This window comes from Nicotiana tabacum, chromosome 19 (genome assembly GCF_000715075.1).
Source record: "Nicotiana tabacum cultivar K326 chromosome 19, ASM71507v2, whole genome shotgun sequence".
Taxonomy (NCBI): domain Eukaryota; kingdom Viridiplantae; phylum Streptophyta; class Magnoliopsida; order Solanales; family Solanaceae; genus Nicotiana; species Nicotiana tabacum.
This window is the reverse complement of record NC_134098.1, coordinates 82,300,020-82,350,876: the sequence shown is the minus strand read 5'-3', so window position 1 is coordinate 82,350,876 and position 50,857 is coordinate 82,300,020. Positions and strand designations below refer to the sequence as shown.

The following is a 50,857-nucleotide window of genomic DNA, read 5'->3' as shown; positions in this document are numbered from 1 at the left end:
CTTTTGAGATTTTACATACATTGTATGGAGCCTTGGTCTATTTTACTGTAAAATTAATTGATTTCGTTGTACCTTTGGAAATGTTGTGGCCTACATGATTTTTGTAAATGCGAGTAATTATGTGGTGTTGTTGTGATAATTTTTTGTGTAAATTATTGTGTGATTTGGGTTACTGTTATGCGGTGTATAAGGGTGGCATTCCATTGTTGATATCATGTAAGCATAAAGGTGGCATTTTACTGTTGTATGTGTGTTGGGATATTGTCTGGGCGGAGCGATAAGGGAGGCTATTATAGGAGTAATAAGGGTGGCTATAAGAGTGATAAGGGTGGCTATTGATATTGTCAGGGCGGAGGGATAAGGGTGGCTATTATTATGGAGTGATACAGGTGACTATAGGAGAGATAAGGGTGGCTATTGTCAGGGATGATACATGATGATGTGGGATTATTTTGTTGGTGATTTTTATATGATGTTGTGATTTTTCTTGTTGTTTATTTTTATCTCTTGTGCAACTTGTCTTGTTGTTGGTAACTTGATAATAGTCTGATTCATGTTGAAATTGTAAACTTGTGGCTATTGCCGAGCGGATTATTTTATTGGCACGTGAACTGTCCGTGCATATGTGATATGAAATATGGGCACGAGGTGCTAGGGAAATATAATGATCATGATATTGGCACGTGAACTGTCCGTGCAGATGTGATATGAAATGTGGGCACGAGGTGCCAAGAAAATATAATGATTATGTTATTAGCACGTGAACCGTCCGTGCAGATATGATATGAAATATGGGCACGATGTGCCGGGAAAAATATAATAATTTTTTTATTATTGACACGTGAGTTGTCCATGAGGTGTTGACAGAAATATGGACACGGGGTGCAGTGAAAAAATATGAAAGTGGGCTGAGACCCGTATTTTATAATTATGAAACGAGGTGTCACAGAGTGACTTTTATTTGAAGGATTTATATTCAAAAGATATTTATTTGAAAGAAGTGTATTCGAAAGATATTTATTTGAAAGAGATTTATACTCAGAAGATATTTATTTGAAAGGAGTATATTTGCAAGATTTTTACTTGAAAGAGTTTTATATTCAAAGGATATTTATTCGAAAGAAATATATTCGGAAAGTATTTATTCGAAAGAATTATATGTGAAAGATTTATATTTGAAGGACTTGTTTAATTGGTTGTACTTGTCTTTCTTATTCGTTTGAGTAATAATTATGATGTTCTTGCTGCCTTGTTGTTTACATCACTAGTTGATTGTTGTTGCTATCACTTCCATTTGTCTTTCGTTTATTTTTATATGCTAAAATGCACAAGTTATTTGACTAGTGAGTGTCTTGACTGTACCTCGTCACTACTCCATCGAGGTTAGTCTTGATACTTACTGGGTACCGACTGTGGTGTACTCATACTACACTTCTGCGCATTTTTGTGCAAAGCCAGGTATTGGAGATATCGGACTCGGGCAGAGTTAGTGTGTTGATCGTAAGGATTCAAGGTAGAGCTGTTTGGTCGTCGCAGTCCCTTGGAGTCTTTCTATTTTATTGTACTGTCAACTCTTATTCGAACAATATTATATATTCGATCCTTGAGATCATTACATGTATCCAGTTAGAGTTTGTGACTTTTTATTACCGGTCTTAGGAAGTTGTTTGAATATTTCCGCCGTGGGTTTCGATTATCTATAAAAAAAAAATAGCTTGAATTGTTATTATAATCAGCTTACCTAGTCTTAGAGACTAAATGCCATCACGACGTCTATGGTGGGATTTTGGGTCATGATACATACATTCTTCTTTGGTATCAAAGATCCCGTAGACCTGGTTTACCACCAGCTACGAGTCAAATTTAATTTCGATAACCTCGGAATCAAGACCCCGGGCCAATTCGAGCCATGCAATCAAAGCTTCATACTCTGCTTCATTGTTAGTTAAAAAGATCGTTCTAATGGCTTGCCTTAGGGTTTTCCCTGAAGGCATGATTAAGACTATTCCAAGTCCAGACCCCTTTACGTTGGAAGCTTCGCCCGTAAATAAGGTCCAGACTCCTGATGTCGATTCCGACACCATTACTGCCTCCTTGGTTGCCAGAGGAAGTAGTCCCGAACTGAAATCGGCCACGAAGTCAGCCAAGACTTGCGACTTAATTGTAATCCTCGGTTTATATTCTATGTCGAACTCACTCATTTCGATGGCCCATTTGGCCAATCTGCCTGAGAGATCGGGTTTATGGAGGATGTTCCGCAAAGAGAAAGTAGTCACCACGGCTATAGGGTAACATTGGAAGTAGGCCTTAGCTTCCAAGCGGTAACTTCAAAGGCTAAGGCTAGTTTTTCTAAATGTGGGCAGCGAGTTTCTGCTCCCGTTAAAATTTTGCTAACGTAATAAATGGAAAATTGCGTACCTTCATCCTCCAAGACTAAAACCGCACTTACCGCAACTTCTGAAACCGCGAGGTAGACTAGCGATGTTTCACCTTCTTTTGGTTTTGAGAGAAATATGGGGCTCAATAATTACTTCTTCAGATCTCTCAGAGCTTGCTGGAACTCCGGTGTCTATTCGAAATTCTTTTTCTTTTTGTGCAGTGTGAAGAAGCGATGACATTTTTTCGATGACCGGAAAATGAACCTACTCAAAGCTGCTAATCTTCTTGTGAGACTTTGGGCTTCCTTAACGTTCGACAATTGATCCGGGATATCCTCTATGGCCTTGATTTTGTCGGGGTTTACCTCAATTCCCCTTTGTGAGACCAGAAATCCCAAAAACTTACCGGAACTGACACCGAACGTGCACTTCTCAGGATTAAGTTTCATGTTATGCTTCCTCAGGACGTCGAATATTTCTTGCAAATGCTTAAGATGGTCACCTGCATTCAAAGACATAACGAGCATATCGTCTATATAAACTTCCATAGTCTTTCTTATTTGCTTTTCGAACATCTTATTTATTAGCCGTAGATTAGTGATTCCGGCGTTTTTCAACCCGAAGGGCATTACATTGTAACAACATGTACCGAAATTCGTCATAAATAAAGTTTTTTCCTGATCTTCCGGGTTCATCTTGATTTGGTTGTACCCAGAATAAGTATCGAGGAAACTCATCAACTCGTGGTCAGCCGTGGCATCAATCATTTGATTGATATTTGGCAGTGGGAAAGAGTCTTTCGGGCATGCCTTATTAAGGTCTTTATAGTCTACTCACATGCAAAATTTATTGTTCTTCTTAGGAACTACTACTACATTGGGTAGACAATCCGGATATCTTACCTCTCTGACCGAACTGATTTTAAGCAAGCGGGTTACCTCTTCTTTGATGAATTTATTCCTGGTCTCGACAATAGGGCGTTTCTTCTGCCTTATCGGAGGTATGTTGGGATCCAAACTCAACTTGTGCATGACTATTTCCGTCGGGATACCTGTCATATCCTCGTATGACCATGCAAAACAATCATCATTAAATTTAAGGAATTCAATAGAATCAGACCTGAGCTCCGGGTGCAATCCTGTCCCCAAATGGAATTTTCTCTCTAGGAATTCCTCGAACAATGCAACTTGCTCCAGTTCCTCCGCCGTGGATTTCGTTGCGTATGTCTCTTCTGGAACTTGGAAATATCTTGGCACCTGATATTGTTCTGATGACTTTGCTTTCGGGGTAACTTCTTCTAGCTCGGGTTCCTGTAATTTCTATGTCGTGCGTTCCTTCCCTTTGCTACTGGAGACTGAGATTGCATTCATCTCCCTTGCTGCCGGTTGATCACCTCTTATCTTCTTGATTCCTTCAGGCATTGGAAACTTCAGCAATTGGTGATATATTGAGGGTACACCTTTCATCTAGTGTAACCATGGCCTTCCTAAGATGATGTTGTATCCCATGTCACTATCTACTACTTCAAAGAGAGTTGTTTTCATTAGTCCTTCAGAATTTGTGAGCAGCAAAATCTCTCCCCGAGTCGTTACACTCGCAAGGTTAAATCCAGCGAAGAGCTTTGTTGCCGGAATAATGGTTACGGTGATTTTAGCTTGCTCCAATACTCTCCATTTTATAATATTAGCCGAACTTCCTGGATCCACTAGAACACGTTTAACCTTAAAATCTAGCACATTTAAGGAAATTACCAGTGCATTGTTGTATGGTAACAACAATCTGTCTGCGTCCTCCTCCGTGAAAGTGACATCGTCTTCCTGAAGTCTTTTACTATGAGTTATTGATACTTTCGTCTTCTTCGCTGCCGAAAAGGTGATCCCGTTAATCTCATTCCCTCCGAAGATCATATTGATCATTTGGCGTGGGGGTTCTTCTCCTGCCATCGGAAGTTCCGCGTTGTCTCTATTACGAACATAATTGTTCTTAGCTCGGTCACTCAAGAATTCTCTGAGGTGACCATTCTTCAATAGTGTTGCCATCTCCTCTCGAAGGTGTCGGCAGTCCCCCCGTCCGGTGACCGTTCGTCCCATGGTACTCGCCCCATAAGTTGGGATCTCCCTGGCTTGAATCAGATCTTATAGGTCTCAGGAATCGTGCATATTTAATATTTCTCATGGCTGCCACCAACTCCACTATACTGACGTTGAAGTTATATTCTGATAACTTGGGGTAAGAAGGATCCCGAAACCCCGACGTCTTTTTATCCTGGGGTGATCTATTGTTTCAACCATGATCGGTCCCTCTGTCAGCGATGAACTTGTTTGCTGCCCGGAAGTTTTTTCCATGTCCTTCGGTCCGCTCGTAGGGCAAAAACCGGCCCCTCAGATCCGTCTGTCCGCGTCATAGTCATCCTTTGATTTTTCTCTGCTCTTCTCTCGTCCTTTGGCTGATGATGTGGAACTGACTCGGTCATCTTCGATCTTTATCTTTGACTCGTATCGATTATGGACATCTGCCCAAGTCTGAGCTTCTCGGGTTCAATCTTTTGGTGAATGCTTCAGCTGTCCATTCATCCGGGACATCCGGGAGCAACATTCTTTCTTTCTGGAATCATGTAACGAACTCTCGCAACAATTCGGATTCTCCTTGTGTGATCCTGAATATGTTGGCTTTCCGGGATTGTATTTTTCTGGCCCCAACATGGGCCTTGATGAAAGAATCCACGAGCATCTCAAAGGAATCTATGGAATACTCGGGTAATGATGAATACCACGTTAGGGCTCCCTTGTGAGAGTTTCTCCAAATTTCTTTAGCAGTACATATTCAATTTCGTGATGAGCTAGATCATTTCCTTTTACTGCCGTTGTGTAGGTGGTAATATGCTCTTGTGGGTTTGAAGTCCCGTCATACTTTGGCATTTCAGGCATTTTGAATTGCTTCGGGATTAGTTCTGTTGCTGCACCTGGCTTGTACGGAATTTGAGTATACTTCTTCAAATTCGGGCCTTTCAATATTGGTGGCGCGCTCAGAATTTGGTCTATACGGGCGTTTACTTCCCTCATAAACCGTAGACGTTCATCCTTGAACGGGCCGTTCTCGTTGTTGAGACCGGATCTACTCCTCCTAGACCCGTCGGAGCCAACTTTACCCTTGGAAGTGTTGTTGTCGACTCTTTGCGTTGTTTGGTTTGCGGGGACAATGAGAGGAATTAGATCTTGTCTGCATGCATTATTCGATGCCCCCGATAGCGCCTGCTTCAGTTCTGCCATAACCTGATCTTGTCGCGTGAGATGGCCTAGAATGACTGCATGTTGCTCTCGCAGGATCCTCACCGCATCTACGACATGCTCCTCATCAACATCATTGGGAGTTGTCTCTCGAACTTGTCGAGTGTTCTGTCTGTCATGCACCAGCGTGGCGTCATTTCCCTTATTGCGGGTGTCACTGATTGAATCCTCGAGTTGAGGCTGATCCCCTCGAATTTCTGGGTTGTACGTGCTCTTAACAGTGTTATCTACCATTTTTAATGATTTTTTCTAAGACAAAAATAATTAAATCACGTTAGTAAAAAAGTCTAGGATCAATTTAATTGCACGGCTGTCTAGACCCCATGGTGGACGCCAAACTATTTACCCGTAAAATGGTACAGTTAAATTTATATATGGTTTCTAGACAAATGAACTAATTTGATCCTAAAATAATATAATAATTGAAGAAATGTACAATACTTAGCCTTGAAATGTAGATGAAATAGTAGAGATGACAGTTCCGGGAACAAGGTTTCCGGGCACAGCAATGGTGAGATCAAAAAGCAAGAAAGTAAGATTGTATTAAGCTTTGTATAGAATGTAGTATATGTTTAGCCAGAAAATTCGTGTCTCTCACAATGATAACTGAGCTCACTATTTATAGCTATGTCTAGGGAAGAAGGACCTGGGATCGTGCCCTCCTTTAATGCCAATTATGAGGGTCATTGATGAAGATGTAACGGTGAACATAAATGCCAAATTTTCTGTAACATACCGTCGCTCTTAATGCTGCACAATATTCCCTATTGAATGCTACCGGGCGCAGAGCATTTAACACCTCTTTATAAACGTTATTCTTTCTGGTGACAGGCGGAATGACCGCGTTCGGTATTCGGTCATCCCTATCTTGAATTCCACGTGTGCTCCCTTTAGACGACCACATATCATATCATATTTCGCCCTATACAATACCTAAAACAACATGCGGTAAAATTGTATTGTACTTCAATAGGAAATTAAAATTTGACGGCCTAGGGAAGCTGGAATTTTTTTATTTTGTGTTACATGGAAAGTAATAATTATGTGGGGGTCTTTATTACTTGACAACGTGAACTCATTGATCCCATGTGCTTACTAGCTTTAAGAGATAAAACTAAATTATTAGACTGTATAAGATCAAGGAAAGAGACAATTTATATTATTTCTCACTGTACGTTTGATATATAGTACTCCCTTTTTCATTTAGTTGATGTGTTTTGCTTCTCGAGAATTAATTTGACTTATTTTTGAAGTTAAATTGGATTAGATATCTCAATATTTTAAAGTTAAAATTTAAATATTCGAAAACTATACGAAAAACTAGAGTTTGCAATTATGCTCATCAATACAGTAAAAAAATACATATTAAAATATTGGTCAAAATTTATATTATAATTTGAACCTAAAGAAGCGAAACATGACAACCAAATGGGAACGGAGTGAGTATGCGTATATATACAAATAGGTGTACGTGAAAGACATGGATTAAACGGAGTTATTGGTACAATGAAGTAGCTACCTCAAGCTATTGATATTTTAGTTAACCGTCGATGGACATGGTCTGATAGGCACGTCCAAGTTCATTAATTTACCAATTTACCCGTAAGTTGTGTTGGAGAAGAAAGTGAATATATTTTGGCAGAATATCCTAATAGACACCCCTACTTGTTCCCATTTGACATCTCGATTCTCCTACTCTATAAAGTTTCAAGTGGACACCTAAACTTGATTGAATATATTATCTTAAACCCCATTCTTTGACTAAAAAGTCTGACTTTCGGCTAAACTATTAAATTTATATAACAATGGGTTAAATCTAGTTAAAGATAATAACTCTAGATGCGAATCTTAAAAACATGCGTGAGATGGTACAGATCCAGTGAAATATTGACAATGATAGGCACAAAACATTCATAAAGAATGAGCAATAATGGAGGTGTAACTAGCAATAAATAACAATAAGTGATATTTATTTAAATAAGAGGAATGATTCACCCAATAAAGGATGGATTGGACGAATATTCCTCCTGCAATGATGAACGACAGATAAATTCGAGATTTGTTTGAACTATTATCAGATCTGGCGGGAAAGTATGGAATAATATGGGCACGAATCTTGATAAAAAGGTAATCTTTGTATTTTACAGAGAAAATCTTCTCCTGAAAAGTGTTCTTATCCGGTGAATATTACATGCATTTTTCCAATCACTATTTCCTTATTTATTTGAGACATATTTCTAACAAACTCTAATAGTATAAGTGCTGAGAATATTCACTAGAATATTGTCTTTAATATCCTATTTCAAAAATTAGTCGTTACTGCTCTATCAGCGGTGCTTGACCTCGGTCATTATTGACATCTCGACCACGAATCTTGCTGCTCCCTGGCCGACCTCGGCTGATTCTTTCCTTAAATATTTTAGGGTAGATTTTGTTCCAAATAGTTAGTACCTCCGCTTATTGAGGCCGGCCTCAGGCGGGCTCGATGAGCGGATATTGTATAATGTGGTTGAAGCATTTGGACAACCTGAACGGGCCGTGATGATTGTGGCGAGTTGGTAACGTGTCCTTTTGTTAGCCGTAATTTCTGGGGTTGTAAGTCCCACGAATCAAGGTGACGTCATGGCGACTGACATCATTATGATGCGATTTCCCGAGATATTGCTTTGTTTCGCGTGTGTCTCCTGATTGAGTCTGCCGCTTCGGTTACAGTACCAGGTAATGATGATTAATTCCTTGGTTTCGATGCTTGAACTTTTATAAATATGGGTGAGTGGGTAATGTTTCAATTTTTACGAAACCGTTAAATCAAAGAGCTCTATCTTCTTCTTCTTCCTCAATTATCGTGTATTTTCTTATCAGTATTAGCGATTCTCGCTGCTTCTAATACTTCATTGCTTGAATATCCTCCCTTAACAACATGGCTAAAGTACCCTTTGTTTTTGGTATGACAACTGACCCCGTTCCTTTGGCGGTGCTTATACCCCCTCATGCTGATAGGGTCTTTGTCACCACTGAAAAAGAGAATTTTCCTACGGTAGAGTAAATAATCCCTCGAAGTGAGAACGTTAGGTCCGATTTTTTGAAGGCGACTGAAGGTGAGCTCGAAGTTTCGAAATCAGTGATGGAGAGGCCGATCTGGCCGAGATTAGGGCAAAATTCAACATTCCTGCCCATATCAATCTGATCCGAGCAAGACGCGACGTGATGCAAGTCCACCGGCCTGGATATTGCGTGTTCTATGCGTATCCTTTCCAGGTCGGCTATACTCTTCCCCTTCTCCCATTTCCAGAGGAAGTTTTCTGCTATTACAGTGTTTGCCCCGCCTAACCCTTTCTGTACATCTACAAGCTTATTAGGATGCTCTCAAAATTCGTCGAATTGGCCGGGGTCGAGGTTACGCTCCGCCATCTAATGCATCTCTTTGCCCCTAGCTTTTATAGGGGGACGATGTTGCATCTCCGCCACCGAGGAAGTAAATGCCTGGTGGTGAAGATGGACGATAAAGCAAATCGTCAATTTTGGCTCAACTACTTCTTTGTTAGAACCGAATACATGGCTGCCAACGCGGACGACTTTCCTGAGACTTGGAATCGCTCTTGTAAGTATCCGTTTTTTGTGAAAGGTATTTGATTTGTCTATTTCTAGTCGTAGGCTCTAGCATTTTCTTTTTTTCATGCAACCAAGGTTGTGCCTCATCCTTTGGTCGGGAACATTTCCGACTGGGTTGGCCGGATTTTGCCTCATACTGTGGGGATTCGTGAATGGCCGAGCTTTCTCAAGAAGTTCGGGCCTGCCTCTTCCTTGGCCGATGAGTCCATCTATATTTTTTTTTGTTTTTACTACTTTGGCCTCATGGTCGCATGCTAGCTATGGTTTATCGTCGGTAGTGACAGCCTTCGATCTTTCCTTTTCTGTTCGAGGGTCTTCGAGAAGGCCGAAGGCTCCTCCTTCCGCGTTTTGTAAGAGGAAGACAACTTCTTCTTCGGAGTCCGTCCCTGCTGTGGCTGCGACTAGGCCTGCTCAGTCGTCTGCTTCTATTCGTTCTTCCACTGTGGCTAGATCTACTCGTTCTCTGGCTATACCTGTTGTTGCTTCCATACCGGCTTCTTCTACGCCTGTGGGTATATCGTCAATGGAGTTTCCGGCTTCCCCTTTGCTTCATCTAGTGGACGAGGAAGGGGAATCATCACCGAGTAATAGGAATTTGGTTCCCCGTAAGAGGAGATCGGTGGATGTCGGTGACAGGACTGCTCGGGCGGTGGATTCAGTGATGGGAGATTTTGTCATCCGAGAAACAACGACCATAGAGCTTGAAGATGATGCCGATTTATCTCCTATGGTTCTGCCATCGACTGAAGCCGCAGAGGGTATATCTCTTCCTGGAACCATGATGGAAGCTGAATGGCCATCGGCGAGAGTTTCTGATAACTTGCGGCGGGATGAACCATCAGCATTGTGACCGGCCGAGGTTCCTTCTTCGATGGCCGAGATAAAAGGAAAGTGGGTAGCTGAGGATGGTTACGAGACGGGCTCCGATGTGGATGCCGATGAGGTGACGATGATGAGGGAAGGGTTTACCCGACTCGAAGTAAGGTTGGAAAGGTCCACGCGCACTATTGCGATCCCCATGGATCGAGATTTGTTGGTCAACACAGAAGACGTGGTCCCTTTCCTTGGTCCTCTCTGTTCTGATATGGAGGGTAAAACTCTCGAAAAGCTGAAAGATGCTACCTTATCTAGGAGCATAGCCGACCTCACTCTTAGGGTAAGCTTTTCGATCTCTCTTGTTTTTGTTTGTCATGTTCAAAGTTTGTTTCGTTCTTACTCTTCATTTTATTTCTCTTTCTTTCAGACTCTGATTTTGGAAATTGAAAGCGACCGAAGAGAGAAGAGGCGTAAGGCTATTTTTCTAAAGATGGAGAGAAAATACCGCTAGTACTGCGGTAAGTATCGCGAGATTTACAGGCGGTTTGGCGAGGGCGGTAATTTCCAAGCTTCCAAGACGAGATAAAAGAAAAGGATGATGAGTTGGTGAAGGTTATCGAGAAATGCAGCGTTCTTGAGGGGCCGCTAAGGGACAAAGGAGTTGAAGGTTAGTAGAGGGGTCGAAGCCCAGTACATCGATCTCCAAGACCAGGTGGTCTCGCTGCATGCCGAGCCCGAGGATTGTGAATTCAAAGTGGAAGCTTTAAGTGGTGAGGTCGCCGGGAAGGCAGCAAATCTCGAGAAGGCTGAGTCAGCTTGGCCGGGGGCTATAAGGAATGTGAAGGTCTTGGAGATCATAATCCGTGTCCTTCATTCTGAGCGAGAGAAGGCCTTGGAGACGACCAAGCTCAAAGAAGAGCGGCTCGATGAACGGATTGGAGAACAAGAGAAAGAGGCTTCTGGCCTTTGTGATCGAGTCGCCACTCTGGAGGCCGAGAAGGCACAATTATTGGCTCGACCATCCTCTTCCCGTGTTTCTGATTTCCCTGATGTTGTTCGATACTTATACGAGGAGTGGATTCACGCCGAGGCTCAGCTGGATATATTCAGAGATCTGATAAGGGCGGTAACAGTTTCAGAAGCCGCCTTCGAGGATGCTCGTGTTAAGGCGCGTAGAGCTCGGTTCGCTTGCGGCTATGATCCTGCTACACCAGAGGCCGTGATGTCGAGGAGGATGTAGGCGTGGATCGGATCGAAGAGAACTCATGGTATAAAGAAGAGTACCCTGATGGCGATACTAATGATGAAGGGGAAGATGGGGATGACCCAGGCGATTAGGCCAATTAGTAGCTTTTCTTTTCTTCCTTTTTGTTTTGTTGCAGACTTCTGCGTGTTTGTTTTTTGTCGGCGTCTTTCCGAGCCTTTGTAAGAAAAATATTCTAAGTATAAAATACCAGTTTGGTTATTTGTACCTGATTCGATTTTCTTCTATTCAAGTTTGTATGCCTTTTGATTTTGTTGCTTGGTTTCTTAAGTTTGATCATGGCCGATGACCAGTAGATGTTAATTCGAGCGAGATCAAACATATCGTGTCTATTTATGGCCGCGGGCCGATTAGGTGTTGATTCGAAAGAGGTCGTGTATAACCTGTGCTTGATTATGGCCAAGGGACGATTAGGTATTGATTCGAACGAGGTCGAATATCACCTATGCTTGATTATGGCCAAGGGACGATTAGGTGTTAATTCGAACAAGGTCGAATATCACCTATGCTTGATTATGGCCGACGACCTATTAGGTGTTGATTCAAACGAGATCGATTATCACCTATGCTTGATTATGGCCGAGGGCCGATTAGGTGTTGATTCGAATGATGTCGAATATCACTTATGCTTGATTATGGCCAAAGGCCGATTAGGTATTGATTTGAACGAGGTCGAATATCACATATGCTTGATTATGGCCGAGGGCTGATTAGATGTTACACTTGTCGGCGGTGTGATTTTAAGGCGACGTTGCTTTGGTTGTACATTTGGAGGAAATAGAAATAAACTTCATGCAATTGTGCTTTATTCATACACTTGGAGAAATTTACACATTTTCTAGGCGTTGGCTAGCATTTCAGTCCCAGTCTATCTAGTCCCTTCATTGGTTGAGCTGGAGAAGTATTGAGAGGTCGAGCAATGAACTAGCCGTCTTGTGTGCACTTCAATCCTAAAGTGTTCCCTTCATCGCCTCGTTAAAAACATCCTCGAGAAAACCCAATTAGGATAAAACTCAAGTGAGGAAAAAAGAGTACGACTTTGGGGGCGCTTCGTCTTTAGAAGTTGAAGTACTTGAGGTGTGTAATAGTGTTTTAGCTTTAAGAACATAGTCCCCGACTTTGAGTGGCCTGATCTTTTCCATTTTGTTATAATAGTGTTCTGCTTGTTGCTTTTCGGCGACCATTCTTACGTAGGCCATATCTCTTCGTCCTCGACTTCGTCGAGCTCCTCCCTTCTGTTGTCGTCATTCCGGGGTTCCCTTTTGTGGGAGTATCTTAGGCTGGGCTCCCCGACCTCGACTGGTATTACTGCATCAGTCCCATAGACTAATGTGCTCGTCTTTGGAATTTTTCGGTAGGCCCAGAGTACTTCTGGTAATATTTCCGGCCACAATCCTTTGGCGTCTTCGAGTTTCTTCTTCATGATGTTTAGTATCGACTTATTGGAGGATTTCGCTTTCCCGTTGGCCGCGGGGTGGTATGGCATTGAGAGTATTCTTTTGATGTGCCATTTTTCAAAAAACTTAGCGACCTTTTTCTCGCAAACTGGGGTCCGTTGTCGCAGCTGATCTCTTTGGTGAGACCCAAATGACATATGATGTTTTTCCATATGAAGGCGATCACTTCCTGTTCGCGTATTTGGTCGAATGCTCCTGCTTCTACCCATTTAGAGAAATAGTCAGTTAAAACTAAAAGAAATCGTACGTTACCTCGTCCTACCGGGAGGGGGCCCATGATGTCCATTCCCCTATTTGATGAACGGCCAAGGGTAAGTTACTGAGTGTAGGTGTTCGCCTGCTTGGTGGATCATTGGGGCATACTTCTGGCATTGCTTGCATTTTTTCACGAAATCTGCGGCCTCCTTTTTCATGGTGGACTAGTAATACCCTGCCCGTATGAGGCATCTGACCAAAGCTCGATTGCCAGAGTGAGCTCCACAGTGGCCTTCGTGTACTTCTTCAAGGATGTGCCGCGTCTGATTTAGGCCTAAGCATTTCACTAGAGGATCGCTATATGTCCTCTTGTACAGGTCGTTGTGAATGATGTTGTATCTGCCTGCTTGCATTCACAGTTTCTTGGCCTCTTTTTTTATTGTCGGGGAGTACGCCATCCTGCAAATATGTAACAACACGATTGCGCCAGTCCTAAGTTAGGCTTATGGTTATTACCTCGATTTGATCTATCGATGAGTTGATGAGGTGGACCACATTTCTTTCTTCGGTTGTAATGTATTTGGTGGCTGCAGCTTATTTGGTAAGGCCGTCCACCTCGGTATTTTGTGCTTGGGGGATCTAGTCGAGTTGACATTCGTCGAACTCGGGTAGCAGCTTGCAGATTTCGGTCTGGTACTTTTGTAACCTTTGCTCCTTGATTTGAAAAGTCCCTGTGACTTGGTTGACCACGAGTTGAGAATCGCAACGCAGTTTTAGCCGCTTAGCCCCGTATTTGAGTGCTAGTCTTAGTCCTACAATTACGGCCTCATACTCGCCTCTTTGTTAGTCATGTCCGGGCATCTTATGGACTGGCGAATCACTTCGCCTGTTGGCACTTCGAGTACGAGTCCCAGCCCAGACCCTGGCGCGTTAGACACGCCATTAGTGTGCAGGACCCAGAGGTCTTAGTGGACGACTTTCTTTTCGACTTCGGGCATTATTCTTGCAATAAAGTCGGCGACGAAGTATGCGAGGACCTATGACTTTATCGCCGTTCGCGGTCGATATGTAATATCGTGCTCGCTCAGTTTGATGGCCCATTTGGCCAACCTGTCCGATAGCTCTTGTTTATGCAAAATGCTTCTTAAGGGGAAAGTCGTGACGACTGAGATGGGGTGGCATTGGAAATATGGTCTAAGCTTCCGTGAAGCTATGACTAAGGCCAGAGCCAGTATTTCGAGATGTGGGTATCTTATCTCGGCGTCGACTAGTGCTTTGGTAAAGTAATAGATGGGGGATTGCATACCTTTGTTTTCTCGGACCAGGACCGCGCTTATGGCTACTTCGGACACGGCGAGATAGACGAGGATGGGCTGTCCCGGCTCTTGTTTTGAAAGCAACGGTGGTGATGACAAGTACACCTTTAACTCCTTCAGGGCTTGGATGCATTCAGGGATCCATTGGAGGCCGTTATTCCTTTTTAGTACGTCGAAGAACTTATGGCACCTATCGGAGGATCGTGAAATGAACCTCGAAAGGGTGGCGATACGGACAGTCAACCTCTAGACCTATTTTTTGGTGGTCAAGTGCTCTGGTATCCCTTAGATGGCCTTGATTTGATCGGGATTGACCTCGATACCTCGTTGCGACACTAGGAAACCCAAGAATTTTCCTAAGGCCATGCCGAATGCATATCTTTTGGGGTCCAGTTTCATGCCGTATTGCCTGAGTATACCGAAGGCTTCTCTCAAGTGGTCGATGTGATCTTCTTTCCTTTTGGATTTGACCAACATGTCGTCTATGTAGACTTCCATCGTTTTGCCGAGTTGGTCTTTTAACATCTTCGTCACCAACCTTTGATAAGTTGCCCCCGCATTTTTCAGTCAGAAGGGCATGACCCTGTAGCAGTATGTCCCCTAGGGGGTGATGAAGGTGGTTTTTTCCTGGTCCTCTTTCTCCATGAGGATCTGATTATAGCCCGAGTGGGAATCCAAGAAGCTTCGTAGCTCATGCCCGGCTGTTGCATCAATGAGTTGGTCGATATGGGGTAGTGGAAATGAATCCTTGGGGCAAGCTTTGTTTAGGTCAGTGAAATCTACACACATCCGCCATTTGCCGTTCTTTTTTTTCACCATGATTACGTTGACGACCCATTGGGGATACTTCGACTCCCTGACGGAGCCATTTTCCAATAATTTTTCCACTTCTTCACGTACTGCGTCATTAATTGTAGAGTTGAACTTATGCCTAACCTACCTCACCGGGGGGTAGAGTGGATCGACGTTCAATTTGTGCGTGGCGATCTCCTTTGGAATACCTGGCATACCTGCATGGCTAAAAGCAAACAAGTCCGCATTAGCAGTTAAAAATTCACGAAACTTACCCGATTCCTAAAGTTTGCAGCCGATGTAAGCTTTCTTGTTGTGGTCGTTGTTGTCTAACTGAATGGGGTCGAGGTCCTCTATGGTCGATCCTGCGGCCTCGACCATATCGGAGTCTACTGATGACGTCCTCGCTGTCATCGCTTGCTGACCTCGACCTTGTTAATTGCTATGCCTTTTTTTCTTTATCCTTTGTTTGTTGGACGGCCGTACATTCTAAGGCGATGCGGTAGCATTCCTGGGACATGCGTTGCTCCCCTCGTATACTGAATATTCCCCATGGGGTTAGGAATTTGCTGACTTGGTACAAGCTAGAGAGGATAACTCTCATGGCGTGTATCCAAGGTCGACCTATTACGGCGTTGTACATCGTATCCTGGTCCATGATGTGGAATGTGGTTTCCATAGTGACGCCGCCGGCAAGGACGGGGAGTGTGATTCCCCCGGATGTTCATTCAACTGCATTGTTAAAACCTGTTAGTGTGATGCAGCGCGGTACTATCTTATCCTCGAGTTTCATTTGTGCAAGTACTCGAGGATGGATAATACACGCGCCACTCCCATCGTCTACCATAATTTGTCTCATGCCAGTATCTAAAATTTGTAAAATGATAACAAGAGCATCATAGTGAGGGAAAGCCAAACCGTTGGTATCTGATTGATTGAAGATGATACTTTCTTCGAGTTCATCATACCGTTCGTGGGTGATCGACCGTTTGAGCTTGTGGGTTGTGGAGAACTTCACACTATTGATGGAAGTGTCATCCCCACCACCAATGATCATATGGATGGTGCGGGCTGGCGAGGGTGGTTTCGGCGGCCCTTGATGTTCTTCACGTCCTCTGGCAAAGCTGGTCCTTCCCCGATCGCTCAGCAATTCTTTGAGGTGCCCTTGTCATAGCATATTTACGACCTCCTGTCTTAGGGCGATGCAATCTTCGATTTTGTGTCCTCGCTCTTGATAGAACTCGCAGAAGGCATCTGATTTTCTGGTGTTCAGGTCTGACCTTATCTTTTGTGGCCATTTCACCTTTGGTGCGAGCTTCTCCAAGGCGTAGACTATCTCTGTAGGTGACACACAAAAATTGTGAGCGGATAGTAAAGGGGGCATACCTCTCTCATTCCGGTGAGTCCCTGTTCTTGATCAGGGTAGGACTTCTTCATGACGAGATGAGGATGTAGTGGTGGTTCTGACATATGGGAGTTGTCGTTCCCGGTTTGGTCGTGAGGCAGCGGGATCTCTTCTGATATCATTTCTTCGATCTTTCCTGGATTTTGCTTGCACCGACGTCAGTCGATGGGTCGGCCCATTGAGGTCATCCTCATCTGCTCGAACTTCGGCACAATATGCGTTATGTATTTTGTCCCAAGTCATTGGAGGATACTTCATAAGCCGACTTAATAACTTTCTTATCGCCCTTGAACCATTTCTGCTCAACCCATTTTGAAAAGCTGCTACCGCCATTCATTTCGATACGTTTGGCAAGGTCATTCTTACTTAGTTAAAACGGGCAAGGAAGTCCCTCAGCCCTTCTCCCAGAGACTGTTTAATAGCAAAGATGCCGTTTACTCTTGCCTCGGCCTTCTTGGCCCCGGCATGGGCCGTTACAAACTTATCGGCCATTTCCTCGAAGGTTTCAATGGAACATGCAGACAGTTGTGAATACTAGATCAACGCGTCTCCCGTGAGGGTCTCGCCGAATTTCTTTAGCAGAATGGAGGATACTTGTTCTTTAGCAAGGTCATTGCCTTTCACGACGGTGACGTAGTGAGTCACATGATCTTCGGGGTCGGTTGTACCATCGTATATTTTCAGATAGGGCGGCACTTAAAGGTCTTTGGTATGGCATGTGGGGCAGCACTATCACTGTATGGCTGCTCAAGAACTGACCAGCATCCCTCTTCGGCAAGAGCTTAGGAGCGCCCAGTATTTTATCGACCCTTTCTTGGTGTTCTCTCATTTGGTCCCGAAGTACCTTGTTCTCATTTTTCATTTCCTTCATCCTTTTCAAAATGGCCGTGAGGGCGTCGTCAACTGCATTGCTAACAACATTGTGAGTAATACACGTCGTTGTGGGAGGAGGAGGTTGATTATGTTGCTTGTCCAGTGGTGGTATAACACAAATTCTTGCATATTCTGTGGCCGTATCCCGAGCGGGCTTACGGAGGACGCTGGTCAGTGTATCAGTTAGCCAGGCCTCAAGGAGCTTCTTTATTCTTGGCGGCGTCTCCTTTACCATGGATGTGGAGGCTGTCTTACCAAGAGATTTTGTGATGCTGCAGTGGGGAGGGGGTGACCCACCTCACCCGGGGGAGGTATTGGGCGTTGTGTCCTCGTCCACTGCTTCAGAGCTCTCATGGATGATGTTCATGAGGTTGGTTGGGAGGTCACTCATTATTCTCGTTCTTTCTTCTCTTTTACCTGCCATGTTAGATCTATGTATGCAGAGGGAAAAAAGTTCCTGTTCTTGTTTTTTTTTGTTAGTGACCAGTGTCAATTGTAGATCTAGAAGAAACTAAAAGAGTTAACTAGATAATTTTCACGGACGACGCCAAATTGTTTGACCAAAAAGTATGACTTTCGGCTAAACTATTAAATTTATGTAACAATGGGTTAAATCTAGTTAAAGATAATAACTCTAGATGCGAATCTTAAAAATGTGTGTGAGATGGGAGAGATCCAGTGAAATGTTGACAATGATAGGCATAAAACGTTCATAAAGAATGAGCAATCATGGAGGTGTAACTAGCAATAAATAACAATAAATAATATTTATTTAAATATGAGAAATGATTCACCCAATAAAAGATGGATTGGACGAATGTTCCTCCTGACAACGATGAATGACAGATAAATTCGAGATTTGTTCGAACTATTTTCAGATCTGGTGGAAAAGTGTGGAATAATATGGGCCAGAATCTTGATAAAAAGGTAATCTTTGTATCTTTACAAGAGAGAGAGAGAATCTTCTCCTGAAAAGTGTTCTTATCGAGTGAATATTACATGCCTTTTTTCTTCACTATTTTCTTATTTATTTGAGATATATTTCTAACAAACCCTAATAGTACAAGTGCTGAGAATATTCACTAGAATATTCTCTTTAATATCCTATTTCAAAAATTAGTCGTTACTGTTCTGTCAGCGGTGCTCGACCTCAGTCATTATTGACATATCGACCACGAATTTTGCTGCTCCCTGGCCGACCTCGGCCGACTCTTCCCTTAATGCTATATTACCCTAAATATTCTAGGGTAGATTTTGTCCCATACACCCTTCGACCGTTGACCAAACTATGTGGCATTGACTAAATTGAGCTGGACAATATGCGTGTAATGCACGCGAATGAAGAGAGTGAACATTGGTAATTTTGATTTAAAAGATTAAGATAAGGAAAAAATAAAAATAAAAAGTAGAAATTAAAGTTGAAAAAAGAGAAGAAAAAGAAAAAAAAGGGATGAAGAGTGTCCTTCTTCCTCCACCTTGTTAGTGTCGTCTATTCCCCCATCCCTCATTTCTCTTCTTCTTCCCTCCATTCTTCTCTTCATCTTCTTATTTCCCTCGCCATTCTTCCAGTGAGTTTCAAATGAAACTTATGAAGATTTATTGATTCTCTGTTTTAGCTACTTAGATTGTGGGATTTGATCACTTTTGTACCGGAAGAAATAGATTTTTTCGGTCAAGTATTTTCAATCTCCGATTTGGAACTTTTTTGCTGGTGTTTTCTGCGGGTATTTCGAGCTTGGTCGCCTTTTCAATTATTCCTATGTAGTATTATAATTAGGGTGTTCCTCAAACTTTCTATTCGATTGCTTGACTTTCTTAAAAAGAAAAAAAAAAGAACTTTACAAAAAAGTTAGAGTCTAATTTACATGCAAATGTGATTCTGACTTTCTTCTCCTTATTCCCCTTTACACTCAATCACAGGGTACGTCACAATTTCCTTAAAGTTGTAAGAACCGTGCTTTGTAAATAAAGAATCCAACTTTCTTCAAATTGGGTAAAGATTCTTGATGAATCTCGTTTACTTTTGCTGTAATTTTCAAATTTGCATTGGAACTTCTATGGAATAGTGACTGAAAAAGGGTATCGTCATGGTCTTATTGGTAATATTCATTGAATAAATATTCAAATTTTCTTCAAATTGAGTAAAGATATTTGACGGGTCTTGTTTATTTATCTATAATTTTGAAGTAAATATGTAATGGAAATTTCCGTCAATGGTGTGACCGTAGAAGTGTGCTTTTCGTGAAGAAAAATGAAGTAGATAAAGGAGTAAATCATGAAAAGAAATAAGAAAATTTTTAAATAATGTGAAAAAAGTAAATTGTTATTTTATCAAAAAAAACTGACGGGGACACTGATGTGTCATCCACGTCAAACATGTGAGCCACACACAACCGTGGAAGTGTTTAGAATATCATGTTTGAACAAGTTCAGGTGTCCACTTAAAACTTTATAGAGTAAGTGGACCGGGATTTCAAATAGGAACAAGTACGGGTGTTTATTGGGATATTCTGCCATATATTTTTAACCAATGACAGACTCTTTTCTATTAAGATAAAAGGGAATAACTTCATCTTCTTCCACTTCAAAAGAAGTTAATCTTTTAATGAGCTAATGAATAAAGAGTGGAGTTCGGGCACATGAGAATTGGGCTGATAGAGATTTGCAAAGCAAAAATAACCCATGAACAAATCCAATTTTTAACGTTACAGGAGCTATATCGCAGTTGGACGCACAAGACAGAACACATCAGTCATAAAAATAATTGGGCAACAGAGGTGCCTTATGTTGAGATGCTGTTTTTTATTTTATTTTGCGCAAGCATAGGTTTAGAATCTTATTTTTTGATAATAGATGCAGTACATAATAGTTTTTATACACACTTAAAAGTAATGAGAAGACTGTTTAGGGGCAGAAGTACTTGGGACCTCTTAATATAATGGACTTGGAATTGTGATTGGCTCAAAAAGTATTTTGGAGATACTATTTTTTACTTCGCCATTTTTGTTTTGGATTCCATGCCCATCTCCATGCAAATACATGCAATGTGATGTTCTTGCGATATTCTTTGTAATTTCGACGAATGTTTCAGAAAATAACGAGTTTTCCCTTTGAGCTGTGTTCATCCGTTCCCATGTCTCCTTAATACAGAAACGTATGTGTTCTCTCGCCTCTTCTTCGGAAGCACCCTTTTCGTTCATGTAATACTGAATTGACTTAGGAACATCACCCCTCTTCAATTCATCCTGAATTAATTATTAAAATAAATAAATAAATAAGACGCAGATATTGTTTATAATTATAAATCAGGAGTCGTATAAATTAATTTTATATGAGAGAATAAAGGTTTAAAAGCATACCGATGATGTCGCTAAATCATCGGCAAGACGAAAAATTGTAGCAGAGCAACGAATTAAGTCAGGATATTTGCTAATGATTCCAATGCCTCTTCGGGAACTGGATTTGTGATGAGGAAAAATGCATGGACTAATACCATAGGAACTGCAATTGAGATTTATGCGTTGTCCATGTATTCTTTCAGAGTTGGCACATATCCACTGTAATACCATCTTGCTTCTCGTATGAAAGATTTGCACAAATCTGCCCACTAATAACATGTATCAAATAATTAATAGTGCAAATAAATTGATTATTTTTTAAATTTATAGTATTTTTTTTGTTGTTGTTTTGGAGGTGGGGTGGGGTGGGGGGATATTGCGGAGGCTGACAGATGTCGCTTGGGTTTAATAGGTTAGAGCATAGCCATGTATGTGAAATTTCAGTAAGTTTTCAATGTATATTAAATTCTGAAACCGTAATTTCAAAAATATAATTGGTTCTTATGATGAAAAGCTTAAAGGTTGAACACATCAAATTTAAATATTGGATACGCCTCACGAGAGAATTAGAGGCAGTTTGGGAAGAGAGAACAATAGCTAGAAGATATTAAGGGTACGTACTAAAAGAAGGAAAAATCTTAAGTAAAATGAATCATACAGATTTTGTAAGGTAGGGTATGACGTTAATCCCTTGCTCTTTGAGAATCTCGTACGCTATTTCATTTATAATATTGAAGAGTGCAAGGTAACATACTTTCATATAGTTTGGAAGTTGCTCTATCGCTTTTATCTCCCATCTAAATTTATATTATTAGATATTAAATTAATTTCACTTGACAAACACAAGAAGAAAGGTGATTAACTAGAGATATATATAGTTGCTTTTCCCAAAAGTAACTGACCTTTCAATAGCATCAGTGAAGACTTCCAACTCATCAAGAGTGCCATAAACATCATAAATATCATCTATTATTCCAACATAAGCAATGACTTTTGTCAACATTCTTCGGAAGGAGCTGTGTTGAGGCTCAAATTCTATCCCCACTGCCCAAAACAAATTCTTCACCAGTCTATCCTTTGAAAATGACAACTTTTCTGCAAGACATGTGCTCTTCCACCACCTTTACATGAAAATTAATGTTATATGAGAAACATTATATGATAAAACTAAATCATCTTATTTAACTTTAATCCACTTAATTAAAATATATCTCACCTTGATAGAATTCTCAAATCTTGTTGGTGTGCTGCTTGACTACTAGAAATTCGGTAAAAACCGATCAAAGTTGGTCGGTTATGGCCAATTACCGACCAAAACGCGACCATTAGGGTGTGGACGGTGTTTTGATGGTCGGAATGGCTTACCGACCAAAGTTGGTCGGAAATTACCGACCAACTTTGGTCGGTAGCTTAAAACGACAATCTGACAAGTTTAAGTACTTACCGGCCAACTTTGGTCGGAAACATATTTTATTAATTTAATTTTACCAACCAAAGTTGGTCGGTTTAACTAAATTATATTTTTTATTAATTATTAAAATTTAAAAAAACCGACCAACTTTGGTCGGTAATTGAAAATATATATATTTTTAAAATAATTAAAATTAAACATTACCGACCAACTATGGTCGGTAACCTCAACAGTGCAGGCAAAATACCGACCAAAGTTGGTCGGTAATGTTGAATTCTGGGAATTCAATGTTCATTAACCGACCAACTTTGGTCGGTATTTTGGAATAATTTCTTTTTTTTATTAAAAACCGACCAACTTTGGTCGGTTTTTCTGGGTTTAATTTTGGCATAAAATGCCTGTTTTGGCAGCTACACCACCTGCCAGCATACCAATACAACAACAACACAACAACAACAACACAACAACAACCAAAACATTCAATAAATACTTTAAAACTAACAAATTAAAGTTCAATTGAACATAAAAATCCAAAACCAAGTTAAAACTAATTATAACTAGTTCAAAACTGGTTCTATTTGTCTAGTTCAAAGTATATAAAAGTCAAGGGGTGTTTTCTACAACATCATCATCACCGTCTGATAAACTTTCATTTACAAGACGGTATAGAGAACTGTCTTATGGAGGACGGGAAGAACGATCACGGGGAGGACGGGAGGAACGATAACGAGCAGGACGAGAGGAACGATCAAGTGGAGGTCGACCCTCTGGAGATGACTCATGAGATCGGGGCAACGGAAAAGCTCCACTAGATAGGAGAGTTCTGATATGAGCTTGCATGCCAAGGAATTGAGCATCTCTAAGCCTTTCTCTTTCCTTAGCCGCTTCTAGCTCGGATGTGAGCTTTGTCACTGTCTCCCGCATAGCGGAGAGGCTCTCCCTATTAAGTTGCTCGCCTTGTGAGGAAGTCCTTATTCCTCGTATTCCACACTTATAGCGATGGAAGTTTTTAGTAGGAAGCCCGTATACCTTCCCCCATTTTGGACCGCCAATAGACTCCAACAATATTCTTTCAGCATCCTCGTCCGAAGGTTGGGTTGGCTCACCCGATTCACCAGCTGAATGACTACGGATGAATTCCTCTACGTTACTTTGGTAGCGACCCTATATTATTTTAAATTAAATCAGTATTTCAAAATTTTTATAAAAGTAAATTATAATACTTAAAGAAAATTGAAAGCTTACATATGCAGTCGAGGCCCGGTCCTCGGCCCACCTATCTTGATCCCCCTCTTTCTTCTTCTTCTTCTTCTTCACAATATGCGTCTCCTTGAATAGCTCATCATGACTCATTGGACGCCCATACTCTTTTTCCTGAAAATAAATTAATTTAGTTAATAAACTGAATAAATATACTTAGAAAAGTAAAATAATTTAAGCAATTACGTACCAATCTTCTTTTTATTGTCCTTAGGCTGATCGTACCTCCAGTGTGCAAGGAGCCTCCCTTCTCGGATGCGCGAGCTTTCTTTCCTTTTTCGCTCCTCTCTAAGAACTCTGCGGTAAGCCATTGCCTTTGCATATCATTCCACAAATTCTCAAGTAACCAGCCAGGCCTCTTGTTCTTCTTTCTAGCATCCGAGAAAGCATCCGCCAATCTCTTGCGAGCTTTATGATGAAAATTTGCAGCCACTTCCGCGCTATAGCGGTCTTCCCATACACACTTGCTCTGTATTTCAAAAGTTAAATATTAGATGGAAACATCATAAATATAAATTATTAAACTGTTTAAAAGAACATTTATACCTTAAATTGATTGAAAATTTGCTCATTCAGTGAGAATGGGCAATCAGTCCCAAGTCGCATAAGGGCCATCATAAAGCTTTCTGATGGCATTGATGATTATCTTCGTAGTCTTATTACCCGGCCTGAACCTGCAATTTAACAATAAAAATACATTAATATCTTAGTAAAAATGTTACAAATCAATAGATGCAAAAATAATGAATAACACTTACCCATCACCCTCAGGGACTATGATGATCCTGCCATATCGATCATAATGCACTACCTCGTCATCACCATCCGAAGCATGTGTATCAGAGGCATGTGAATACGGTGTAGGCGGGTTAGAGCTACTGCCTCGCAGGCGAAGGCCTGCAATAGATGGAGTCGATGATGAAGATGGTTGCGATCCCTGTGACTGCTCCATAGCTGGATGCGACCCAAGTGGATGTGATACTGATGGCTGTGACCCGAGTGGCTGTGACCCGAGTGGCTATGACATGGATGGATGCGATCCATGTGGCTGTGATATGTAGGGATATGATCCATGTGGATGTGATGTAGATGGCTGCGATGCAGATGGCTGTAAGGCAGCTGAACTGTATGTCGGACGTATAGTCCTATGGCCCTATGATGGAAGACCTGGTGTCTGAATGAAGGTGTACGGCTCGTGATGCTGTGGCAGCTCAGTATAGCCGTGTGGTGGAGGATAAGACATAGGCATCTCTGAAAAGGGTGGACAAGAGGGACTATTATTTTCTACCCTCCTCTTTCCCTTCCTACCCTTTTCTCGACCCCGAGAACTAGTAGGGTCATTGTTACCTTGACCCTTGCCTGCCATCTGCATAATATAATACACATTTAGATTGAAACATATAAGAAACTAGCTATAAAACGAGAGTGCTTTAAAAAATCAACTTTTTAATCCTCATCGACGTATTGTTCCTCGTCCGAGAATTCTTCGTCCTCACTTGTTTGAGCTTCATCAGTTGATTCTTCATCCTCATTTTCTATAATTGTTACTTCATTTATATCAACTTCTTCCAATATGCGTTCAGGATGTTCCAAATCATTTTCTAACTGATCGTCCACTATTTGGTGAACATTGGAGATATCGTTTTGATATGCAACATCTAACACATTCTCGACTTCCACTCTACCTATATGGCTTAGTTTTTATTACAACCCACCAATCGGATTTATTCCGCCGCAATGGATAAGGAGCATAATACACTTGCCTACCGTTATGTGCAATTATGAAAGGATCATAGCGATCATACTCCTTCGTATGATTAACCTCAATTATGTTGTATTGGTGGTGTACTCTTGTACCTCTTGTTGGATTTGGGTCAAACCACTTGCATATAAAGAGTATCAATTTCTTATATGACCAACCTGTATATTCTAGTTGTAATATTTCTTTGACCACACCATAATAATCAATATCTCCAACTTGGTTGCCATCACTACCTTGAACCCACACCCCGCTGTTGTTCCTATTTTTATTTTTAGAGCAATCATCTGTATGAAACTTATAACCATTCACTACGTACTTAGACATTGTTGTGACCTGAAGCCCAGGTCCCCAAGATATATCTTTCAAAAATTGATTTACACCATTATTTGGATTATTTACCTACATAGTATTAAAAAAATTCATAAGTTAGCACAACTTATGAATCAATTTTTATACATTCACTTATGAATCAATTTTTATACATTCACTACATATATATACACACACACTTACAAACTGTTTGAACCACGTATCAAATCTCGTATATACAACATCATGGCCAAATTGACCCACGAAGTGACTGTGACACATCAAATATTTTTAGTAGTTGCATCAATATGTAATCACAGTAAATTTTACATTTTGATAACTAATAAATCAATACTTATTTGAGAAATGGTACAACTTCAGGACAATTTAGCAACACATGAAGTGTAGCTGACTTGTACTCCATATCACTCAAACTTCTCTTTCTAACATCCTTAGAACATCGGCCTGGTTGATTGAATATGGACATTGGTGGATATAATGGATCATTCACACATTCGACCGTATGCCTATTGGGCCTATTCCTAGAACATGGTACGTTACTCTCAAAATAATAAGAACAAAAATGTGCAGTTTCCTTTGCAAGATAGGCTTCGCATATAGATCCTTCAATCCTATTCCTCTGCTTAACAAATTATTTGCATTTGCCAATTGTCCTACATAATGTCATGTTAGCCAAGAACATTCAAATAAAATAGAATATTACATCAAACTTATAATATTACCTCTCAAAGGGATACATCCATCTGCATTGAACAGGCCCTCCAAGTCGTGCCTTGTGTACAAGGTGTATTAGAAGGTGTTCCATCACATCAAAGAAACCACATGGGAATATTTTTTCCATCTTACTAGAAATTACACGAATGTTTTGGTTCATCTGAAGTAGGTTTTCTTCCCTTAATGTGGTAGAACACAAGTCTTTGAAAAATAAACTAATCTCTGTGATGGGTTTTCATATTCTTTCAGGCAAACCACAAAATGCAATAGGTACTAAGGTCTCCATGAAAACATGGCAGTCATGACTTTTCAAATGGCTCAACTTCCCTACCTCCATATCTACTTTTTTTCCAAGATTCGACGCATAACCCTCAGGCATCTTCAATTTCGTAACCCAATCACAAATTTATCGTCTTTCCTCCAAAGTGAATGTGTAACTTGCTTTGGGCTTGAACACCTTACCATTGTTTGTTGTCTGCAAATATAACTTAGGCTGCCTGCAATATTCTTGTAAGTCCATTCTAGCCTTCGAGTTATCTTTTGTCTTACCTTTAACATCCATCACTGTGTTGAACAAATTGTCAAAATAATTCTTCTCAATATGCATGATGATGTTTGGCATATTTCGATATGTGTTGATGTTACTTTACCCATGTTTTAACCACTTCTTGATGTTATTTAATCTTTAAAACTCCCAACATGATTTAATTATTGGTTTTATGACTAATTGAGTTGTGTGTGGTGAATTAGGGTGTTTGGAGTGCAAAAATATGAAGAAAAGGTGCTCTAGGTAGAGGAAGAGAGATTGGATGCGTCGCATCCAATCTAGAAAAAGATCAGTTCGCGCACCCTTAGCAGTGAAGTCAGCCCATAGCATCCGCCATAGCATCCGCACCTGGGCAAAGCTGAGATGGAGGAACTAGGGGTGGATGCGTCGCATCCACCCTCGCATGCAAAGCTGAGAAATAGAGGACAAGGTGGATGCGTCGCATCCACCTTCCCAGGCAAAATTGAAATGGAGGACGAGGTGGATGCGTCGCATCCACCTTAGCATCAATCCCTGAAGCCGATTTGGACTAGGAATAGGAGAGCTTTGGCCCACGACTTTTGTACGCAATATATAAGCCAAAAACGCCTCCTTTAGGTTATCGAACATATTGGGAAGAGGGAAAAAGCCACGAAAAAGCTGTGGAGGCCGGAATTCATCAAGTTTCATCTTTCTCCTACCAAACTTAGTAATTTTTATGTTTCTTTATATGATTTGTTGTTTGGCTACCATGTCTATGTGGAGCTAAACTTCACGTTCTAGGGTTGTGGTTCTTTCATGACTATTGTTATTCGGATATTGATTTTGACTTCTTGATTTATCATATTAGTTTATTTATTCAATCTTGCACTTAATTATTTAATTGCTTGATCACCAATTGAATATTATCTACGAATCTAGAATTGAACTCGAAAGTGGGAATTCTATATTGCATATAGGATTGAGTAGGGCAAGTTCTTGAACTCGGGCATCGGGGAACGGATTCGTGGTTAGGATAGACATATACCTAATTGCCTTGCTTGGTTGATTTACAGGAATTATAAATGCGTTCTTGTTGATTCTAACTCCATAGACATATAGGCGTTAGGCTAGCTTGAATAGGCGAGTAAGAACTCGACAGATTCTTATGAGCAATATTAACCCTGTCAACCAATAAGCTAGATAAATTAGTCAGTCAATTCAATTGAAGAATACAATAGGATTGTTAGATAGCCCATAACCCTAGATCGTTTTCATTACATTGATATCATAAAAATCTGCTCTTTCTCTGTTCAAAGTTCATTATTTATATTTTTTTTATTTAATTAGTTTAGAATAAAATATTTTGAGGTTTAATTCTTGTTTAGATAATTAGAATAGTCTAATTTAGTTAATAGTTAATCATAAGTCCTCGTGGGTTCGACATCCGACTTTTAGTCTCTTTATTACTTGACGACCGCGTATACTTGCGTGAGTGTGTTTGGCCGCAACAAGTTTTTGGCGCCGTTGCCGGGGACTTAGAAATTTGCTATTTTTCTAGATTAGACATTTTTTTATCTATTCATGTTTTTTTTTATTTTATTTTAGTTAGTATTTTTTATTTATTTTAGCATGGCATCCTGGAATAAAAATTGTTCGAATGATGGTTATTCTTATTTTGATGATCCTTGTCCATATTGTGGAGGACCCCACTGGTGGAAAAATTGTCAGAATGTTCCCAGGAGTGAGTTGTGCGCACAATCTCAATCCTTTGAGTGGAATATTTGTAATATGTGTGGTGGTCAAGATGGCCATTGGGATGTTTGTCCTAATTTTGTTCATCCTTCTCTGAGCCCTTATTATGATCTTTCTAATGATATTTCTGAGTTTGATAGGGGCAATGAAGTGCAGGATATGGAGCCTGATGCATATATTAGGGATATTCTGAGGCAAGTAGCAGAGCAACAGGATGAACTCAAAAAAGATATAAAAAGAATGAGGGCAGCAATCACAAGAATGAAGGCCAATATGGAAGAATTGAATGAAGAGAGCGAGTACCAGCAAGAGAAAATTTTTGAAAAAGAGGAGATTTTGAGCCAAACTTGGCTGGCAGAACAGGCTGAAAAGTTAGAAATATATGAAGCTCAACATGAGGAACTTACTGATGGGATGAGACACTTTATAGAGGGAAGATCTAAACTGGGACAAGGGATCTATAAATTTGTCACTACTAGGTTGTTGCGTCTATCGCCCAACAAAATAGTAATGAGTTGTCAGAAGCTGAAAAGGAGCTTATACGCCAAATTAAGGAGCTAAAAGTGGAGAGCCAATCATTCGAGCATATTTCTGTTGATGATGCCCATGTTGAGAAAAGTACACTAGAGCCATGCGAGGTAGCAGATAATGTTATATTTGAAGACTCTAATGTGTGCACATATGAGGATATAAATAGTAATACAATTCTAAAGTTGGGGCGTGTTGGTCCTCATTCTAAACATTTTTCGACATTGTATTTGGATGATGACATGGAAATCGAGTCATCTAAGCCTTTGGAGGAGTCAATGGAAGAGGAACATGATGCCTATATTTTTGAATTTGTCATGCCAAAAAGCAAAAAATACATTCCTCATCTAAAGGCCGAGAAGTGTAGAGTGAAAAATTTATTACTTGGCCTGGTTATCTTTGTAGCCCCACCACTGGAGCATAGCCGCAAACTGGATGCCATGTTAGGGGCTCAATTCATAAGTTCGAGGTGGAGGCAAAAAGTGGTTCACGTCGTGCCGCTACGTTAAATCAGGCGCTTGTTGGGAGGCAACCCAGCGTTACTGCTTTCTTTTATTTTTGTTTACTTTTTATTTTATTTTATTTTTATTATTTTGTAGTATTTATTTTTGTTTTGTAGGATTATGAGCATAGGAAGCAAAGCCATTAGAAGAGTGCAAAAGCGAGCTAGATGGTGAGGACTAAGTGTGGGGTGCCCACACAAAGGACGATGCCTGTGGGAAGTCTGAGTACCTCGTGAGCCGCTATTGCTTCGGCCTTTGGCCTACCAGGGAGTCTCGTTTACCCTCTTATTATTTATAATGTGCATTGAGGACATTGCAAAATTTTAAGTATGGGGTGAGGAGATCGTTTGGATAAGTTTCTGTGCTATTTTAGCTTAGTTGTAGTACTCATTCTTAAGTGTAGTAGCTTTTGTGAAGGAAAAAAAATGAAAAATTAGAAAAATTGGACTTTTCCCGACGATTGATCTCCTAGACAGTTTTCTTGAGGGATTAAAGTCTAAACAAAAATCCAAAATATATCTTTTAGCTTTCTTTAGGTAGTAATAATCCCCTGTGATTTTTCTTTGTGCCTCGGTTCTTTTCCATGGGATGTAGTTTGAACCGGGTAGTTTTTTTCTTTCCGAGTAGATTAGGAATTTAGGGAATAAAAGGAGCAAGAATGATGAACCTAGGCGCCCTTGACTTGTTTGATAGTAACATATTTATACTTTCGCATGTGTAGTATCTTCTGTATGATTTGAAATTATTGATGATGCCTTGTTAAAATGGATAGCATGTTTTGTGGCGCTTATTTCTCATTTTCTTGACTTGTGTTCACTTTGCGCTTAATGCTTAATATCTCGTGGCTCCGTGAATACTTGCATTACTTGAGAGTCGGAATGTAACCGTCCTTAATGAGTCATGTGCCATGTGTGGTGAGGTTTTTGTGTAGTCCATGTATTGTACTTGTGTCTAGAACTTGCCCGGTATGTGAGTTGAAGCGAAATTTTAGGTGATGCTCGGTTTGAAAAATAATTTTAGGCTTTCTTTGATTTTTTTGAGCTTATTGCTTATCACAAATAAAATCTATCCCTAGTTAACCCTTTTGAGCCTTTAGACCTTTTATTTGGTACCCACATTACAAGCCTATACCCTTTTTATTCTTAATTGACATTGTTTTGATCCTTTTACCTCTTAAAGCACTTTAATTGTTAGATGAGCGCTAAAAAAAGTAAGAAGGGACTAAGTGTGGGGTGACTTTTGAGTGGAACCAATGAAAGAAAGAAGGGTGCACTTATTTTGTAAAATAATACACCACTAGCGGAAATTAAAAGAAGAAAAAAAGAAGAGAAAAATCTGGAAAAAAAAAAGAAAGAAAAATATAAATGAATAAATTGTTATCTTGTTCTTGCTAGTGGGTATGAATTAAAGTAGTGCTTAAAGAAAAAGGGACTGTTTTGGGGGTGATATTGTTTGTGAAATTGAAGTGGTGTTGAAGAATTTGCGCTTAAAGTAATTTTGTGATGTATTAAAGTGCTTAGGAGGGTGAGTCACTATTCCTTAAATATATCCTACCCGTCCCTTAGCCCACATTACAACCATGAAAAAGTCCTAATTGATTTTAGATCGAGCGAGCTTACATTAGTAGAGATTTACATTAAGGGCAAGCCTATGGTACTAATTTCATGCATGTGACTTCTTTGTGAGAGTGAGCGATTTTCTTTGATATATGTGAGTCATTAAAATATATTTGATCATGAGATTCGAATGTGTGGATTGAACTCGCTCTATTGTTCTTGTTGTGAGGGCACATGGTTTCACGAGGGATAGGTAACGTTATTAGACTTCTCTATGATGTTGGGTGTTCAAGCCATGAGTACATAGTGACATTGAGTCGGTTTTTGAGGTTAGGGTTGTTGTGAGCATGTTGTCTTTGTTCGAATATGTTTAAAGAAGGGCATAAGTAAAGGGAAGTGTATGTGATGCATAGTCTAGAGCCTAATTGTTGCAAATAACCATGGTCATAGGTGCAGTGTGCTTTGAATGATAAGAGCTTAATTTTGTTTCGTCTACTATATGATGGTTTGTTCGAGGACGAACAAAGGTTTAAGTGTGGGGTAGTGATGTTTGGCATATTTCGATATGTGTTGATGTTACTTTACCCATGTTTTAACCACTTCTTGATGTTATTTAATCTTTAAAACTCCCAACATGATTTAATTATTGGTTTTATGACTAATTGAGTTGTGTGTGGTGAATTAGGGTGTTTGGAGTGCAAAAATATGAAGAAAAGGTGCTCTAGGTAGAGGAAGAGAGATTGGATGCGTCGCATCCAATCTAGAAAAAGATCAGTTCGCGCACCCTTAGCAGTGAAGTCAGCCCATAGCATCCGCCATAGCATCCGCACCTGGGCAAAGCTGAGATGGAGGAACTAGGGGTGGATGCGTCGCATCCACCCTCGCATGCAAAGCTGAGAAATAGAGGACAAGGTGGATGCGTCGCATCCACCTTCCCAGGCAAAATTGAAATGGAGGACGAGGTGGATGCGTCGCATCCACCTTAGCATCAATCCCTGAAGCCGATTTGGACTAGGAATAGGAGAGCTTTGGCCCACGACTTTTGTACGCAATATATAAGCCAAAAACGCCTCCTTTAGGTTATCGAACATATTGGGAAGAGGGAAAAAGCCACGAAAAAGCTGTGGAAGCCGGAATTCATCAAGTTTCATCTTTCTCCTACCAAACTTAGTAATTTTTATGTTTCTTTATATGATTTGTTGTTTGGCTACCATGTCTATGTGGAGCTAAACTTCACGTTCTAGGGTTGTGGTTCTTTCATGACTATTGTTATTCGGATATTGATTTTGACTTCTTGATTTATCATATTAGTTTATTTATTCAATCTTGCACTTAATTATTTAATTGCTTGATCACCAATTGAATATTATCTACGAATCTAGAATTGAACTCGAAAGTGGGAATTCTATATTGCATATAGGATTGAGTAGGGCAAGTTCTTGAACTCGGGCATCGGGGAACGGATTCGTGGTTAGGATAGACATATACCTAATTGCCTTGCTTGGTTGATTTACAGGAATTATAAATGCGTTCTTGTTGATTCTAACTCCATAGACATATAGGCGTTAGGTTAGCTTGAATAGGCGAGTAAGAACTCGACAGATTCTTATGAGCAATATTAACCCTGTCAACCAATAAGCTAGATAAATTAGTCAGTCAATTCAATTGAAGAATACAATAGGATTGTTAGATAGCCCATAACCCTAGATCGTTTTCATTACATTGATATCATAAAAATCTGCTCTTTCTCTGTTCAAAGTTCATTATTTATATTTTTTTATTTAATTAGTTTAGAATAAAATATTTTGAGGTTTAATTCTTGTTTAGATAATTAGGATAGTCTAATTTAGTTAATAGTTAATCATAAGTCCTCGTGGGTTCGACATCCGACTTTTAGTCTCTTTATTACTTGACGACCGCGTATACTTGCGTGAGTGTGTTTGGCCGTAACACATGACATCAAGGTTGTGTCGGAGAAGATTATCCTTCCAATAAGGCAACTCCCAAAATATACTCTGTTTCGTCCAATTATGATTAACACCATATCCGGGGAATATATAAGGTGGAGCCTCAATAACTTTACTGAAGTTCTGGACCCTCTCCCAAATTTCCTCACCTGAAAGTATCGGAGGTGGAGAATCATATTCCACTTTATTCCTTTTTAATGCATTTTTCATCCTTCTAAACTCATGATCATCAGGCAAGAATTGACGGTGACAATCAAACCATGATTGCTTTCGGCCATGTTTCAAAGTGAACGCTTTACTATTTTCCATGCAGTAAGGACAAGCTAGCTTCCCAGTAGTCATCTACCCAGACAACATTCCATACGCAAGAAAATCATTAATAGTCCACATTAAATTAGCACGCAAATTGAAATTCTGCTTGGTTAATATGTCATATGTTTCAACACTATCATATCACAATTGTTTTAGCTCATCAATCAAAGGTTGCAAATATACATCAATCAAACTTTTCGGATTACGTGGACCGGGGATAATACAATTTAAGAATATATATGGACTAGTCATACACAACTCAGATGGTAGATTATAAGGTGTAAGAAAGACATGCCAACATGAATATGGTATCACAGATATAGAAAAAGGCGTGAAGCCATCCGCACACAGACCTAACCGAATGTTCCTTGGTTCACTAGCAAAATCTGGATATGTCCTATCAAAGTGCTTCCAAGCTTCTCCATATGAAGGATGACACATAACACCAGGTGGTCTTCTATTTTCAAAGTGTCATCTCATATGAGGAGCAAAACTCATCGACGCATATAACCTCTTTAACCTAGGTATAAGAGGTAAATAATGCATCGCCTTGACAGCGACCATATTCCCGCTGGAAAGCCTTTTGAAACGAGGCTTTTCGCAAAATTTACAACTGTCTAAAGTTGCATCATCTTTATAATATAACATGCAACCATCTTCACAACAATCAATTCTCATTGACGAAAGTCCTAACTTAGAAACCAATCTCTTTGCCTTATAGAAATCACCAGGTAAGTTGATATTAGGGTCAACTAGTTCACTCATAAGGTCAATGAAAGAGTCCATGGCTGCTTGAGAAATATTCCAATCAGATTTGATACTTAGTAATCTAACTGCAACAGACAGCTCAGAGTGCGGACTTCCTTCACGTAGTGGATGATTAGCTTCCTCTAACTGTTCATAAAAATGTTTTGCATCATCATTAGGAGTTTGTTCAACATTTTTATTGGGCTCACCCCCGAAGTGCATCCCAAAAGCATCCGCAACCACATCCTGAATTCTAGAATCAAGATTTGTATTCTCCACCGACCTACTACTTTCACCAACAACCATGTTATGAAATATCCCACGGCTACCATCGATCTCTCCATGATTAGTCCACACAAAGTAATTCTCTATAAACCCCTTCCTATAAAGATGAAGTTTAACTTCCTCCGATTTTTTAAACTTCATACAATCGCACCTGACACAAGGGCACCTAATCACTCCTTCACTTTGGTATGGTGGAAGTGATATTGCATGTCTAATAAAGTCATCAACCCCTTCTACAAAATCCTCCTGTAATCCCCGCCGATTAGGATAATTCCTATTGTACATCCAAGTACGATGTTACATCTATACAAATAAAATAAGAACAAATTAATTTATTCTACAATTATAAATTAATTATATCTTTTTTAGTTAATTCAAGATAATTATTTTTTCCTAATTACACCAATTTATATCCTAAAAGTTCAATTCATATCCAAAAGATCCAATTCATATCTTAAAAGTTCAATTCATATCCTAAAAGTTCAATTCACAAGAACAAATCCTAAAAACTAAAATTTCAATTCATATCCTACGAGTTTAAACATAAACTAACTAAACTAAAGAAATTCAACCCATACCCTAAAAGTTCGATTCACAAGAATAAATTAATTTATTCTACAATTATAAATTAATTATATCTTTTTTAGTTAATTCAAGATAATTATTTTTTCCTAATTACACCAATTTATATCCTAAAAGTTCAATTCATATCTTAAAAGTTCAATTCATATCCTAAAAGTTCAATTCATAAGAACAAATCCTAAAAACTAAAATTTCAATTCATATCCTACGAGTTTAAACATAAACGAACTAAACTAAAGAAATTCAACCCATATCCTAAAAGTTCGATTCACAAGAACAAATTAATTTATTCTATAATTATAAATTAATTATATCTTTTTTAGTTAATTCAAGATAATTATTTTTTCCTAATTACATCAATTTATATCCTAAAAGTTCAATTCATATCCAAAAGGTCCAATTCATATCTTAAAAGTTCAATTCATATCCTAAAAGTTCAATTCACAAGAACAAATCCTAAAAATTAAAATTTCAATTCATATCCTACGAGTTTAAACATAAACTTAACTAAACTAAAGAAATTCAACCCATACCCTAAAAGTTCGATTCACAAGAATAAATTAATTTATTCTATAATTATAAATTAATTATATCTTTTTTAGTTAATTCAAGATAATTATTTTTTCTTAATTATACCAATTTATATCCTAAAAGTTCAATTCATATCCAAAAGGTCCAATTCATATTTTAAAAGTTCAATTCACAAGAACAAATCCTAAAAACTAAAATTTCAATTCATATCCTATGAGTTTAAACATAAACTAACTAAACTAAAGAAATTCAATCTATACCCTAAAAGTTCGATTCACAAGAACAAATCGTAAATCCTAGATTCTAACTAAACTATTCAAGACAATACAAAGTTAATAATTCAATTCTAACTAAACTATTCAAGACAATACAAACTCAAAATTGAAACACTCATCAATTAAAACTAATTCATAACTAATTGACTAATTAATAAAACTAATTAGTTAATAAAACTAATTAACAAAACTAATTAAAACAAGACCTAAATCCTAATCCTCAATAAAATACAATGTTCAAATAATTGAAACACTAATCAATTGAAATTAATTCATAACTAATTAACAAAACCTAGAAATAATAAATAAATGGGTTGTAATTCAAACCTAGAATTTTTAGGAGATGGAGAAGGAGAGGGGCGGCAGTGGCAGTGGCAGCGGCGACGGCGAGGGCTGAGAGGTGGCGACGCGGGGTGGGAAATGGGATTTATGTGAGGAAAATAGAGAAGGGGAGGGGAAGGTTTTGAGTGAGGGAAATAGAGAAGGAGAGGGGAAGATAAGAGAGAAATGGGGGTTCCCCCGTTTTTCAATTCTAATTTCAGAATTACCGACCAAAGTTGGTCGGTAATTTTTTGTCGGTACATTAAGTGTTGACCATTTGACCAAAAACCGAACAAATTGGTCGTTTTTTTTTTATTCTTCTTTTTTTTGTGTTTTTTTCCTTAAAATATTATAAACTATAAAAAAATATTATAAACTACAAGTATTTATTTTATTTAACTATACAATTATTATAAATAATTATAAACTATAAGAATAATCTTTATAAATAATTATATTAACTATTTAATTTTAATAAATTATAATAGCATCTATCTAAGTAAATTTTCTAAGTTATAATTAAGTATGTGAGTAATTTCTCACACACACATATACACTATATTGTAATTGATGCTAATAACTTCTTTTTTCATTCGTTCATCACTAATAATGCATGACATAGATTAATCGATATATAGGTCGAGACGTTTTGATGAATAATCGATTAATATTCATCGATACATCTCAGCTTCAGCTTCGGATTCGGATTCGGATTCGGATTCGGTCAACGATTGATTGATTAATCTTTTTGGACAAAATTTCTTTCAATTATTTAATTAATTAATTAAATAATTAACCAATATTTCAAACACCCCTTTTCCTGAAAGGTTTGCAAACCTTTTTAGAAATAATGCCAGCAACTCTATAAATAGAGTTTGAATCCCAGAATCTTTCCTTACGAAATTTTCTGAGCTTCTTCTTCTTCTTCTTCTGCACAATATTTTCCAGTGTGTTTTACGACCATTGAGTGGTTCGCAGTTCATCAGAGTTTTTGGTACCAATACACTGGTGAGTTAAATCGTTCTATCCTGGGAGGATATATTCCAGCACCTCGGGTACTTGAGGGGAAAAATTTTCTTAAGGACACACTGTGTATTCAGTGGGCTCGATTTATTCCTATACTGTTTTTTGTTTTCCAGAATCTATTTCGTTAAACAAGTATTACTAACTTTCTGTTTTGTTTTTTCAGAAAGTTAAATTGTTTATTACAACAATACAGAATAATAACAAAATTAATTTCACTTGACAAACATGAGGAGAAAGGTGATTAACTAGAGATATATATTGCTTTTTTTCAAAAGTAACTGACCTTTCAATAGCATCAGTGAAGACTTCCAACTCATCAAGAGTGCCATAAACATCATAAATATCATCTATTATTCCAACAAAAGCAATGACTTTTGTCAACATTCTTCGGAAGTAGCTGTGTTGAGGCTCAAATTCTATCCCCACTGCCCAAAACAAATTCTCCACCAGTCTATCCCTTGAAAATGATAACTTTTCTGCTAAGACATGTGCTCTTCCACCACCTTTACATGAAAATTAATGTTGTATGAGAAACAATATATGACAAAACCAAATCATCTTATTTAACTTTAATCCACTTAATCAAAATATATCTCACCTTGATAGAATTCCTCACCTTGATATAATATATGCTGATTTTTAAATAATTAACAAGAACAATTATGAAAGAATGTGTGTAAAACAAAAACAATACAAACAGAATACCATGTAATCATTGTGTATGGACTGAATATATTCAAAATCCCACATAGAAGGTTTGTAATTCCCTGAACGCCTAATAATAACGGGATTTTGTTCAGCTATCGTGCCACTAGAGAGGCAGGCTTTTGATACAAGTAGTGATGGCTGTCCTAAACGGCTCAAGGAGGAAAAAAGAGTAGCTGAAGGTCTTCTTAACCCTATTAAGGTGGCCATGGACAGTATCCCTACGTTGTTGAATACTGCCTCCATTGATATATTCAGTTCTATGTTTTACAAGATTCTTTAGTTGGTTGGATCCCCCAACTAAAAGATGATGTTATATATAGAGAGAGAGGTCGCAGATTCGTCTATTATGAATGGGACGTGTTATATTCATTAGTAGTACTATCATTTTTTTCATGGACTTTGAAATCAACTAGAACTTTGATGACTAGTAATTTATATTGGATGAATTTGTAATTATTAAAGTAGATTTTGAATTGAAAAAATGACAACTCTGTGCATAAATTATCTCCCGTTCATGCAGGGTTCAGGATTGGAATATTCCTATCGTAATTGATTATCTTTTAAAAATAAATTTTAAATCAGACAAAATTATTATTTAATTATTTTCTTAATGACTTAATGTCACGACCCAAAATGAAGTAGATAAATGAGTAAATCTTGAAAAGAAATTAGATAATTTTTAAATAATGTGAAAAAAGTAAATTGTTATTTTATCATAAAAAATCCGACGGGGATACTGATGTATCATCCATGTCAAGCAAGTGAGCCACACACAACCGTGGAAGTGTTTAGAATATCATATTTGAACAAGTTCAGGTGTCCACTTAAAACTTTACAGAGTAAGCGGACCAGGATATCAAATAGGAATAAGTACGGGTGTCTATTGGGATATTCTGCCATATATTTTTAACCAATGACATACTCTTTTCTATTGAGATAAAAGGGAATAACTTCATCTTCTTCCACTTCAAAAGAAGTTAATCTTTTAATGAGCTAATGAATAAAGAGTGGAGTTCGGGCACATGAGAATTGGGCTGATAGAGATTTGCAAAGCAAAAATAACCCATGAACAAATCCAAATTTTAACGTTACATGAGTTATATTGCAGTTGGACGCACAAGACAGAACACATCAGTCATAAAAATAATTGGGCAACAAAGGTGCCTTATGTTGAGATGCTGTTTTTTATTTTATTTTGCGCAAGCATAGGTTTAGAGTCTTATTTTTTGATCATAGATGCAGTACATAATAATTTTCATGGACTTGGAATTGTGATAGGCTCAAAAAGTATTTTGGAGATACTATTTTTAACTTCGCCATTTTGAATTCCATGCCCATGTCCATGCAAATACATGCAATGTGCTGTTCTTGCGATATTCTTTGTAATTTCGACGAATGTTTTAGAAAATAACGAGTTTTCCCTTTGAGCTGTGTTCATCCGTTCCCATGTCTCCTTAATACAGAAATGTATGTGTTCTCTCGCCTCTTCTTCGGAAGCATCCTTTTCGTTCATGTAACACTGAATTGACTTAGGAACATCACCCCTCTTCAATTCATCCTGAATTAATTATTAAAATAAATAAATAAATGAGACACAAGTATTGTTTATAATTATAAATCAGGAGTCGTATAAATTAATTTTATATGAGAGAATAAAGGTTTAAAAGCATACTGATGATGTCGCTAAATCATCGGCAAGACGAAAAATTGTAGCAAAGCAGCGAATTAAGTCAGGATATTTGCTTAATGATTCCAATGCCTCTTTGGGAACTGAATTTGTGACGAGGAAAAATGCATGGACTAATACCATAGGAACTGCAATTGAGATCCATGCATTGTCCATGTATTCTTTCAGAGTTGGCACATATCCACTGTAATACCATCTTGCTTCTCGTATGAAAGATTTGCACAAATCTGCCCACTAATAACATGTCTCAAATAATTAATAGTGCAAATAAATTGATTATTTTTTAAATTTATAGTATTTTTTTTGTTGTTGTTTTGGGGGTGGGGTGGGGGGATATTGCGGAGGCTGACAGATGTCGCATGGGTTTAATAGGTTAGAGCATAGCTATATATGTGAAATTTCAGTAAGTTTTCAATGAATATTAAATTCTGAAACCGTAATTTCAAAAATACAATTGGTTCTTATGATGAAAAGCTTAAAGGTTGAACACATCAAATTTAAATATTGGATACGCCTCACGAGAGAATTAGAGGCAGTTTGGGAAGAGAGAACAATAGCTAAAAGAAATTAAGGGTACATACTAAAAGAAGGAAAAATCTTAAGTAAAATGAATCATATAGATTTTGTAAGGTAGGGTACGACGTCGATCCTTGCTCTTTGAGAATCTCATACGCCATTTCATTTGTAATATTGAATAGTGTAAGGTAACATACTTTCATATAGTCTAGAAGTTGCTCTATCGCTTTTATCTCCCATCTGAATTTATATTATCAGATATTAAATTTGTTGGGATTTTAAGCTTGTGTAGCTTAAAAAAGGTGAATGAGAAATGGAGGAAAAATAAAATATTTGAGTTTTCCTTGGGAAAGGGACATTATCCCATATCGGAGGAAGAAAAGGCTTTTGATGGGTATATATATAATTGCTCTTCTTCTAGCTCTTAAAGAGTTAAGAAAAAGGCAAGCCTCGCGCCGTCGTCGTCGTCGCTCGCTCGGCTCGGCTTCGGCTTCGGCTTCGGCTTCGGCTTCGGCTTCGAATTCGGATTCGGATTCTTCGATCAGGCCCGTTTTCTTTTCCGGATTATTTTAAATATATTTTTCCCGCAATATTTCAAATACCCCTTTTCCAACAGCCATGGCTGTTTCTGAAAGGTTGCAAACCTTTTCAGAAATAATGCCAGCAACTCTATAAATAGAGTTTGAATCCCAGAATCTTTCCTTACGAAATTTTCTGAGCTTCTTCTTCTGCACAATATTTTCCAGTGTGTTTTACGACCATTGAGTGGTTCACAGTTCATCAGATTTTTTGGTACCAATACACTGGTGAGTTAAATCGTTCTATCCTGGGAGGATATATTCCAGCACCTCGGGTACTTGAGGGGAATAATTTTCTTAAGGACACACTGTGTATTCAGTGGGCTCGATTTATTCCTATACTGTTTTTTATTTTCCAGAATCTATTTCGTTAAACAAGTATTACTAACTTTTTATTTTTATTTTTTTCAGAAAGTTAAATTGTTTATTACAGCAATACAGAATAATCACAATCTTAAGGAATTTTTTTTTTATATTCTGTATTTTGTTTATGGAGATTAAAACCTGTGGTTTTCTACTCCTTTTGAATTTTACTATTCTGATTTGAAGATATAAAAACTTCATCAGAGTATTGAAATTCGTAAAACGATTTGAAGAACATAAAAACTTCATCGTTTTTCTGTGAAACAGTATATAAAAACTTCGATTTTATTTATTATACATATTGTTTTTGTTAATAACAATATTGTTTACTGTTCTGATTTTACCATTAATTGAACTCTTTTGTTGTTTACAGTGAGAAATGGCAATTGATAACGGAAATTCTTCTGCGACTATTGCGGCAACGACGATAGCCTCGTCAAGCCGGACTGCTGTTCCACCGGCAGAGAAATCGGGAAAATTTTTCGGAGCCAACTTCAAAAGGATGGCAGCAAAGGGTGTTCTTTTGGCTTACCACACTTGGTATGCAGAAATTCACTAGTGAAGAACCTCCAGTACCTGCTGCGGACATGCCGGACAACGAGAAATTCATGATTGTTGAGGCGTGGAAGCAGTCAAATTTTCTTTGCAAAGGCTATATTTTAAGCGCTTTAGAGGATGACTTGTACAATGTGTACAGTGCGATGAATACTTCGAAATAATTATGGGACGCACTTGAGAAGAAGTACAAGACTGAAGATGCATGCTTGAAGAAGTTCGTAGTTGCCAAGTTTCTAGACTATAAAATGATAGACAGTAAAACTGTTGGAACCCAAGTTCAGGAGCTTCAACTTATTTTTCATGACCTTATTGCTGAAGGTATGGTCGTGAATGAAGCATTTCAAGTGGCTGCAATGATTGAAAAATTGCCTCCTTCGCAAAACAAGAACTATCTTAAGCACAAGCGCAAAGAAATGAAGTTGGAAGATCTTGTGATTCGTCTCAAGATTGAGGAAGACAACAAAACAGCCGAGAAGAAGTCTCGTGGAAATTCAACGATCATGGGAGCTAATATCGTTGAGGAGACTACTCCAAAAAGTAAGAAGAGAAAGAGGTCTTCTGGACAGACTAAGGAGCAGAACAAAAAAAAATTTAAGGGCAACTGCTACAATTGTGGAAAAATCGGTCATAAAGCCCCTGATTGTCGTCTCCCGAAAAAGTATAAGAAGAAGGGACAAGCCAACATAGTGGAGATGAATGATGACATTGATGATCTGTGTGCAATGCTTTCGGAATGCAACCTAGTTGGAAATCCGAAGGAGTGGTGGATTGACTCTGGAGCCACTCGACATGTTTGTGCTGTCAAGGAAGCATTTGCGACTTACTCTACTGCTGGTCCCGAAGAAGAGCTTTCCATGGGAAATACTGCAACAGCCAAGATTGAAGGTTATGGGAAGATATTCCTGAAGATGACTTCCGGCAAGGTGTTAACGCTCAACAACGTTCTTCATATTCCTACTATTAGGAAAAATTTAGTTTCTACTTCTTTGCTTGTTAAGAACGGATTCAAATGTGTATTTGTTTCTGATAAAGTTGTTGTAAGCAAGAATGAAATGTATGTTGGAAAGGGCTACCTCACAGAGGGCCTCTTCAAACTAAATGTAATGGTTGTTGACAGTATGAATAAAATTGCAGCTTCTTCTTATTTATTGGAGTCAAATGATTTATGGCATATTCGTTTAGGACATGTCAATTACAAAACCTTGCGGAAGTTAATTAATTTAGAAGTGTTGCCTAAATTCGAGTGTAATAAATCAAAATATCAAATATGTGTTGAGTCTAAGTTTGTAAAACATCCTTATAAGTCTATTGAAAGGAATTCAAATCCTTTAGACTTAATTCATACTGACATTTGTGATATGAAGTCGACACCATCTCGAGGTGGAAAAAAGTATTTTATTACTTTTATTGACGACTGCACTCGATATTGTTATGTTTATTTGCTTAATAGTAAGGATGAAGCAATTGAAGCATTTAAGCAATACAAGAATGAAGTGGAGAATCAATTGAATAAAAAGATCAAAATGATTAGAGGTGATAGGGGTGGAGAATATGAATTTTCATTTGCAGAAATATGTTCGGAATATGGAATTATCCATCAAACTACTGCACCTTGCACACCTCAATCCAATGGAATTGCGAAAAGGAAAAATCGGACATTAAAGGAAATGATGAATTTTTTATTAATAAGTTTCGGATTACCGCAGAGTTTGTGGGGCGAAGCTATCCTTACAGCTAACCGAATACTCAACAGAATACCTCACAGCAAAACGCAATCTATTCCATATGAAAAATGGAAAGGAAGAAAACCCAACTTGAAATATTTCAAAGTGTGGGGGTGTCTAGCAAAGGTACAAGTTCCTTTACCTAAAGGGGTTAAAATCGGACCAAAAACTATTGATTGCGTTTTCATTGGATATGCTACAAACAGTAAAGCATGTCGGTTTTTGGTTCATAAATCCGATAATCCCGAAATTCACATTAATACGGTAATGGAATCAGATAATGCTGAATTCTTTGAAAGCATCTATCCGTATAAAACTGAATGTGAGTCGTTAAGTGAAAGACCTAAACGACCTCGGGAAGAACCAAAGGAAAATACTCCAAGTATAGAAGATCCAAGGCGTAGCAAACGTCAAAGAACATCTACTTCCTTTGGACCAGATTTTGTGACATTCTTGCTTGAAAATGAGCCTCAAACTTTTAAAGCAACTATGCCATCTTCTGATTCAGCATTTTAGAAAGAGGCAGTCAATAGTGAGATTCAATCAATTTTGGATAACCATACATGGGAATTGGTAGATCTTCCTCCAGGAAATAAGCCTTTAGGTTCGAAATGGATCTTTAAACGGAAAGTGAAAGCTGATGGCACTATTGACAAATATAAGGCAAGACTTGTTGTCAAAGGTTATAGACAAAAGGAAGGCCTTGATTACTTTGACACTTACTCGCCAGTAACGAGGATAACATCTATTAGGGTGTTAGTGGCACTAGCGACCGTGTATGATCTTGAAATCTATCAAATGGATGTTAAAACAGCTTTTTTAAATGGAGAATTAGAGGAAGAGATTTACATGGAATAACCTGAGGGTTTTGTGGTAACTGGTAAAGAAAAAGAAAGTGTGCAAACTTGTTAAATCACTTTATGGACTTAAACAAGTACCCAAACAATGGCATGCCAAATTTGACCAAACAATGTTGGCAAGTGGGTTTAAAATCAACGAGTGCGACAAATGTGTTTACATTAAAAACACTCCAGGTCATGAAGTCATTATTTGTTTATATGTTGATGACATGTTGATAATGAGCAAAAATATGGCAGATATAAATGCTACTAAGCGCATGTTGGCTAGCTAATTCGATATGAAAGACTTAGGAGTTGCTGATGTGATCTTAGGAATCAGAATTCACAAGACTCCACAAGGTCTAGAATTATCACAGTCTCACTACATTGAAAAGGTACTTGACAAGTTCAAGTATTTGGATTTCAAAATTGCCAAGACTCCAATTGACGTGAGTTATGCACTTCAAAAGAATGAAGGTGAAAGTAACTCACAATTGGATTATGCAAGAGTATTGGGAAGTTTGATGTATATCATGAATTGTACACGGCCAGATATAGCATGTGCTATTAGTAAACTGAGTCGGTTTACAAGTAATCCCAATCACATATATTGGATGGCAATGAAACGAGTTCTGGGGTATCTCAAACATACCCAAAATTACGCTTTGCATTATAACAAATATCCCTCCGTGATCGAGGGATATAGTGATGCAAATTGGATCACTGGATCATCTAAAGTTAAATCCACGAGTGGATATGTTTTCACAATTGGGGGTGAAGCAGTGTCTTGGAAATCATCCAAACAAACGTGAATCGCCCGTTCTACAATGGAATCTGAATTCATAGCTTTAGATAAGGCCGGTGAAGAAGCTGAATGGCTCCGGAATTTCTTGGAAGATATTCCATTTTGGCCCAAATCTTTGGCACCTATTTGTATACATTGTGATAGTCAAGCGGCAATAGGCAGGGCAGGGAGCGTTATGTATAACGAAAAATCTCGTCATATACGGCGGAGACACAATACCGTTAGACAACTACTCTCTAGTGGTGTTATCACAATTGACTACATAAAGTCAAGAGATAACGTGTCGGATTCACTTACAAAAGGCCTATCTAGAGAGGCAGTTGAAAGATCATCAAAGAGAATGGGGTTAAGGTCTAGGACAAGTCATCATGACGGTAACTCTACCTAGCAGACTGGAGATCCCACGAGCTAGGTTCAAAGAGATCAAACAAAGTTATGAATGACGATTCAACGTTGTCAAATAACTCAACCCATTCTCGTGATGAAGACAATGTTCAGAAATCGAGGTAAAGCATTAAGGCTTTTTGATGAGTCAACAAAGCTTAAAGGTTTTTTAATGATTTGCTAAGTCTGGCAGGATATGACCAGATAGTATGTCTATAGGATTACACGTTTAGAAATCACCTATGTGAGTGTGAAGTGTAAGTCGCTTCAAGGGGAATGAAAGTAAAGGCCCATTCTCTAAGCACTCATGAAACCAGGCGGTGTTCATGGCTGAAACGAACATAACCGTGAGAACCATAGATGGTTAAGGATTGATTATGTGACTTATGTTGTCTAGGTATACAACAAAGCTCGACGGTTCAAATATATCAAATCTACCGATTGACCGAGTATATCCGATATAAGTTCACAACGAAAAGTTCAAAGGAAAACCTACTTATCCAGATGCAATTAATTCTTGCATGTAAAACACACACGCGTCCGTGCATTCCTTTATTTTATAGCCATTCCCCATTCATGTGGGGGATTGTTGGGATTTTAAGCTTGTGTAGCTTAAAGAAGGTGAATGAGAAATGGAGGGGAAATAAAATATTTGAGTTTCCCTTGGGAAAGAAACATTGTCTCATATCGGAGGAAGAAAAGGCTTTTGATGGGTATATATATATAATTGCTCTTCTTCTAGCTCTTAAAGAGTTAAGAAAAAGGCAAGCCTCGCGCCGTCGTCGTCGTCGCTCGCTCGGCTCGGCTTCGGCTTCGGCTTCGGATTCGGATTCGGATTCGGTCAACGATTGATTGATTAATCTTTTTGGACAAAATTTCTTTCAATTATTTATTTAATTAATTAAATAATTAACCAATATTTCAAACACCCCTTTTCCAACAGCTATGGCTGTTTCTGAAAGGTTTGCAAACCTTTTCAGAAATAATGCCAGCAACTCTATAAATAGAGTTTGAATCCCAGAATCTTTCCTTACGAAATTTTCTGAGCTTCTTCTTCTTCTTCTTCTTCTGCACAATATTTTCCAGTGTGTTTTACGACCATTGAGTGGTTCGCAGTTCATCAGAGTTTTTGGTACCAATACACTGGTGAGTTAAATCGTTCTATCCTGGGAGGATATATTCCAGCACCTCGGGTACTTGAGGGGAATAATTTCCTTAAGGACACACTGTGTATTCAGTGGGCTCGATTTATTCCTATACTATTTTTTGTTTTCCAGAATCTATTTCGTTAAACAAGTATTACTAACTTTCTGTTTTGTTTTTTCAGAAAGTTAAATTGTTTATTACAACAATACAGAATAATAACAAAATTAATTTCACTTGACAAACACGAGGAGAAAGGTGATTAACTAGAGATATATATAGCTATTTTTCCCAAAAGTAACTGACCTTTCAATAGCATCAGTGAAGACTTCCAACTCATCAAGAGTGCCATAAACATCATAAATATCATCTATTATTCCAACAAAAGCAATGACTTTTGTCAACATTCTTCGGAAGTAGCTGTGTTGAGGCTCAAATTCTATCCCCACTGCCCAAAACAAATTCTCCACCAGTCTATCCCTTGAAAATGATAACTTTTCTGCAAAGTCATGTGCTCTTCCACCACCTTTACATGAAAATTAATGTTGTATGAGAAACAATATATGACAAAACCAAATCATCTTATTTAACTTTAATCCACTTAATCAAAATATATCTCACCTTGATAGAATTCCTCACCTTGATATAATATATGCTGATTTTTAAATAATTAACAAGAACAATTATGAAAGAATGTGTGTAAAACAAAAACAATACAAACAGAATACCATGTAATCATTGTGTATGGACTGAATATATTCAAAATCCCACATAGAAGGTTTGTAATTCCCTGAACGCCTAATAATAACGGGATTTTGTTCAGCTATCGTGCCACTAGAGAGGCAGGCTTTTGATACAAGTAGTGATGGCTGTCCTAAACGGCTCAAGGAGGAAAAAAGAGTAGCTGAAGGTCTTCTTAACCCTATTAAGGTGGCCATGGACAGTATCCCTACGTTGTTGAATACTGCCTCCATTGATATATTCAGTTCTATGTTTTACAAGATTCTTTAGTTGGTTGGATCCCCCAACTAAAAGATGATGTTATATATAGAGAGAGAGGTCGCAGATTCGTCTATTATGAATGGGACGTGTTATATTCATTAGTAGTACTATCATTTTTTTCATGGACTTTGAAATCAACTAGAACTTTGATGACTAGTAATTTATATTGGATAAATTTGTAATTATTAAAGTAGATTTTGAATTGAAAAAATGACAACTCTGTGCATAAAGTATCTCCCGTTCATGCAGGGTTCAGGATTGGAATATTCCTATCGTAATTGATTATCTTTTAAAAATAAATTTTAAATCAGACAAAATTATCATTTAATTATTTTCTTAATAACTTAATGTCACGACCCAAAATTCCCTTCTTCGGACCGTGATGGCGCCTAACATTTCACTTGCTAGGCAAGCCAACGTTAGAATAATATTAATAAATTTTTAAATAATTTTTAAATTATTAATAATCAAGAAAACAAAAACGGAAGCAAAGTTTGAAATATAGTGAATAATCCATAAAAATAACGGTGTCTAAATACCATCCCAAAATTAGTGTCACAAGTGCACGAGCTTTTAGAATAAATATAAATAAGGTCTGAATAAAATAAAGCTGTCTGGAAATAAATACACAGCTAAAGTAAAATAGACGGGGACTTCAGAACTGCGGACGCCATGCAGTTATACCTCAAGTCTCCTCTGGTAGCTGAAATCCGAGCAAGTCTATGGTACGCCGCTGGGACCAACTCCAAAATCTGCACAAGAAGTGCAGAGTGTAGTATCAGTACAACCGACCCCATGTACTGGTAAGTGCTGAGCCTAACCTCGACGAAGTAGTGACGAGGCTAAGGCGGTTCACTTACATTAACATGTACGCAATATTAGTAACAACAACAATAATAGAAATAAACCAGTAATTCATTTATAATAATTGAAGGCAACTCAGCAGTCATAACCAATTATCATTTCCATTAATTCTGTTGCAGCGTGCAACCCGCTCTCACAATATATTCACATTCAATTCTGTTGCAGCGTGCAACCCGCTCTCACAATATATTCACATTCAGTTCTGTTGTATATTTATTTCGATCAAATATATATATAGACTTTTAAATAAGTCTGTTGCGGCCTGTAATCCGATCCCCCAATATTGACTTTTCATTAAGTCTATTGCGGCGTGCAATCCGATCCCCCAATATTGACTTTTAATAAGTCTGTTGCGGCGTGTAACCCGATCCTCCAATATTAACTTTTTAACAAGTCTATTGCGGCGTGCTACCCGATCCTCCAATATTAACTTTTTAACAAGTCTGTTGCGGCGTGCAACCCGATCCTCCAATGTTAACTTTTAATAAGTCTGTTGCGGCGTGCAACCCGATCCTCCAATGTTAACTTTTAATAAGTCTGTTGCGGCATGTAACCCGATCCTCTAATATTTTTATTTCAATCAATTCTTATAGAAGAAATTCCCCAATAAACGCAACAATTAATATAAAATCATAAGACAACAAGCATACAATAATTATAATTTAATTATGAAACAAACAATGACAATTAATAATTTATTATAGAAATCAGGGAGGAAATAGGCAGTTTAATATTTAATATGCTAAATGTCAAATAACAATTAAAACACATAATTCAAATAGCATGTAACAATTAATGCAGGAATTCAAGAATTAATATTTTGACAAAGAATAAGAGAGAAACAATTATTAGAATAATTAATTTATGATTAAAAATAATTTATGATTTTTCAAGTAAGCAGGCAAATAATTAAGTTGACGACGTATAGACACTCGTCACCTCGCCTATACGTCGTTCACATGCAATTCACATAATAAATAATTTAAGGGTTCTATTCCCTCAAGTCAAGGTTAACCCTGACACTTACCTCGCTTTACGAATTCCATTCAATTATTCAACCACAGCTTTCCCTTTTAAATTTGCCTCCGAAAGCTTCAAAACTATTCACAAACAATTCGATATATTCAATACGAATCATAGGAATTAATTCCATATGAATTTATAAATTTTTTGGATAAAAATCCGAAATTCATTAAAATATTCGGCAGTGGGACCCACGTCTCAAATCCCGAAAAAACTCACGAAATCCGAACACCCGTTCTGATACGAGTTCAACCATACCAAATTTGTCCAATTCCGATATCAAATGGACCTTCAAATCTTAAATCTTCGTTTTTGGAAGATTTTATAAAAATCTGATTTTTCTTCCATAAATTCACGGATTCATGATATAAATAAGTATGAAATCATGAAATATAATCAATATAGGATAAGGAACACTTACCCCAATATTTTTCCGTAAAAATAGCCCAAAAATCGCTTTACCCGAGCTCAAAAATGGGAAAGAATTGAAAATGAGTCGAAACCCCATTTCCAGAACTTAAGTTCTGTTTCTGGGATTTTTACCCTTCGATAACGCGGTCAGTGACTCGCGTTCGCGAAACATATTTTTGTGCTGCCAAAACTTTGCTCTTCTCGAACGCGAAGGCAATGTCGCGAACGCGAAGCCTTGCCAAATTTGGCCTTCGCGGACGCGATACACCCTACGCGAACGCGAAGCTTTAACGTTTGGTGCCCGGCCAGGCCTCGCCTTCTACGCGAACGCGAACGCTTCCACGCATTCGCGATGAACACTGCCCTCTTCCCTTCGCGAACGCGTCCCCCTCTTCGCGAACGCGAAGAGTAAATTTCACCTGCCTCCAGTTTCTTCTTCGCAAACGCGAGCCACCTCTCACGAACGCGAAGAAGGATACCAGAAGCAGATTTCTGCAGTTTTTTCCAAGTCCAAAAATGGTTCGTTAACCACCCGAAATCAACCCGAAACCTCGGGGCTCCAAACCAAACATGCACTCAAGTCCTAAAACATCATACGAACTTGCTCGCGTGATCGAATCACCAAAATAATACCTAGAACTACGAATGAGACACCAAATCAAAGGAAGTTTTCAAGAAAACTTTAAAACTTATATTTTTACAACCGGACGTTAGAATCACGTCAAATCAACTCTGATTCTCACCGAATTCGGTAGACACGTCATAAATATTATAGTGGACCTATACCGGGCTCCGAAACTAAAATACGGACCCGAGGTCAATAAATCCAACATCAGTAATTTCTTAGAAATCATTAAGCTTTCAAGCTTTTAATTTTCATCAAAATATCATAACTCGGGTTAGGGATCTCGGAATTCAATTCCGGGCATACGCCCAAATCCCAAATCACGATACGGACCTACCAGAATTTTCAAAATACTTATCCGGGTCCGTTTGCTCAAAATATTGACCAAAGTCAACTTAGTTGAGTTTTAAAGCTCTATTTCCTATTTTAATCCATTTTTCATATAAAAACTTTTCTGAAAAATTGTACGGACTGCGCACGCTAGTCGAGAAATGATAAATGGTGCTTTTCGAGGTCTTAGAACA

General features: G+C 38.5%; 1 protein-coding gene and 1 pseudogene across 1 annotated transcript; both read right to left on the bottom strand.

The window, feature by feature from the left end:
- Positions 1-20,325: 20,325 nt before the first annotated feature.
- Positions 20,326-38,767, bottom strand: LOC107766362 ((R)-linalool synthase TPS5, chloroplastic-like; annotated as a pseudogene).
- Positions 38,768-39,014: 247 nt separating this feature from the next.
- LOC142173566 ((R)-linalool synthase TPS5, chloroplastic-like) lies at positions 39,015-47,382 on the bottom strand. The gene is made up of 5 exons (XM_075239184.1): positions 47,130-47,382; positions 46,715-46,934; positions 40,212-40,254; positions 39,484-39,732; positions 39,015-39,369 (listed from the first exon to the last, which is right to left on the bottom strand). The coding sequence occupies exons 1-5, from the start codon at positions 47,380-47,382 to the stop codon at positions 39,067-39,069; spliced, it is 1,068 nt and encodes a 355-aa protein (XP_075095285.1). The 3' UTR covers positions 39,015-39,066.
- Positions 47,383-50,857: the final 3,475 nt, after the last annotated feature.

Bases quoted from the DNA above. Each gene is read 5' to 3' on its own strand.
- LOC142173566 (XM_075239184.1), bottom strand. From the start codon at position 47,382: ATGGAGGCAGTATTCAACAACGTAGGGATACTGTCCATGGCCACCTTA. The intron at 40,255-46,714 runs GTCAGTTACTTT...ATATAAATTCAG, and splicing joins TTCACTGATGCTATTGAAAG to ATGGGAGATAAAAGCGATAG. The intron at 39,733-40,211 runs GTATGTTACCTT...ACATGTTATTAG, and splicing joins AACTTCTAGACTATATGAAA to TGGGCAGATTTGTGCAAATC.